The sequence below is a fragment of the Anthonomus grandis genome, chromosome 14 (assembly GCF_022605725.1).
Source record: "Anthonomus grandis grandis chromosome 14, icAntGran1.3, whole genome shotgun sequence".
Classification (NCBI taxonomy): Eukaryota; Metazoa; Arthropoda; class Insecta; order Coleoptera; family Curculionidae; genus Anthonomus; species Anthonomus grandis.
The window spans coordinates 10,153,656-10,225,744 of NC_065559.1; the positions used below are offsets into that span (position 1 = coordinate 10,153,656).

At 34.1% G+C, this 72,089-nt stretch overlaps 3 protein-coding genes across 5 annotated transcripts; 1 reads left to right on the forward strand and 2 right to left on the reverse strand.

Annotated features, from left to right (window-relative positions):
• The first annotated feature begins 1,906 nt into the window (after positions 1–1,906).
• LOC126744495 (membrane alanyl aminopeptidase-like) lies at positions 1,907–31,977 on the forward strand. The gene is made up of 16 exons (XM_050451931.1): positions 1,907–2,000; positions 5,096–5,298; positions 12,328–12,541; positions 12,595–12,799; positions 22,694–22,797; positions 22,846–23,050; positions 23,106–23,289; positions 23,343–23,581; positions 23,639–23,819; positions 23,889–24,081; positions 26,815–27,095; positions 27,168–27,352; positions 27,408–27,581; positions 27,637–27,783; positions 31,413–31,494; positions 31,552–31,977. Exons 2-16 carry the CDS (start codon positions 5,110–5,112, stop codon positions 31,903–31,905), a joined length of 2,937 nt encoding a protein of 978 aa, XP_050307888.1. The 5' UTR covers positions 1,907–2,000; positions 5,096–5,109; the 3' UTR covers positions 31,906–31,977.
• Positions 31,978–38,777: 6,800 nt separating this feature from the next.
• On the reverse strand, positions 38,778–49,181 carry LOC126744507 (trypsin-1-like). The gene is made up of 5 exons (XM_050451945.1): positions 48,974–49,181; positions 45,720–45,813; positions 45,307–45,534; positions 44,919–45,168; positions 38,778–38,925 (listed from the first exon to the last, which is right to left on the reverse strand). Exons 1-5 carry the CDS (start codon positions 49,050–49,052, stop codon positions 38,779–38,781), a joined length of 798 nt encoding a protein of 265 aa, XP_050307902.1. The 5' UTR covers positions 49,053–49,181; the 3' UTR covers position 38,778.
• Positions 49,182–53,483: 4,302 nt separating this feature from the next.
• Positions 53,484–68,960, reverse strand: LOC126744500 (uncharacterized). 3 transcript variants are annotated; one of them, XM_050451940.1, is made up of 8 exons: positions 68,930–68,960; positions 68,703–68,813; positions 61,468–61,635; positions 54,377–54,481; positions 54,203–54,326; positions 53,972–54,130; positions 53,721–53,900; positions 53,484–53,666 (listed from the first exon to the last, which is right to left on the reverse strand). In XM_050451940.1, the coding sequence occupies exons 2-8, from the start codon at positions 68,743–68,745 to the stop codon at positions 53,519–53,521; spliced, it is 927 nt and encodes a 308-aa protein (XP_050307897.1). In that variant the 5' UTR covers positions 68,746–68,813; positions 68,930–68,960; the 3' UTR covers positions 53,484–53,518. The 3 variants fall into 3 exon arrangements, with proteins under 3 accessions (XP_050307897.1, XP_050307896.1, XP_050307895.1); XM_050451939.1 differs by lacking the exon at positions 68,930–68,960 and having other exon boundaries at positions 61,534–61,635; positions 68,703–68,923; XM_050451938.1 differs by lacking the exon at positions 68,930–68,960 and having other exon boundaries at positions 68,703–68,922.
• Between the last annotated feature and the right edge of the window lie 3,129 nt (positions 68,961–72,089).

Genomic DNA, 72,089 nt, shown 5'->3' on the forward strand with positions numbered 1-72,089 from the left:
CCTGTTATTGGGCAAGTGGCCTGTTGGAAATAAAGGCTTATTACTATTATTATTATTATTATTATTATTATTATTATTATTATTATTATTATTATTATTATTATTGTGATAGGACGGCTCCAATTCCAGCATCGCTTGCATATGTATTCAAAATAAGAGTTTGACCAGGAATCAGATACGTTAAAATTGGAGATGTGCACAGTGCACTTTTTTGTCCTTGAAACACTTCTTCACAGTGTGCTGACTAGCTAAATACCATTTTGTCCTCCTCGAGCTTATGTTGGTATAAATGCCCAGAAAACTTCTTAACTACTGTTTGTCAGTGGGTAATAGCCAATTTTCGATTGCTTCTACTTTATCTAGATCAGTCTTGACACATTTTTCTATATAATTCTATAATGGCCATCCTATATATGATATTACATGGCCAAGGCATCTAATTTCTTTTTGAAATAAGCCAAATTTTTTAGGACTCTCGGAGTTGATCACTGCCAAAGTGCTGGTCCAGTCGTTAATGCGGTTTTTTCCTTATCTTCTGTGTGCATCTTTACCTGCCAGTTGTAAAAACCATTATGAATCTGATAGCGTGTACAGTGTATAGTCAGTTCTTGGCAGGAGATAGCTGTCGTTCTTGGTAATGTCATTTATGAGTGGCTGGTTATACCTACAACTTGAGATGTCCAAGGCAAGACAGTAGATTCCTTCTGGGTGAATAACGTCTTTGCTAAAAGACTTCCTTGACCGTATACTTGACAGTTAGTTATCATCCATGGGCTCAATCAAAACAGTTCCCCCGATCTTTTCCTCCAGTTGTGGCATTAACTACCATCTCTAAGTTAGCTGGTATGGCAATATCCTAAGATAACTTAGCTACTCGGCCATTTCCAATATCTTCATGTAGATAGTGCATATAATAAACTGCTGATCATTCATAACTTCTAATCCTAATATAACATCATCCATTCGCTGACTCCAGGATTAAATTTGGTGGTAGTGAAATTCTATAGTGAGCTATGATATTCGGCTTCACAAAAACCTTTGAAGCTTTACAGCTTCAAAGCCGCATATTTTTCTCGGTACTAGCAAGTTCTTTCCAGGACGTGGCAGCCGGTTTATTTTTATATGTGGTGCTCGGTAGCACCCAGCTAACTTGCAGCTTATAAAGTTTTCCTGGCACCTTAGGTCTGTCAACAACTTGGGGCATTGATGTTGAAGGTGCGCTCCTCCTCATTACAATTCCAATTTCCAAGCGGAATAGTCTCTTAGGCTTTCAAGCCAAAAATGACTTAATCTTCTTTAGGCGGTCTTCGAGATTACTTTCCGAAGTTCTGATTTGCCTTATCCATGTCTGCCTTCTAGTTGCTTGAAAAGCTGTAAAAAAAAATCTGATAAAGTATTTATTTAGGAGAATCACTAGTCAATGAAAAAGGAGTAGTTTAAAATATTATACTAGGACAAATATACAGTGGTCTAGAGATTCTTACTTTATTTTTACTAAGACACTGACGTTTTATGTCGATATAAAATAGTATCTATATAGTACAAACTAAAGTCTTATTTTAAATTGTATATCAAAATATATTAGTAAAAATAAACTATTTATTTTTAACTTACGTAAACTAACTTGCATAGCGCATTTATATTGACAAACTTAGATGTTAATTTTGTATACCTATTTTAATTTTGCAAACATAATACACTAGGTGTCGTTAAAAAATCTAATACGCCACAATCATATCAATCACATTTTAGGACTTATATATAATAATTAGGTACGTTTTCTCGGCAAATATATTTACATTATTATATTTTTACCGGATTTGATAACAATATATTAAGAACGAATTGCTCCAATTATTACAGGCACTAAAAAAGAAATCTGTTCTTAAGGGATTAATATGTAATGATTTTATATTAAGCTAATCCCATCATAATTAATAATATATAAAAATTGTTATGTGGATAAAAGATTGGATTTTAGTAAGTGCCCTGAATGCGCGGTAAGTACTAAGAAAAATTTGAAATACTCACACAATAAGAAAACAGAAAAAAATTATTTCTTTATTAACACACGTATTTTATTTATAACAAAGTTAAATAACATGTCAGATACTTACTATTTAACTTTTTATTAGATAGGTATCTTAGATACTTTATATTTTAAATAGCTAAGAAAATAAATCCTAACTGTCTGATCTAAAAAGATAAGTCAAAATAATTTCCTAATTTTAAATTTACTGATAGGGTTTCTGAAAGTTTATAATATATTATCACAGGATATGTGGCAATCTCGTATAAAAATAAGATACAGAAAGAAAAATGTGTTAAGGGATTTTCTCCGATCCCTTGTTAGAGATACAGGCCCCTTAAGCGTATTTTGAAAGGTTTATTCCAACTATTCTGAGCTAGTATCTATTTTTTTAATGATTTGCAGATAGGTTTTATAGTCCAGGTAGCTTTCACAGTTGTATCCCCAGTCTCCCGCTTTAACCTCAGGTAGCATGAAGAAAATTGATTTTTCTAGAAAATTAATAGATAGTTTAAGAAAAGAGTTTTGGTATTCCTCTCTTCTTTTATGTAAGTAATATCTCAGTCCTCCATCTGAGGCGATTAACGTATTCCCATTTTGGAAACCTACATGGCCCAATGTGTATCTGCCTAATAACTACTTGCCCTATCTATAATTCTGTCAATTTTTCAGATTATCCTTTTTTTATGATTTTGTTTAATACGTTGCAAGCTTCTTGTTATGCTTCTTCAATCACGACTACGTGCTTAGTGGTAGTTCGCTCAGAGTATGCTCAGTCTTTTTGTGGTGGGGTAATCGTGTTTTCTAAATCTTTTAATACCTGGCTGTGGGTGCAGATTCATCGAATTCTACCACCCACATTTTCCTGTACAATATTTCGTACAAAATAGTAAACACTCCCTACTGAAACAATAAATTTAATTTCTTCAAGCTTTGGGTCTCGGTCTTACAGTGTTTAGGTTCGATTCCATATTTCGTTTGTTTATCCATTTTGGATCTATCGATATACCATTTGTCTCTATGTTCAAGGCACCTCTATTTTTCCAATCCAATCAGATTTGAGAAATTAGACTTTTTATTACGAGAATCGTTCCGAATTAAAGACTTCTGATAGTGCTATCCTGAGGTACCAGTAGTTAAAATAAATCGTTTATGATTCCCAGAGAGACTTTTATCATAATTGAAATAACAATGAGACACTTAGTGTTGGTCACATGTTTCGCTTTAAAAAAAGCACCATCAGGCCTTAATTGTGTAAACTGTGTAACTACAAGCTGCAACCATAGCTAAACACAATTGCTGGTTTTAACGATTCTGATGTACAGGGCGGCCCAAATTCGACCCTCATCATTAGGATCTCGGAAACCGTAAAAGATACAAGGTCGGTTAACCCTTTCGTCCTGAATGGTACACATATGTACCAGGCAAATTAAAAAATTCCTGTTTGTAAAATAAAGCGTTTTATTTGGTATAAATGTGTACCGGTCCGGTGTATCAGGCTTCCGCAGTATAACTACATTATGCATTGTGGTAAATGTGTGGTTGTGTTGATTTAGTTAGCACGTGTATTTAGTAGCGGCAGTATTGCTGCAATAAAATAAATTAGTTATTTAGGACACTCAAAGTGCTTATTTATGCAGTTTTTTTATTAAGTTTTATTTATTATTCAATTGCAAGTGCAGTGCTGTTACAAAGGTAGGTCAAAACTATGTTTTATTTTTGTATTTTTGGGTATGTTCGTGTGGTACATATATGTTTCAGCAGGTATTTATGATGGTACACATGTATACCAACAGGTCTGTAATTACGTTTATTTGGTTTCAGCTTCAATATGGATCGCCGCCGTCCGCTTTCACGAAAAGAGCTGGAAAAGCTTATTGAAGAAGCCTCAGATTCGGAACCATTTTCTGCTGGCTCCAGTGATAATTATGAACCAGATTCCGATGAAGAAGCTGGCAGTGATACGTCCGATATGTCTTCGTCGTCTTTATCGGAAACAATGCAAACCACTGTGCATCGAAACTCAGACATAAACTCTGCGCAATCACCACAGGTAATTATTGATAGAAACCTAGTTCTTGACTGGGTCATTCCTGACGAAAAATTTGGGGCTGCTAAAATCCTTCCTCCTGAAAGAGAGTGTATGCTGGCTCCAGATATCACCAAGCAGTTGACAAGTATTAAGATTTTTTTTTAAATATGGAAAATCTCAATTTTTGCTATTAAATCGTTTGAAAATAAAAAAGCTTGAGACGTCATAGCTTTTATAAAAATGTAGATCAACAAAATAAGGTAATAGAAATTCTGGGGCATATTTAAAAAAAAAAAGTTGATGATGGTATCTCAAAAATAAAATGTCGTATTTTAATTCTGAAAGCGCCATCTTGTAGAGGAGAAAAAGTTTCCTTAACAAAGTATTATATATTTTATTATACGATTTTAAATAACGTCATAAAAAAGATTTCTTCAGATTTCGGTTTTTTCCGGATATCTTCAGAACTATTCCACATTTTTTACATTTTAAAACGGCATTTTGTTAAGTATCAAATTTAGGAACTTTGCCATAATTTAACCGACCTTGTATGTCTTACGGTTTCCGAGATCCCAATGATAAGGGTCGAATTTGGGCCACCCTATACATTAAGTCTTCAAGGAAGTAAATCGTAAACGATTTGACATTCCCGCTTTAATTTAGCGTTGGTATCATACATATTAGTTTTTTTATGAGTTAGTATCCATTATACGACAAACTTATTCAACTGCATCAGAAATTTTAAAAGTTCATAGGAAATAATCAGACGAAAAACATTTTTTTTAAATTCTTCCCTCTCTGTATCTGGAAGATTGACCACATATTCTGGAATAGCCTATTTTTTTAAACGTATACATTATATACATTAATTTGTATCCGTACATGTCAATTTTTCTGCCCTTATTAAGACTTATATTAAAATAGAGATAAAACATTAACAATGACTATTCTTAATCTGTTTTCTTATTATCCATTCTACGCTCAAAAAATAGAACCATTTATAAGTAGACTAATTTTCATTTTATGATTTTTAGATTAAGCTATAAAAATGCGTCTTATTATTATCCCATTTATAGTCTGTTGGATTGTTAGAACGATTGCTCAAGATGATGATCCCTATCGTTTACCACCAAATTATATAGTTAATCATTATGATATAGATCTTACTATTCCTGAGGAAACCTTAACTACAAGCACGAATAATAATTATTCAGGTTATGTAGAAATAATTTTCCAGGTAAAAAAAGACATTATACTAAAATTAGACTCCTATATAGAAATAATATATATAGTATATAGTAGAATAATATATAGAAATAATATATAATCAGTCGAGGACATACTCAGGTAACTTACTGACTAACTAACTAACTAACTGAAGGAATTCAAGTGTAAAATGCATATATATTCACACAGGTAATATATATATCTACAAAAATGAAATTAATATAATATGTCAATCATAAGCATAACACACTTGGTAGAGAAGATCAATTAATTGAAATACCAGAAACTCAAAATAAAATAAATTTCAAATATATTACTTGCTTTGGGCCTAAAACAACATTTTACTAAGGCAAATTAAGGACAGAAAGAATATAAACTTATCATGTATACAGGTTGGGGAATTGAAGACTATGCATTATCCAAAATAATGACAATACCGCGAATGGTGAATTTTGCTATATATCGTTAAGAGCAGTAGCAGTTAGTTGTTTGTTAATAACTTAATAAGGGTAATTAACTAAAAGAAAGTTGATTTGTGTTATTATTATCTATGAAGCGATAATGTTCTTATGCTTACTGTTAGTGCAATAGAGGCATATAGAATTTTATTAAAATTGTTTGCTGAAGGTTGAGTAAAAGGTAAAACATTGAAAATGGCTCAAAGAGTTGTAAATAGTTCATTTCGGATTTTCTGATAAGCTTATCGACGACGATATTCGAGCAAGATCCTTTAATAATAACATCTCAGATTGCAGACAGTTTTGCCTAATATTTCAATAATTTTTGAAACAAAATTTTAGGTTTGCAGTTATAGGTACAGAAACCCAAAATTTTGTCAGATACCTAATTAAATTCTTTTACCGAATTAATAAGATACTTTACATCAAAGACAAAATACGAATATATTCATATGTTTTTTACTCTATTTGTTCATCCTTAAAAGCTAATGCAGTGTTGCTCAAACTTTTGTCGTGACGGAACCCTTTTAAAAAATTTTACATTAACAAATGTACATTAAAAATTTTACTAAATTTTTAATGTAACCCTAAACTTTAAACTAAAAGCAAAAGCAGTTATATGTGAATTGTTTATTAATAATCATACAAAAAAAGATAGATACAGTAAGTAATGAGTTAGTAAGCAAATGATAACACTAAGTTCATTTAATGCGAGGCATGTAATTGTTTTTATTCCTCATCAACTAGGTAATGTCAGGCTTGATAGAAGAAAGTTGAATTCTCATGTCTGGTTCGGCATCCAGTCTATTGCGGTATTTTGTTTTTGTAGCTGTATATGCTGAAAATCCCGTTTCACACAAATACGTTGTTGGGAACGGCAGAAGAACAGTCAAGGCTTCTGTGGCAAGTTGTGGATATTCACCACGAACCCTGCACCAAAATCATTTAGTGAAATTGTTTTAAACAATGATTCCATGCTTGTATCCGATGTCATTTCTAGAAATGATTCATAGATCTGATTTGACATATGTTCAGGCTTCTGCAATTTAGATGAAAAAGGGCTTGGAATCCATGAGTTTATTTTCAGTTTTGTATTCTGTTCTTCAGGAAAGTAAGATTCAAAAGTCCCTTGCAGATCATTGAGATATTGCACCAATTCACAAATATTTCATTTTGAAATATTTCTGTATCACTAAGACTATGGTGACTAAGGAACTCACTTAGCAATAAAAAGCTTTCGATTTCTCTCTTACCAAAACAAGTAATCCAAAAATCTAATTTTCTTTTAAAGGCAGTTATTTTGTTGTTAGCATTGAAAACTGTTGTCTATTTTTCTTGTAGTGACAGGTTTAATTTGTTAAGTTTTCCAAATATGTCTGCTAAAAATGCTAGTCTAAATAACCAGCTTTTATCGGACAAACGGTCTTTTAAATTAAAAGGAATATTTGTAAGAAAAGCTTCTAATTCTGTTCTTAGTTCAAAAAGCCTTGTCAAAGTGTTACCCCGAGACAACCATCTCACTTCAGTATGGAGCAATACTGTTTTATTATCGCTACCATAGTATAGCTTCACATAGTATTGAGAACAATCGGAATTGTAGTGGACGTGACTTGAAAAAAATTAATTATATTTACTGACTCATCAAGAACCAATTTTAGATTTGGTGGCATTTTCTTAACCGCGAGTGATTGTCTATGCAAGATGCAGTGGCTGGAACTACAATTTGGCGCTTTCATTTTTATTCGTGATATTGCTACTGCTGTTCTACCTGACATTGCCTTGGCTCTATCGGTACAAATATCAATGCAATCATTCCAACCGAGTTGGTTTTCTTTAAAAAATATGTTAATCGTGTTAAAAATTTCTTCTCCAGTTGTGTTAGTAGGCAGCGATGAGCACATAAGCAAGTCTTCTTCGAGTGAATGTTTATATGGATATCGCACAATTACTAGCAAGACGGCCAGTCCAACAACATCAGTCGACTCATCCATTTGCAAGACGAATTTATTATTTTGAGCCGTGAAACCAGTTCTTGTTTTATGTTTGCTGCGATATCCCTAATTCGGTGCGTACCTGTATCGTTCGAAAGCGGCACTGTAGAAAGATGCTTTACATATTTTTCGTCGAGCATACATTTTGTTATGTCTACTACACATGGTTTTATTAGCTTTTCAGCGATAGTGTGCGCTTCTCCTGCTTGGGCAATGCGGTAACTAACCAAATACGATGCCTCCGTGGCCTTTTCATTCACAGTCTGAGTCGCATACGTCATAGTTGTTTGGCTTCTTAATAATTGTTCTTTTTTACGTAGAAAAAATTCTTTATTTTTGTCGACGCATCTTAGCAGGTACCATCGAACTATTAGGAAGGAGTTTGCTGCACAACATACAAAGAGGTGAGCCGCTGAAATGAACAAATCCGAGATTAATGTATGATTCATCATACTTTCGTTTTTTCACCTTCAGTGTGTCATTAGGTGTTTTACTACTTGAACTTGAAACCATAAAACTATAACTTGACGCCGTCATATCACCTTAATTTGAATTTGACGCATCATCCAAGCGAACCACATTTTTTGCAATACCTTTAAGCCAGCGCTCCATTCTTTTTTAACACTAATTTGATTTGGTCAATTTTATGACAAATAGTATTTCTTGACGCACGAAATACAAGATTTTACAACCACTACGAACAACAAGACAAGCGAGCATAAAATACTGAGCGCGGTGTAAGTAAATTTTGCGGTACGTTGCTTGATTAATAAATTCTCCGCGCCAACCAATACTCCTTTATATTATACCAGCAACCATCGAATCATATCGAATTCCTCAGAAACTTCGGAGAGCCAGACGATTTTCTCCGAAGTACGTACGAAACGAACGTACGTACGAAGTCGACGCATGAGCACGAGCAACAGCGCGACGAACCGAGGTCATTCGATTGCTTATAGTCCGGGGGCGAATGGTGGAGTACGATTAACGCTGTAACATTTCGATGTAATAGGTCGGGCATTTACTTAATTATACATATATTAAATTTTCGTATATGTACCAGTAACACCAATAAGTAGGCGTTTCGTTTTGGTTGTTTATTTTTATCCTAGGTAACTTTATTCTTATAGGGTCCACTTTAATACATGCATTCATTTATTATGACTGCTGGCGGAGCCCTATCGGCGCTGAGTTAATGCCATTTACAACTCTTACATTGTTCAAAATCAGAGTCAAATTTAGGTTATATGTGGAAGGGTTACGTTTTTCTTGATACCAATATACTACTTTCCTTATGATTTTCTTGTAGGTTTTCATTAATTTTACATGCATGTCTTCACTCTTTAAATATTTACATCTCTGTCATCATGATTGTATATTTTACTCTCTTCTTCTTTTTTAAATTCTTTATAAATAATAGTTTTTTTTACGATCAAGTTTCTGTTTCACCATCGTTGAATCTTTTTTTTTATCATAATACTTTTTTGTTTATATTTATTCTCTCTTTTCAAATTTTCTTTTAATAACGTTGACGGCAAAATAATAGAATGTCTAGTGTAAGCATTCTTTTTCCCTATTTGGAATTGCATTCCAGCAAGATGGAATAGGAATGATCATTTAAAGTAATAATTTTTATTTAGTTCCGTGACTTTATACCAAACAATCTATTTTTTAATTTCAACAAATATGTCAGGGTTAAAGGAAAATTCAGTCTTTTTATAGCCTTTATTGTCTTTTTCTAATAAATAATAAAGAATAACTCAGCAACATCTTCAATATTAATTTTTTCCCCAGGATGACTCGTTAAGAATTAGGAATGTTCTGAATTAAAGGCTGCCCTTAAGGGTTTATAGAAGGTCACATCCATCTTAGTCCTAAAATGGAGTCACTGTTACTCCCAGATGGCAGCTTTACAGCTAATGAGCGGGACACCTTAGAACTTATGCTATTCACGCACTTTCCAGGTTCCAACTTGTCCCACGATCCCATCATAGTGCTCAGGCTCCTATTCATATCGACTACAAGGCTGCTAGAAGAATAATCACCTATGAGAGGGTGAAGGAAGGGCAATCAAATCATTCCCTACCTTCAAAACTTTCGGTATGAATGGGTTCTGTTCATGCTTCCTGAAAAATTGTGAAAATGAAAGTGTCTTTCATGTCTGTCAGCAAAAAATTTATTACGTCAAAACCAATCAGTCTTATTAGTTTTCTGCCAAAGACGATAGAAAGGCTGATCAATATCTAAAAGATAGCATTGGTTAAAAGACCACTGCATGCGCAACAGTACACCTACCAGATAGGAAAATCCACGGATCTGACACCCTACACCACCTCGTAAGAAACATGTAGTCTAGGAAATGGAAAGGCCTGGCTGGGCTCTTGCCTAGATATTGAAGAGGCGTTGGACAACATTCCTTTCGCAGTAATCTGTCGAGCACTCGAATGTCGATAAAGGCCATGCTTCTGCAGCGCTGCATATCTGCCCAGCTTAACAGTGAGGTTGTCAAAACGTTAGAAGCTAGGGGCTGCCCACAAGAAGGAGTATAATCCCCAACCTAGTAGTCAAAGTGGTGCCTGCCCCTTGTGGTTCCTAGTAGTCGAAGCTGCCTCAATGCAGGGCCGTACATATAGTGGACAAATGATGCCTCTCGGAAGGCCTTAGAATCAGCACCAGTTGTGTCTATTAGAGGCGTGCAGTTTGTTGCAAATTTGTTGTACCCTATTTATACAGGGTACCGCATCGAAAGCGAAACAGAAATGTTTACTGGCAGTTCAGTTTTTTTTGGAAAAATGCTGCGACCCGTCGCGTCAATTTGATTTTCAAGGGAAAAACAAGCTTGGTGATCAAAATGGAAAAAGTGATCGAGTGATACACGATGATATAGTATTATTTTAAAAGTTTTTTAATTCCCTTTATAGTGATTTCAAATTCATGTACTTTGATTTAGCAGTTTTGGAGATTTATGGATTTAAAGCTTAAATATAACTAATACACCAGCATTAGTGGAGGTCAATACATTTGGCTAGAAAATAGTTTATAGATGTAGAAGGATCTGATCCGTCAAGTAAGTAAATGTTGGAAATGACCACCATGACTCTCCATTCAATAATAAAGATTTTGCTCACAACTTTGCCGAACATTTTGCAATATTTGAAGCCAGTCATTCATAATTTTTTGCCCCAAATTTTCTAACGATATTAGGTGAGTAGCATAGATTTTTATTTTTAAGTGACCCTACAAAAAGAAATCTAAAGGTAATATTGGTAATAGTGCCATTCAATGGCACCTCTTCTACCAGTCCATCGATCTGGAAACGCCTGATCTAAATATTATCAAATGCGTAATGTGGCGAGGCATCCTCCTGTTAGAACGCATTCGTATTCGCAATGTATCAATGTAATATGTAATTTTCAATTATAGCAGTTAATACAGGATCTATGACGTCTTCCAGTAATTCCAAATACATTGCACCAGTCAATTTCCAGATAAGAAAAAGGGATCAACTCAATGATCGCCAAAAATAGCAGCCCAAACATTTAGTTTTTTGTGGCTGCTGTACGTGTAGTTCATAATAAATTTTGGGATTAGAATCGGATCAATATCAGCAGTTATGATGATTTACTATGCTATTTAACAAAAAGGAATATTGGTTCGAGGGGAAAATTTATAATTCGTTTACAATATCTTCAAAAAACTGTAGTCGCCGATCAAAATCGTCTTCATTAAGTTCTTGTACAAGGTGAATTTTATACAGATGAAAACTTTGGATCCTTAGAATCCAGTGGATACTACATCAACTAGCACCACCCACAGTATCCAATTTGCGGGTATTTAACGTAGGATCTACACAAGCTTGTCTTAAAACCCCCACTTCTATTGCTTCGTTCCTTATGGGATTGTGAATGTTGCATTTTTTATTGGCGACTGATCCAGTGTTCCGAAATTTAGCTACAAGTTCTGGAACATATTTTCGATGCACGTTACTCTTCTCATTTTTTTTTCATTAAAGATTTGTGCTGTTCTATTAACGCACTGATTATTTGCTAAAAATATGTCGATAGTTGCAACCCTTTCTGCTTTGGAATATTTAAGCAACAAAGTTTGGTCAAGTCAATCACAAACTATGTACTAAATTCCTATTTAAAATAAGTACAAGATATTCCCTTCTTATCTTTCTTCAATAAACCAGTTTTTTGACACAAAAAACGCTCCAAAGGCTAATTTCAATAACAAAATGATAAACAAAACACGGGCGTAGTGAAGAAAAGCACTTACTTATTAAGTAAATATTTTTACTACAATTTTTTCTGAAAGTAGAACAAACTAATCTGATGTACCATGCCTCTGTTTGGTTTTTGATGCGCCACCCTGCATAATTCGATCTAATATGCATTTTATTTGTTAAAATTATTTGAAATTTTGCTATATTAATTTAAGACGTATCAAACTCCGAAATTATGTAAAACTTTGGGGACAGATTAACGCAAACGGGTAGATTTACCCAACGTAATGTTAATTAAGCTAAGTTAGAAATAATAATAAAAAAATTATCAAATTGTTTGCCTTTAAAATCAAATATTTTTTTAGGTGACAGTGCAAACATCAGAAGTGAAATTGCACTCCGGTTTTAAAAATATCCAGCTTCTTTCAATTCAGTTAGACTCCGAAACCCATCTAACTAGCGAGCAGTACCAAGTAAACAGTACAACCGATATTCTTACGCTACAGTTTAAAACTGATCTTGTAGTTGGTAAAAATTATACCTTAAAAATTGCATTCAATGCGAAGTTATTAACTTCAGGTGAGTAATTACGAATTTCATACACTTTTAATTGAATATTGTTAATTTCTTAGGTGGTTTTTATAAAGCTTCGTATACAGATACAGATGGAATTGTGCAATATATCGCCACCACCCAATTTGAAGCCACCAATGCTAGATTTGCATTTCCCTGTTTTGATGAGCCCCGATATAAAGCAACATTTGCTTATAATCTGACCTATCCAGCAAATATGACTGCTTTAACTAACACGCCTTCCATGAAAAATATATCAAATGCGTAAGTTATTAACGGATTTGCATTTACAATTGCGTTTAGAATATTAATTCTATCAAACTATATATAGGATGCTCATTTGAAAACCCAACCACGGATTTATCGAAAACCACTGTTTAAAAAAAAACGCCGAAATACGTCAAAAGGTTTATCAAGGGGGACAAGTTTCTAACCTAAAATTACTTCACCCCCTTTCACCCTCTGCCCCCCAGGGTCATCCTCTTAAAAATTTTAAATGGCAAGGGGTATCGAGTAATAGCTTGTTTAAAAGGTCTTTCGAAGTCTTTTATTTTGATTTTTTTAAATCGGTCGATTCGTTTTCGAGAAAATTTGAAAAATCTTTGTTTATCTTAATTTATTCAGATAGAAAACAAAAACATGAAAATATCAGTTTTTATTTCAATGAGTGTTCAAAATGTTGTCCGTTAGGGTTTGCCAAATCTACAATTTGTTTATTATTTAGAACGGAAACTACCGACATAAACAGCAATTCCGAAGATTAGACGTGGAAAAAACTTAATAACAACCTGATTTTTTTTCCGCATTCTTTTCATCAACACAGATATCCTGGGTGAACTGTATTTATTCTTATACCTGCTTAGTTATTTATAGTTGCTAAGGAAAATAAAGAATTTATTTTGCCGTCAGTTACAGTCTTGGAATAGTGAAAATTTATTTGTTGAGTTGAAGATTTTACTTCCAAAATGGTTTACACACTAGCCGAAAGAGTGGAAATTATTCTAATTTATGGTGCCCAAAATCAATGTGCTCTGTCACGTTTAACGTTAGACATCCGGAGAAGATAACTTCGCATAAGTATGTTTTGGACCTTGTGACTAAGTTTACTGAAACTGGATCTGTTGCAAATAAAAAACGTGATCATCGGCGAATTTTGGATGAAGCCGCTCAAGTTGAAGTTTTGGGTCATATTGGAATAAATCATAATACTTTATTACGCAAAATTGTTGCTGCCACTGGTATTTCATTAGGCTCTGTTCACACAGTTACCAAACTTCATAAATTTCATCCATTCAAAACAAAAATATTGCAAGAGTTAACCGAAGACGATTTCGATAGACGAGTTGAGTTTTGAAAAAATGACTGAAGCGTTTAATGATAAATACTATTCATGTAAAGAATATCTGCTTCAGCGAAAAATGCACATTTTATCTAAATGGATTTGTTAATAAGCATAACTGTAGATATTGGAGCAATGAGAATCCTCATGCATTTGTAAAAGAGCATACCCAGTACCCTTAAAAAATTAATATATGGGCAGGCATTTTAGGAAATAAAGTGATTGGGCCATTATTTATTAACGGAAATTTAAATGGAGACATTTATTTGGATATGTTGAAAAATATCATCAATCCGCTTATTGAAATCCATTGAAAACAAAATCGATGATGATGAAAACCCTATACTTGATGAGGCTGAAATATATTTCCAGCAAGACGGCGCTCCTCCTCACTATGTTCTTCGTCATCGGCAATGGCTAGACAACGAGTTTCCAGATAAATGGATAGGGCGAAGGGGGCCTATAGAATGGCCTGCTAGATCTCCTGATATAACGCCGTTAGACTTTTTCCTATGGGGTCATTTGAAACCTATTGTGTTTACTCCCCAACCTGAAAGTTTGGATGAACTTCGTCAACGCATCATTGACAGCTGCCATGATATCCCACAACATGTTTTTGAAAATGTCCGTCAGGAATTTAAACATCGCCTATATAATTGTTTGGCCAAAAATGGGTAACATTTTGAACACTTATTGAAATAAAAACTGATATTTTCATGTTTTTGTTTTCTATCTGAACAAATTAAGATAAACAAAGATTTTTCTAATTTTCTCGAAAACGAATTGACCGATTTAAAAAAATCGAACGTCAAAATAAAAGACTTAGAAAGACCTTTTAAACAAGCTATTACTCGATACCTCTTGCCATTTAAAATTTTGAAGGGGATGACCCTGAGGGGCAATGGGTGAAAGAGGGTGAAGTAATTTTAGGTTAGAAAGTTGTCCCCCTTGACAAACCTTTTGACGTATTTCGGCGTTTTTTTTTAAACAGTGGTTTTGGATAAATCCGTGGTGGGAAGTTTTCAAATGAACACCCTGTATGTAAATGCTATGTATATTCATAATATCCTGAGGTATATACATACAATGCCTTTCTTTAATGTTTATATACATTATACAGTGTGTCCCACTTAAGGGTTAGCCACCCCTCTAAAATGTTTGTTTCTTGACCAATTTTCAAAAACTTTTTTTTGTTGGATAGATGATCAAAAATGACACTTATGAGCCAAGTTCGACATTTAGAGAAAGCAGGTCATGGCCTACTGTATTCAAGTTTGAAGTGCGAAAAATTGAGAAGTAGTATTAGCGATATTTATTTTTGAAAAATGGCACTGGATTATTGTTCAGGACCACTTAAAACATAAGTGTACCAAATTTGGTTATGATAGTATATAGGGTGTTGAAATAAATTGGAGTCAAATTTTTAAAAGGCGCAATAACATTCTTAATCAAATACGAATATTTTTTAAATTTTTGGCTAATTGGCATGCGTCTTGAGAAGACAATGGTTGGAAATATCCTACAATAAATAACAATCGATCATAATTATCATACTATTTTGGGCTTCACAATATCACAACTTCATTTATAAATTTTTTAGTTTTATTTCATTTGCAATTGCAATTCACACTTCACTAGTTACTTAATAATGTAGTGTAGGCTAAGCACCAAAAATTGAAAATAATTACCTTAAGGAATTACCTAACACCAAAGATAATAATACTACTAGTATTTTATCTTTGCTAACACTCAACTTTAAAAATTAATGCCACAAAACTAAATATTAGTTCCTTCAATATGTCCTCCATTAATTCTTATACATTTTTCTATGCGTCTTCTGTTGTTTACTACCACCCTTCTTAACTGTACCCTGCTTATTTCATTACACTCTTGTCTAATGCGCTCACAAAGATCATGTAAAGTTTGCGGTCTTGATTTGCACCCTTTGTTTTTAAGGATTCCCCAAAGAAAAAAATCTAAGGGAGAAAGGTCGGGGGAACGTGCTGGCCACTGAATTAATGGACTGTTTCGTCCTATCCATCGATTCAGATAATTCTGATTTAGCCAATTCCGCACCACCACTGCATTGTGGATAGGCGCACCGTCAAATTGTATGTGTAAGTTTCTTGTTTCGGCTAACGGCAAATCATCGATTACGTCACTAAAATCACCTTCCAGGAATCGAAGAAAATTAAGTCCATTTAGATTTTCATTAAAGAAAAACTGTCCAATTATACGTTCGTTCGATATACCGCACCATACATTAATTTTCTGCGAATACTGCCTTTTACATTGTATCACCCAATGGGGATTTACGTTACTCCACATTCTAATATTTTGAGATGACACAATGCCGTTTGTAGTAAATGTTGCCTCATCGGTGTATAAAATATTTTTCAAAAATGTAGGGTTAGCCAAGTACTCGCCTTGCAACCACAAACAATATTCCATCCTGCGTTCTTCATCCCCGTGTTCCAAAGTGTGACGGAATATAGGCTTGAAAGGCTTCTTGTTATTTTTCTTTAAACACCTCCATATGCAATTTTTGGAAATATTTAAGTTGGCACTAGCAACTCTAATGCTAGATTGCGGATTAGCATTAAAGTATTCAAAAATTATTTGGTTATTATTATTTGCTCGATTACAATGAGGACGTACTCCGTCTACTGAACCAGACTGATCAAACCCGTAGTTTATTGTTGGCTATTGTTGAATTGTGGATGTTTTTACCAGGATGTCTCCTGTTAAATTCCGCCGCAGCTTCACGAAATGTTCTAACTCCATCGAACACTACTTCAACTCTTTCGTTTAAATTATAATCACCCATAATTGTTCGACAAGCAGTCAAAATGAACTAAATGCATGAAAACTTTGACAAACTGTCAGGAACATTTTCTTTCATAGCATACTTGGGTAAAATTCCCACAAAATAATTTTTAACCAGACACAATCATATATTTGGAATTTAACAAACAAACTCATAAAAAAACAAACAAATTGAGCCCAAAATAGTATGATAATATGATCGATTGTTGTTTATTGAAGGATACTTCTAACCTTTGTGTTCTCAAGACACATGCCAATTAGCCAAAAATTTAAAAAATATTCGTATTTGATTAAGAATGTTATTGCGTCTTTTAAAAATTTGACTCTATTTATTTCAACACCCTGTATACCATCATAACCAAATTTGGTACAGTTATGTTTTAAGTGGTCCTGAACAATAATCCAGTACCATTTTTCAAAAATAAATATCGCTAATACTACTTCTCGATTTTTCGCACTTCAAAATTAAATACAGTAGGCCATTACCTGCTTTCTCTAAATGTCGAACTTGGCTCATAAGTGCCATTTTTGACCATCTATCCAACAAAAAAAAGTTTTTGAAAATTGGTCAAGAAACAAACATTTTAGAGGGGTGGCTAACCCTTAAGTGGGACACACTGTATACATGGAATATAATGTTAGTATGTACAGTGTACATCCTGAATATACTAGATATTTAAACTATATCCAAGGGTTAGATCCTATGGATATCTTATATCTATGGATCTGTTACATGTATCCTTACAGAATATACAAATAAATTTTTAATATTTTAGGTGATATAATAAATATTCCTAAGGTATAAAGGTGATGTGATATCCATGAAACATTTTCTGGATATACCCCATATGCATAATTTCCTAGGTAACAAAATGACGTCTTGAATACCTTGTTTTTTGTAGTTTCTGATCTATATGATGAGTCCTTTTGACTTCCTTACTACCTTAAAGTGACGTACAAATTTCACATCCAAAATGACGTCCTAAATAAAGGCTAAAAGACGTCTTAAACGGAATAGAAAAATGCTTCTGAGAGACTTCAAATATTTACACAGGACCAGTTTTGAAGACTATTTTAGGTCATGTAGAATGACCTTTAAGGACTTGAATATAAAGAAAAAACATTTTTACTTAAATGTACAACCAATTGCATATCTTATTTTGGTCATGTGATAGTTTATTTAAAGCTAATTGGCTTTGGTTTAAAAACAAGCCGCTTTAGTATGTATTTGTTGTATAGCACATATGGTGCAGGTGATCCCGGATTCAATTCTCGTTACGTCGCTTAACGTCATTTTACGTCGTGTTGGTACCTGGCTAAGGCTACATGTGTGTACATCGTTCATATGTACATGTTTGTGTATGTACGATCTATATATCGAAGGTTTAGATATTAGCAGGCGACGGTAATGTTCACAAAATATATACATATAATATTTATACTTGAACATATAAAAATTAAGTTTATCTCAGTGTGTATAATGTATATACATAGAACATACCCGATATTTTTTGCACTTTCTGGACTTTATTGGTATATACAGTGGATATCGCATGCTATGTGGGTCGTAGCACCGGTGCTACTTATGATACTCGAGTACCATAGAGTTTACTAGTACCATAGATTCTATGAGACTCTCTTATTTAAACTAACGCCAATTGGAGGTCATAAAAATATTGACTTATTAAAACTTTAACGTATTACTGACCTACTTTAAGTAATGATACAATTGCAATTAAAAATTTGGAACTGATCTCTTTTACATGTATTATATACCTCTTCTTATCTAATAAAACCTCTCGATTTCCATAAACTTATTGATTCTAAAAGACTCTGGAGCATATATCAGTTCCCTTTGCCCTTTTTTAGAAGAACTCATATACAGTGTGTCCCAGGATGAGCAAATTTATACGTAAAAATGATAAAAAAATTGTAGTTAAAATTTGACCGTTTAGCATCCAGCCCTGCTTGATCAAAAAAAAATTTAGCATATTTTTATTTTTTTTAAATCAAGCATGCCTTGATGGGAGCATTTTTTTTATGAGTAGGTAAAGTAGTATTTTTAGGCAAGATAGAAAAAAAGTTTATAAGAAAAAGTTGTTTAGAATGCAAAATTACCAAGTATACGAAGAATGTATTGTAGTATGCCCGAATACCAAGTTTCATAATCATAGGCCTACTTCCAATCCATTCATTCGGAAAAGTTCGATTCAACCATTCTGCTACTCAAATAGTGGAGTGCGCTGGACAGCCGTCGTGTTAAAAATAAAGATTTATTCTTTGGTCAAATCAACTGGTAAAGGTAATACTGGTACTGGTAAAGGTAGTAAGTATTCTTCAAAAATTTTTTTTAAAATTTGAAGATACGTTTCTTCATTAAGAGATCCTTCAAAAACGTACTTTGCCGACATACTATTTCCACTACCATATGATTGCACAATGAAAATTTTCTACTCGAAATTTAACGTTTTTCTGTAAATTATGATAATATTATTAATAGCTTTAAGTCGTTTGTTGTACATAACTTTCACAGTGACAATGTTTTATAGTAGCTGCCACATTTAATTGAGAATGTTTACATTTTAAGTTGGACAAAAACTCTTAAAGCCGGCGACACATTGGCGGTTGCGGCAGCGGTTGCAACCGCGCGGTTACAACCGCGATAGCGTTCACATTTTCCGGTTCCGCAAATTTCGCGACAGTCAGTAGTATGGAGTTGACAGAAACGGTTGCCATAATTTACGCTCTCAAAATTAAGAAATCCAAACGAAAAAGGAGGTACTGGGTCCATCCGTTATACGAAAGGCGTCTGACAAATGGTCAGTTTCATTGCCTTTTTCATCGGTTGAGGGAATATCCCGAAAAGTTTTTTTATTATTACAGAATGAGCGTTACGTCTTTTGATGAATTAGTGACGTTGATGAGACCTCACTTGCAAAAGTCAAATAGTCACTTTAGAGATTGCATCACTGTGGAAGAAAGATTAACAGTCACTATAAGGTAAGATAATTATATTTTATTCTTAGTTATGGAGCAAAGTTAAACAAAATCTACAATACCGTTTACAAAAAGAAAAGAAGGAATTAAATCAAAGGTAAAATTTCACTGTAGTCGGACGATTGGGAATCTGTGGGTGAAAATAGGTTGTAATGAACGAGAGGTACACGGGCGGCTGTCATACAAAGCAGACGGGTTTGATGGTGATGGGTGAACGGAGAATGATGTGGAAGGAATGGTTTGGTGAAAAATTTGCTGAGAAACTGGCGGAATGGATGTCTTTGATTGGAACTGATTATGATAAGAGGGCTGAGGATTTAACACTCTTTGGAGAAATTGCAGTATTTCTACTCTCAAATTTATTTTCTGTTGCGGGTTCAAAGTTTTTACCATTGGTAACAACGATTTAAAGAAATTTAAATCGTCGTCATCTTTCAAAGGCTGTGGAGGCTGCCTGTTTTCTAGAAGTGTCAACAATTTGTCTTCAAACGATGCTTTTTTTCTGGAGATTGTGTTCGGCATTGCTGCTCTTTGGTTGAAATGCGGTGCTGGTGTGGCACTTGTGTTTTAGGAACCAGAAACTGCAGCATATCAAAGAAAACGTACTTCTTCTTTTTTGATGCTGCTGAGCCGCTTTTTGAATCACCTTTGAGATTCTTAATAAAACGGTCTTTAATGTTTTCCCATTTCTTATGAAGTTCTGTCCCTAAAAAAAACCTATTTTCATACACAGACGTAAAAATAAAATGTTATTTTAGGTATCTCGCGACTAGAATGCATTTTGCTGCTTTGCAGTATTCATTTTTAATGGGAAGAAGTACAATCGCAATGATCATTAATGAATGTTGTCGTGCATTATGGACTATATTACAACCACTAGTAATGCCCGAACCTACTGTTGAAAAATGGAAAAAAATAGCAGAGGAATTTGATCAGAAATCTAATTTCTCCCACTGCCTTGGGGCAGTCTATGGGAACCATATTCATATAATGTCACCAGAACATAGCGGTTCGGCATTTTTTAATTACAAAAAATATTTTTCGCTCGTGCTTATGGCGATTTCTGATGCAAACTATTGCTTCACAGTAATAGATGTAGGAGCATACGGACGGGAGTCCGATTGCAATGTTTTTAGGCAAAGTACTGTTGGAAGAAAGTTGTATAACAGTGAGCTTATAATACCCAGTCCATCAGTTTTGGCAGATAATTGTGACCAAAGTATTTATCCCTATGTATTGGTGGGCGATGAAGCTTTTGCTTTACATCAAAATTTATTAAGGCCATATCCAAGACGTAATCTGAACGAGAATAAAAGGATTTTCAATTACAGATTAACAAGAGCTAGGAGGTTCCTGGAATGTGTCTTTGGCATTCTGGCCAATAAGTGGCGTGTGTTTCATACTAGCATATTAGTGCAACCAGATTTTGCAGTGCTGGTAATAAAAGCAGCTTGTGTCTTGCATAACTTTGTTCGAAAACGGGACAGATACAAATTTGAAGACACGTTAACTTGCTGCTTAAATGATATATATGTACATGGGACTGGAGGACAACATGTCAGAGATCTGTTTACTGAGTATTTTATATCCCCTGAAGGCAGTTTAAGTTGGCAAAATGCTATGATATAGATAAGTATAAGTGTATTGTGTTTATTTAATAGATAGGTATATTATTACCTTTGTAAACAATTATTATATTAAAACACTTTCTGTACATATATATGAAGTATTTTTCTTACCTTTTAATCTTATTTCTTCCGGAGTCGACAAATTTTGATCCGAATACATTTCTTCCAAAACCTCCTGCCAAACATTAATTTTTTTATCCCGATTTTTGTATTCCTTGTCAGAAACATCCCACAAACACGTTCGATTTTGCACCAAAATAATAAATTTTTCTGTGTCGAATATATCCATGGTTCAAAAATGATCTGATCTCGTTCTTGGCCGCGCGGTTAATGTGAACTCGTAGTCAAGAAACAACACGTTGAATTTCCGACCGCGAAACGCGCAACCGCGGTAAGAATCGGTTGAGAAGGCGATTGCGCCCATTTGACGGCTAATGTGTTGCCACTCCATATTAATCCATGTATTTTACAGAATAGCGGTTGTAACCGCGCGGTTGCAACCGCTGCCGCAACCGCCAATGTGTCGCCGGCCTAAATGCAGCAAAAAAGAACTTAATATAATAAGCGGCATGCATTCCACGAGCAAAAAACTCCTACCGATCGTAAAAAGAATAAGTCCAAGGACAACAATTTTCACTATTTTAATTAATATTTATTTGATTTTTGTTTAAACTTTTAAAAAAGTTAGAATAAATAATTTAAACGTAAAAATCAAAGTAGGCCTATGGTTATGAAATTCGGTATTCGGGTATAATTTTGCATTCTAAGCCACTTTTTCTTATAAACATTTTTTATATCTTGCCTAGAAATACTACTTTACTTACTCATCAAATTTAAAAAATCCTCGTATCAAGGCACGCTTCATTTAAAAAAAATAAAAATATACTGAATTTTATTTCTCAATCAAGCAGGGCTGGATGCCAAATGGTCAAATATTAACCCCAAAATTTTTTGTCATTTTTACGTATAAATTCGCTCATCCTGGGACACACTGTATAATTTTTTACTTTAATATACATTTTTTAATTTTTAGATGAACGTTTTTTAAGTCAACGCCAGATTTGTTAATATTTTAGTTTAATAAACATTGTTGTCATCAAATCCAGACTGACATAGCTGATTTCTAAATACCAGTACCGTGAGATCTTGCAATAAATAACGTAGCAATTATATATTCTTATTATTTACATTAAATGAATATGTTTTTAATTTTAAATAACCTTCAAAAAAAGTACCTTGTTAGTACTCTTTTGAGCAGTCTGAAATAACATGATTCTCTGAATTTTCAATTTCATCTGACATGGGACTTCTATCAAATCGAATTTTATTTTAATTGTATTTTGTTATCGAGATTTAACTGAATTTTAGAGATAACACTATAACAACCATATTTGGGACGTCACCTAAAATGCCAGTGTACCTAGTAGCATTCATCATATCCAAATATACGTGCACTGAAGGAGATTTAGAAGGTAAGTAACTAAGCTAACAATAGAATGTTATTATAAGTACATTCATAGGTTCATCTGAATTTAAACATCACATATGCTCAAGAGAAGATAAAGAGTCGGCCAGGAACTGGAGTATGTATGTAACCCCCAAAGTAATTGATCATCTTAACTCTTATACTCAATATAATTATACAAATGCTTTGAGCAAATTGGATCAGGTGGCGGTATCAGGTAAATCTGGAGCTATGGAGAATTGGGGTCTCATTCTTTATAGGTAATTTATGCACAATATAAAGCATTTTTAATATTAAAAAATAATATTTCTGTAGTGAATCAGGTTTATTATTTGATAATACCTTGCAAACAAATGCCAATAAGCAAAGTATTACAGCTGTCATTGCGCATGAGCTTGCTCACCAATGGTTTGGAAACCTTGTTACTTGTAAGTGGTGGTCAGAAACATTTTTAAATGAGGGATTTGCCACGATGTTTGAATATTATACAGCAAACGCAGTAAGTAAAAGATACAATATAGTCCTAAAATATATTATACCAATAACTTTTAGGTAGTTCCTGAACTAGAAATGGAAAAACAGTTTGTCATAAGGATTTTACAATATGTTATGACTCTCCAGGGAAGCTTAAATGTACCAGCATTAAGATCCAATGCTTCAACACCTGCAGAAATCTCTGCTAAATTTGGCACCTATACTTACTATAAAGGCGGAAGTGTTTTAAGGATGATTGAACATATTGTAGGAAGATTAAACTTTAAAAGTGGATTACAAAAGTATTTGCTTGATAAGTAAGTTATTCTTAAGCAAAAAACAATTTCAAAGCTTATATAATTTTATTAACTCAGTGCTTTTGAACCTGTTGAACCTCAAGACTTATGGGATGCTTTGGAAGGCGTAATTGAGAATAGTATACCTAATTTGCCCGTAGGAGTTAATCTCACAACTGTTGTAGATAATTGGATTAACAAAGGGGGATATCCCGTAATCAATATCACTTTATTGGGTACAAACGTAATACTTACACAGGTGAGTTTTTATTTTTTCTTTAAATGGTATAGATAAAGCTTTACTTTTCTGACTTCTATTTTTTATTAGCAACGGTTTTTATATAGCGGTACTGATAATGAAAATAGTTCGTGGTATGTGCCAATCAGCTATTCAACAGCAGATTTCAATTTATATAACGAAAATACTGATCCTATTGGCTGGGTTACTCCTACGAATCCATATATTATATCTGGATTTTCTAATAGTAGCAACTGGATTGTGATAAATAATCAGCAGACTGGTAAGTTCATAAAAATTATTCACTGCCCTATAAATTCATGAGAAAATCATGAAAAACATTAGTTCCTAATGACATCTCCTATCATCGTTTTTCTCATATAACTTAATAGTTTTTTAACCTTATATTTATGACAGGGAGTAAATAGATGGTAATTGGAGGTAAAGTGTGATGTTTTATTACAAGTTAGATACATTTACTATTATTTCCTTTTGTTTTTCTGAGCATCATAAATCTGTTATAAAATGAAGATTGATAAGTTAATGAAATTGCTATTGAAGAAGTTTATTAAGGTGCGGGATAAGAAACCAGAAAAACGAGAGAGGAAATAGAATGAAGAACAAAAAACCGAGTTGAAAATCACCATTCTAATGAATGCGAGTTTAATGAAAAAAAAAATTATGATGATTTCTTACTTGGCTAACTATGTATACCAGTCGAAGAATAAACCTATAGAATAGGTTCGAACTAATCAAGGATAGTCTAAGTATGAAAATTTCACACAGGATATTTAAACGAGATCGTTAATGTACATTAAAAATAACAGAGGACTCAATACCGAACCTAATTAATTCCAGAAGGTAAAGACATTGAACCAGACATCAAAACAGATTGGTTTCGATGACTTAAGTAAAACTTAAACCATGACAAGACCGACCCTGTAAAGCCATAACGCTCCAGCTTCCGCAGCAGAATTTCGTGATCGACGTAGTGGAAAGCCTTGGACAGATCACAAAATACTGCTGCTTTAGCCTCACCTCCATTAAGCTCAGAGTATACCATATCCAAAAAAAAAAAGCGTCAAGTGTACTTTTAGAGGATTGGAATCCATATTGCTTGGGTGTTATGAGCTTATATTTTGTTAAATATTTCCACATGCGTTTTATTACCACTTTCTAAATAATCTTCGAAAGTGTAGGTAGTAGGGAAATTGGCCTGTAATTTGCAGTAATACTTGTAGCTCCACCCTGTAAAGCGGGATAACAATCGACGATTTAAGACACTCGGGAAAATTACCTGTCTCAAAAGAACTGTTTATTGACGAGCACAATGAGATAAGTCCATCATGTGGTAGTTTCGTTAAGATTTCCGCCGTAATCTCGTCATTGCCGCATGATTTTTTATTTTTTGTATCATTGAGAGCCTCTAATAACTCCCACGACTCAACATTTTCAAAATGAAAAGAGTTTAGAACAGATATACCAGACGCAAACTCTAAGGGAACTATATCTGACAAAATGTTACTAGCCATGTCGCTAGCCACTTTAATAATAGAAAGTATTTATAGATTCCCATCAAGTTTGATCTCTTTTGCTTGTAGTGACGTACCATTATGTACCAGCTCTCTTTTTGTAAGTTTTTCGATGTATGCAATCTAAGTGAATCTATAATGATGCATTTATAATTCAGGCATAAATAAATTACCTTCTGAGCTCGAGGAATTCGTAGTTTATCATTTGCCCTGTATCCGAGTATTTTAAGTGGATAAAGCAGCTAAGACAGGTAGTTTTATCTGGCACCGACATCTTCTGATGGGCAGTGACTGTAGGGCACCTAAGACTGGATTGCAAGGGTGTTGTGACCCATATCGAGATGATTTGCAGCACTTCAATAGATCTATATTGCTAAGTACGGAGATCATCTGGTATATAGATGGCTTCATAATAGCTAGTGCAGGGCTCTGTGGTGGGGTCCCATATACCAGCAGGGCATACTCGCGGGGAATAGAAAATCCTAAGCTGTGGACACCACAACATAATCCTTTCAATCTGCTTGGACAGCAGCATACATGTTCTGGAGGGCAACTTGCTATGCTGGAAGTGGGGAAGCGGACTTTCTTGCCACAGTAGCATCTGCAAAACTGCCGGTAGGGTCTAAACTCATAATAGCCAAATGTGTAGCAGTTGCATCAATAAAGAGTCTGCTGGATAAGTGGACCGTTCATAGATGGACGGAAACACCTGGCATGAGACAGGATAAAGTATAGACACTATAGACGGACTGAGACTCTGCCTGTCTCACCCGAATTTTATTGCGCTTAAAAAGATACGAAAATCGGCTGGTCATGGGGTCTCTTAACGGGACATTGGCATTTAAGGCGTAATCTCCACACCATCTTATTATTGCAAGTAACCCGGAATGCCGGTTGTGTTGGGAGGGCAAAACTGGAGGCCACATTATTGGGGAGTGCCCAACACACACGCGCGCTAGCTTCAAGTAATTCTTGGGTAATACCTACAATGTACCGAACCAGATTAAGTCCTTCAAACCAGAGAGTTTCATTGGTTTTTCAAAATCTATTGTTTTCTGGTAACCCTCGGTGGGCCCGAGGAACCATTGGTAGACCTATATGCATAACAGCCTCCGGCTGCCCACTGCACTACAAATCTACTTACATTTCTATAAATATATAAATTATGGTCCTTGAAATAAACATTACTTTAATTTATTTATGATCTGCTTGGTTTTTATATTTCATGGGTCGCTTGAAATCCTAGAAAAAGCCAATATATTTAAAAATATTTGTTTGAAAGAACTTTTAATTCCTCTAAAGAGTTTTAGTAAGTTGAATATCTAATGGGTAAAGAGAAACATAGTGACGTTCTTATCATCTCACAAAACCCATCTACTCACCTCTTTTACCATGTTTATGATTTTTTGTCCTAAAATCTTAATATTAATTTAATTTTAAATTAATGATTAAGTATAATATTAAAGAAAGTAATGTTGTTTTAGGATTCTATCGCGTAAATTATGATACGACCTTGTGGAACAACTTAGCTACCGCGTTATTGCAAACAAACTTCTCAGGAATACATGAGTTAAATAGAGCACAAATTATCGATGACTCTAATCAGCTTGCCAAAGCTGGGTATCTATCTTACAGCCAAGTATTAAGGAACACCGAATTTTTAGCTAATGATACGTCATATTTTTCATGGTATCCTGCGACAAGCCTCTTTTGGTATTTACTGCAAAAGACTGGTAGTATGACTACACTGGGGGCAGCGTTGACAGTATGTTATTTTTGTCAAGTTTTATTTTAAACTGTTGGTTTTTAATAAATAAGTAAATGCATTTAATTTCAGCAACATTTTTTGCAATTGATAAGTAATGCAGCTGACTCAGTACCTCTCGAGACAGTTAATGAGGATGCCCACATTTATACTTTAAATCAAATTTTAATTAATACTTATGCTTGCAAATTTGGCAATAATAAATGTGCAACAGCCGCTAAGCTTTTGTTTAAAAATTACAAGGATACCTATGAAAGGTAATAAATACAGCTATTTTTTTATAGCAGTCATGTAACTTTTGCTTATTTTTAGGCCAAATATTAATATAAGGTCAGTAGTGTATTGTAATGGAATAAGACATAGTGAAGACTCAGAAGCTGATTGGAACTTCTTATATAAGCAATATCAAAATTCTTCGGTTTCTCAGGATTCTTCTACCATTTGGTCTGCTTTGGGTTGTGCAACAAATACAACTATTTTAAGAACGTTAGTATTATGATTTTTCTTACTGAACTGGGTAAGATCTATTTAAAATTTCCAGGTTCTTATCAAAAATTCTAACAAGTGATGGCATTATTACTTCATCTCAATATACATCTATTTTTTCCACTATTAATAATGGCAATGAAATTGGAGTAGATACAGCTCTCGAGTTTTTTATTGAGAACTATCGAGACATTATTAGCAGGTGAGTCAACACTTAATATAAGATAACTCGAATAAGATAATATTCAATCAGCGTACGCCTGTCCATATTAGAGCCACCTAAAGCCTTTCTTACATTTTAATCTTCACCAGTTAATATTGGCGTATTAGTGTTTATTGGATTTAGTTTTAATCAGACACTAATATCATGCATGTTCTATTTCTCATTCAGCAAAACCGCTGCAGATATACTCAACACTCTTTAAAAATCTATGAAACTCATTAAAACGTTAAGTACTTTTTCTAGCTGCTGTAAATCACTGTCAATCACGTAAACCGGGTGGTCCAGGGTAAAGGAGACACTATACATACTTTCTCTACTTTTTAAACGAAACAAACGAAATTTAATACCCTAATAATTGCTATTATCATTTTTTACCGAAACATAGGAGGCGAACGTAGCGACTTTAAAATTGGTAGTCAATAGTGCATACTATGATATTGTTCCGTTTATCCCATTCGTTAGGTGTGAATTAAAACAATCGAAATTATTTAACTAATTTATTTACACACTTTACTACGAAAATACGATCACTCACAGTAGTCGTGAGATATTTATTTTTGACTATATTTATTTACAAATATTTAAACGTCGCGCCAATATTTTAAACTTTACTTCACTGAACTGACCACTCTCGGTGATGCGGCTTCTTATATATTCGGCTGAACGCTGTTCCGGACCATTCTCGTGAACCTTCTAGACGTCATTCGATGTGCCACTTGTCATTCCGGAATAACGGAGAATCAGCTGGTTTGTCGGTGTTTACAATATCGTTACACTGACATCTCCCGCTCATTTCGTCCAAAAATGATTTCAAAGATGTTGATATCGGCAGAAGGTTCCCCTTTTGCAACTGGACCTTTTGTATAAATAAAAATCAGCAGTTTTCTCCCAACAACGGGGTTGGGGAGTATAACAGCATACCGGAACTTGCACGCCTGTAGACCTGAAGACCACTTCTAATATGACACGAATCATCCTCCAGTTCAAGTTATCGAGTTCGCATATGAATTTAGGAATTCCTAGACTTTTCAGATCCTACAAGCAAGCAAGTCCTCTTTTAGAGATCACAAAGCGTCCCAAACGTCCTTATAGGTTGGCTTTTAGTATGACGCCTCTTTGGTAACCAAGTAGAAGATCTTTCTACCAGTCCCCTCACCGGTTATTTTGAGTCCGTGCACCCAAAGGGGGGCACGGACCGACGCAGACCGACGCAGCTCTCGATTTTTTCCGAACTTTCTAGGGAAAACTATGGCTTCAGACATTTGAAAATCCTTATCTACACAATATGCCAGAGCATACTCAGCTGGAGCAGTAAACAACTCTTGCTGCACTTTATAGGTCATCAAATCCGACTCTGGTTAGATTTGTCGCAGCTCACCGTATTGGTTTCCATAACAAGGAGCCAGTCGGGTAAAGTGGATGAGCTTTACCCCTCGCCGGCTTGTGTATTCTGTAAAGAACAGCGTTGATGGCTTCCAGCACTTTGTATGGTTGATTCCAGGACGTTTGAAGATTCGGTGACAGACGATTCCATCTCTTAAGGTCATAGAGCCAAACCAAGTCACCCTTGTTGTATCTCTTTGGCATTGACATCATATGCGTCTTTCATTTGTTTCACTATGCCATTTTACTGCGGGTGTAATGCAACAGGTCTCGTTTTCTTTATTCCAAGCGTTTTTAACGTTCTGGAACAAGTTGAATTCAAATTCTCGTCATTGGTCTGAATGTAGGTCCAAAAATACCCCAAATCGCGAGATCCATTCTTTTATTAAGACGTCATTCATAGAAGAGGCTTTCTGATTTGGTAGAGCTTAACCCATTTGCCGAAATAGTCCATTACGACTATGATGTACTTATTCTCTACTTTTTAATCAGTTAATGGGCCAGCAACGTCAATATCAACCCTTTCAAAGTGACTTTCCACGTTATATTGATGCATCAAAGCCTTCTGCTTTCTTTGCGGACCATTATTTGCTTCAGCACTAGTCCCTTGCATCTGCCTTGCTAGACGTAAGGTTCTTAATAACTTCGCATCTTTGCATCTTTCTCCTATCCCCACTAACAAACTTCAACTCGACCTTCCTTAGTTTGACGGGAATAGAACTAGCGCATTCTGGAGGATCTTTTTACATGACTTGCTTTCTCACGTTTTCAATACTCCCAAATTTTGGTCCTGGCGGCTAAGTCCTCCAAGTGCCTCCCTTATCATGCGCTTGACGGATTCCTTAAAGTCGTCCCCCTTCTGGAACTGCCAAACGTTTCATGATCCTTTTCTGGACATCTAGATATGCCAGTCGTACCAAACACGCAATTCTTGCAACGACTCTTCTGATTTTTTGCACCAACTGGGTATTGTCGACATGTTCCTGGTGTGACTGGCAATAACGCATTTGCAAATGCCTCACCAGGTGGTCGCAAACATCTTGTTATTTGGGGGAAATTCTATTCGGCATCAGCATTAAGGCCAAAGTAAGGGCAGTGGCCTTCTCCCTCGATGACCAATCATTTACCGGTTCAAACTGAAACTGATAAACATTCCAGAATATTGTACCATCAAATTCAGGCGGTTTGAGGCGCATTAAACCAGCAGATTTCGTATTGGCACAAACCTCGCGCTTGTGGTTCACTGCTGAAGGTCTACAGGGCAGCTCATCGATAATGTTGACGTCTGCCCTCTATTAATGAAAGAATCTCTTTTTTTAGTAAAAGGATTTTTTCCAGAATTTCTTCTTTTAAATCAACGTTTTTCACGTTCGTTCTTAGTAAATTAAAACAATCGAAAATGGTCAACGAATTTATTTACACACTACTACGAACACACGATAACTCACAACTATAATATTTCAAAATTTACTTCACTGAACTGACATTGGACACCACATGTCACACTCATCATGATTGTCACACCATTGGACTATTATTTGTAGCGCTGGTTTAAAAATGAGGTGTACAAAGAGAAAGACGACACTCGGGAGGCCCTAATTCGAGACATTGTTTGTCAAAGAAAGATATAAATCACTTAGTAAGGCAATGTTTGTGTAAAAAAACTGTTTTGTTTGTAATTACGTTATATTTTGAAAATAACTGAGTATCGCATGAGAATACATAGGTTTTTAAATATTATGTTCATGTCTACAAAACTCACCTGGAATTTGATGAATTCCTCCCGGCTCACCCTGTATATACTGTATGTAATTTTCGAATATTTATTTAGCTAGACAAGGATTGCTCCAACTTATTTTCTCGATCATCATGCTTATACTAGCATTCCATTTTAGCATTGCGCAATGGATTTAAGTAAAGCAATAATAAACAAATGCTAATACCATACTTGCCAATAAATAATGAAAGAAAGCAAGAATGCTTTGATTATATTACAAATCCTCATAAAACCAAATCAGAACAAAAGAGGGTTTCAATTTTAGCCATGCTCAAGCGTTTGGGTACAAAGTTTCTTTGTGATTGCAAAAGAGAGGATGTAAAGAGATTAAGCACAACATTACCATATTCATATTTATTGCTAGTCTTTACATATCAGAAATGAGAGTAGTCTTAGGCTTTTACATCCTAAAAAATTATTTATTAAACTTCAACTTTCAAAATTACAGATATAATTCTTCCGGCTTATCTGTTAATGAGGTTCTAGCTGGTTTTGGATCAACATTTACTAAAATTTCACAAATACAAAAGGTAACATATTTTTAGCTGTGCATCTAAACTTGATTTAATATAATATATTTCTTTTAGCTTGAGAGCTTTTTAAGTTCAGCAGAAAATTTGACAGATAGCATAACTGAATCAGTAAAAAGCGCAATAGCCACTGCCAAAAGTAATCAAGAAATCATTAACCAACATACAAGCGCATTGTATACCTACTTTGGGTTAAGCGATGATGAAACGAGTTCCACTTCTACTTCAACTACAACTCTATCCACTACGTCATCTGTTTCTTCAACAACTACTACCTCAACAACTAGTTCAACATCTTCAGGCACTAGCTCAACAGCTTCACCTGATACTAGTGGTACAGAGAGTCTTTCAAAGAATACGTGTAGTTTATGGCTATTATTTATATTTGTTAGTACAGTTTTTCGTAATTGAAAACTTTAAATTGTTGTTATACTTTAAGCGAATAAATATTTTTGTTGGTAAATAAATAACATATCTTATGCATCTAAGACTTAATCCTAGTATATGTGTATTTTGTATATAAAATGAAAGAAATACAAAAAAAATCTAGAAAAATATACTAGTTTTCCGAATTTTCTAACATAGTCAGCAAACTATGTTATTTGTTTATTGGGTCTGATATGTGATTCAAGGAAATAGAATATGTATACGAGTATCTCAAAAAGCACTTCGGAAAGAAAGCGTTAGGTTACTTTTTATATGATAGATATAAACAAAAAGCGACAAGAAATTCGTATTTAATCTTCACCTAAAACTACACAAAAAGAATGTTTTTTGGGTACTATTGAAAACAAACCACAACAGAATCTTGTAGCTTTAAACTTATATTATTATAAACAATCAAATCATTTTATGTTGTACACAAACTATTGTCCGTTTTCTAAAACCGCTAGCATGATATCCATGGCTGCAATTTACCTCAGCTAAATCTAAGGCAAATTGATATACTTACGGGCAACAGTACATTGAATAGCCATTCGCTTAAATTAAAACTAATCAGGAGCCTACTTTACAGGCCATCAGGGCCGATGACAGAAAAAAGGGAATAACGAAATGATTCCCCCCATACCTGGCTGTTCTTCGAAAGAGCCCGTGCCTCGGTGCTGGATGAAGTCGATGGCCTGTATTGATCCAACGCGGAATTTCGACTTGATTATAGATATTGTAAGATAGTAGGTATCCAAAAGGGCTGTTATGCGCATAGGTCTCATGCACCCGTGCCCCACCGAGGGTTACTGGAGGCTAATAGGTCTAGAACAAGCAATGAGGCACTTTGGTTTGAAGGACTTAATGTCGCTGGGTAAACTGTACGTGTTACCCGGATATTTGAACCTAGGGAGAGCGAGTGCTGGGTACTTTAAGATCACATCAGGTTTGTTCTCACTGCAAATTTCTTACAAGTTTAAAACTATTTCCAAACCATTCTTAATGCGCATGCGTAAAATATAACTGATGACAATTTGAAAACGTTTGTGCGAACATTAAATACGGGTTGAGTGGAGAAGAAAAATAACCTCACTTTTTATGCCAGTGGGAAATAGGAAAATAAATAAAACATAAACAAAAAAAATTATACTACCCTCCCTTGGGCGTTTATATTAATAGAGTTTTAGATTGTGTGATTATTTGCTTAATAGTCTTGATTTTTGGGTCTTGTCCGTTCTTCAAGTAAATCTTCTTTAAAAGTCTGTGTCGGAATCAACATGACTCGGAATCAACAAAATTCTGATCCGATTCTTCCGACGACTCAAAATCACTCATTTCCTTAATGTGTATTTTCAGACTAATCCAACAATTTAAAATACAACAATTAGAGGTTATGTTCATATTCCGAAGATCGGCGTTGACTAGCTACACGAATTCTCTGACACTTTGCTTGAAATAAATCCGAAACAAGTCTGACTATCAGATGACAATCAGAAATTTGTGTAAGAACAACAAACTCTTGGTTTGAAATCGATCAGAAGTTTCTGTGCGAATGCATTTTACTCTATTGCGCATGTTTATTTGTCCAAAACTTGTTTCTTACTGCTGTGAGAACAAACCTGTGGTCTGCAGTTTTATCCTCCTTTCAACACCACCGGCATACCGAGTTGTCCGAAATACCTATGATGATGAGATAGCATCTTAAGAGGTAGTGTATGGTTAAAAAACCATCTATGTAGACTCGCATGTCTCACGCCAGGTGTTTCCGTCCATCTCTATAGGGTCCAGTTGTCCGCCACACTTCATCAATGCAACAACTACATATTTGACTATAACGATTCTAGATTCAGATCATCCTGGATTCAGCCTGGCAGGGAGTCCGCTTCCTCATTTCTTGTATAGCCTGAGCACCCAGATAAGCTGAACCTTCCTGCCCACTTACACTAGTTCAATTCCAACACCTTATGCAGTCCAGGACGAGCTTGGAGCTCACCTTTTCGACCGTAATATCCTTAATGGTAGATTGATACGATAGTATTGCGATGTCGGAATTTACGTTTTCCTGTTACATTTCAATACTTAAGACTTAAAGACTAAGACCAAAGACAGCTAGGAAGATAGTAGCGTGATTTCCCAACGAGTATGCCTTTCTGATATGTGAGGCTCCACTACAGAATCCTGCACTAGCCCTCTGTCCATTCTGGAGTCATCTGGTCCCACTGTTTACCGATGAAGACCCATTATCCCGCCACTGCTCTCTTCCTGCAATATGGATCACAAAACCCTTACCATCCACTGTATTAGGTACCGTACAGTCGTTGCCCATCAGAAGAAGAGCAGATTCCTGTACGGCCTGTGACAAGATGTTTGCATAGCCAATCTTACCAGCTCGTAGTTCACCAAGCACATGCGTAGTCCTTATTGCTTTGAATTGCACTACACGGTCCAGGGGCGAAAGGCTCAACAGAGACTTAAGCGCTCTAGTTGAGGCCATTGGAACCACTTTTTGTTTGGTTTTTGCTTTTGATGAAAATTGACTGATGTTGAAAGTTTTTAATAGAGTGGCACATATGCTAACGGCAGCCTATTAGTGGGCAAAATACTTTTTGGTGGTGGGTTGGCATACATTATTCTAGAGATGCTTACCTTTTAAATTATAGGCGCCATCTAGTTTGATGTGTTTATTTGAAGTGCAGTTGAAAGAACCTTAAACTGGCAAATTGGTTCTCATATAAACAAAACATTTGACTTAAATAAATTACTATTGTAAAAATTATAAGATAGTTTCTTGTTACAAGTACAACTCCTGAAATCAACACTAAAAATGCTAAGTCAAATAAAAATAAATATACCTTTCAGTGCGGTTGCTTGCATATAATACTGTATGAAAATCGGAATAGTGAAATTAAAAGGGATTAGGTAAAATATTATTTCAGGAGATATGCAATTTACATTACTAAGTAAAAATAAGCAATTTACAGTGAACATTGCCAAGAAAGAGCTTTAGGCACTAGACAATAATTAATAAATTAAGAAGCCATTAAATAGTATAAATTAGCCGATATGACCAGTCCCAAAATCGAAATAACAATAATAAATTAAAAATCCTAACATTCCTTACACGTTCCTCTTATCTGGCTTGATCTGGTAACCCAATGGGCAGTTTCAAGAGCCGCAGCTGACTAAGGATCGTCATGAAGAGGCTGATAGGAAGGAATGCTGATAAAGCTCTAAATTATGATGGGAAATGGGAACAGCATCAGAGATGGCTTGGGATAGTCTTGAGATGGCTCTTAAGTCTTAATACTTACTACGCCTAAGACTCGGCTTAAGATCTGGCTTAAGATCTACCTTAAGACCCTGCATAAGATCTGGTTTAGAACCCGGCATAAGATCTTGCCTAAGACTCTTAACATGTTGGAAGGTCTCTTATTATAAAGTGTATTAAAGTAATTCTTTACATTACATGGCTAGTGTTACCATGAGTTATCTATTAGGTCGAATCCTAACCTCGAGAAGCTGAACTTGTTACCCTGAAGACCACACCACTTGGAAAGAAAGCCAAAACGCAATTTCCGAGTACCTCCTCGATGGATAATCTCACACCCGCCAAGTTCTACAAGAATTGACAATACAACGTTGCCTTGCTTAGCTTTAAGTTACAGCGAGTACGGAAATCAATCTAATCCCAAAAGGCAAATTACAGGAAAAACAATCACAACAACAGTCCGGTATCGAAAATGCCTATACGTAAAAAGTTGATCCTTGTGCATGGAGTAGGAGACCAATAACAAAGACAGACAGATAGAAAAATCACGTTAGTCAGAGAGAGAGAGAAAAGAACAACCTGATTTCAGTAAATAGCTTAAAATTTAAAGCGAAGAACCGCTAACACCATCTAGGAGGTCTTATTTTTTTTACAATGCCATTAATCCACTTTACACTAGATGTCGCCATCACTACTCATCCATCATACAATATTAAATTATTACATTATAAAAGCAACAAAAAAAAAACACTACACCATTTGGGTGGAACCCATTATGCTTAGGCATGCAAGGCAAAACAGCTTCAATTTCTTGATATAACCCACAAACATATCAAATAAAATAGATACTACACATATAACCCTTTTTATCGTGTTCCCATTTTTGCACGTTTGCACACAAAGATTGTAAGGATTGGCTTTGTTTTTTTGGATGCAGTTTCTCGTACTAAATTCTCTGCTTAATATAAATAAATAGTAAGTAAGAAGAGCTTAATTTAGAAGATAATTTCAAAATGCAAAATGATGAAATGAAGTCTAAAAATGGTTTACTTTAAAAAATGTGTATATTTGTATTTACAATATATCAGAAATGTATCAGTATAAGAAAATCAGATAACCAGAAGTAAAAAGGGCGGGAAGAATGGGAACAAATGCTTAAAAATACAAAAAATCATAAAAACTCTAACATCGTTTTTTAATTTTTTTCTTCGAAAAAAGAGGCTTCTAAGGATGCTGCCCCTAACAAAAGCATCGTCGATACCGGAAATGATGAGTTGAAACATGACATGTTTGACAACATCGTTGTCAATAGACACACATTTACAAATCGTGAAAGTGGAACTACAGAAATACCTTAAGTTCAAGCAACTTACTTGAAGATTTTGAAATTGGCAAAGTTGAAAGAAGAAATGTTTCCACCGAGATTATTCGCCGTGGTCACTGCAAAATGCTTACGGCTATTCCTCGTGATAAGCATAATGAGCCGTTTTTCTCTTTCGCACCTATTTCCAATTTTGCTCAATGGAAAGAAGATTCTTCATAATTGGTTGATCCAGAGGGAAACCAAAAAATTTCTTTTTCTACTTGCTATGTCGTTTGTTAAATACAAATACATAAATCGATCACACCTCTGTAAACCTGGAAGATATTTGACAACGAAACCTTCGAAAGAATTACATGAAAGATTGCTATAGCTAACAGCAAAGACCGTATCCATTGTTATAACAAATGGCGCGAATTGAAATTGCGTATAAGAATGGGCTTTACTTAAAATATGATCATGTGTGAAAATGTAGCTAACGAAACCAAAAAATTAAAAGATATGTTGACCTGTATTTTAGATACAATTTTTTTGGGATTAGTCTTGCGAGGAGAAAGTAATTATGTCGGAGACAATAAAAATTAAAATTTGTTAGGAATCTTGAAGTTTATAATTTCATTCTTCATGAACATCTGAAGAAAGTGCCTATTTCACAACAATCACATCAACGGAAGCAATCTTTCAGCAGAAATTTAGAATGAATTCGTTGAGCTTTGTGTTCGTTACGCTATATCGCACATCCTGAAATAATGAGCTGCTAAATATTATGGGATCATCGTACTCCTGATTGATTTTTTCTGGGACAAACGCCCTTTATCTTACACTACCTTCGTTATGACCAGAGAACGAAGCTACATCATCGAGAAACATATTTTCTTCTTAGCATTTGTAGGAGCCCAAGCACATACGTGAGAATCCAAAGGCCAATTACTTACCTTGTACATCTCACAGTTTAAAATTAATCGGAGTAGAATCTGCTAAATGCCGCTCCTCAACCATCACTTTTTTCAGCATTGTCCAGAAGTGCTATAACATCTGCAGTAGTATTAGCAACGTTGGGATATACTAGAATCCGAAACATCTGCTTCATACTTTACAGTTTGTTTAAAATGCGATGCTCTGCTAAGTTTGATGCAGTGTTTGCATTAAATCTGTCTGGTTTGAAAAATCCTTTAAAAGATTTACGAAAATGTGTTTTGATGGCATCTATATGGTGCCATTTAAAATGCTCAACACCATGAATGAGAGAAATCTTATTCTTCAGGCTAGAGACGATACCATCGACGTGGAGTGAAAATGATTTGCATGTGCTACGAGATCAATGCAGTGCCATCTTACAAGAATGTTTTTGCTTTGTTAAACATCCTTGCAATATAAAGCTTTCTTTGGTGGCGCAAGGGTTACCTACCGAAAGTATTTCTAAAAAGGGTCCTGTTTGACTCCATCCAGAGTATCAAGATTAGTAACTGTGCCTGTAATCGGAATTGGCGTAGAAAATTGAATTGGAAAATTGGACATCGACATTTTTGCTTCAGCCAAAGCGTGTTTTGCAGGGAAATAAATTGTGTAACAGAGAATGTGGGTAAAAAAGAAAAATCATTATGAAGCATGTAATATTTCTCTAATTCTTGATTTTATGCAAGGCATACAATTAGGAATACAAGACAATGTGGGTTGCATGCCTCCAGAGTATGTGCTGCATCATGGCTTCGCTCTGGTTGATTTGTCTCACTAAGTGACGAAGTTATTTCTCTCCTCTCTTAACAGAAGCGAGCAGTGAGTATTCTAAGGTCTAAGTGCAGTGGTGTTCGCACCACCCTCTGCAAATTATAAATTCAGAAGTTTTGGTTAGGCTTACACTTCTATTCAATTTTGGTTTTAGATGATTCATTGATGATGATTGATTGGTTACTCAAGTAACAGTAATGACATTTGGTTGATTATTCTGTCATATTTTAATAAATTTCTTGACACTTTTACTCTTAGGCTTCTTTAGAGTACAGTCTTAGTTACCTCTGACACAGGCATAAAGAAGCAGCCACAGAAATTTTTAAGATTTCCATAAAATAAATAAAGAAACACTATATAGAAACTTAATGGAAGACCCGAAATATCAGCAGATCTTCAAGATGATACCAGCTAGAACTGTATATAGCTCATGTCTATTAATCTTTTTTGGCGTATTAGCTTTCCCTATTGTTTTTCATAGCTTGCCCCTTCTCATACTGTTTAAATTGAAGGGTTTAAAGAGTTAAATAATATTAATAGTTTATATTTTGGAATTTAGTTTAATAAAGTCTCTAAAATAAGCTACATTTATATAAACCCCGGGAAAGACCGAGTTTCCGCAACCCAACCCGAAGGATACTAGGCCGTACAGCACACCATCCACGACAAATGGACCACCTGAGTCACCCTAAAAACCAAATAAAGAAATATACACTTATAATTTATATGTATATCAGGAGCGTGTTTTTTGAACGAAATCAAGCAAAAAAGTTCCTATAAACATATGTCATAAACGTTTCACTACTAGATTTTACACTACAGGGTGGTAAAGTTGAAAGAAAAAAAAACTTACTTTTTTTGACAACTTGATACCATTTTAGATATTTTTCTGAAAATTGGTACGCAGATTCTAAGCATCCATAGCGTTTTTCCTATACACAATTTTAATGTTTATATTTGCCATTGAGGTTTATGCATGCTTTGAACTGAATATTTTTTTAAAAGAAAAGAGTACGCCTCTGATTATTCTTGTAATTAAAATTAATATTTTTGAATTCTTTATTTCTTTTAGAGCGTATCTGGTCTCTAGGTCATTTTTCGCCCGATGCACGGTTTTCGCATAAAAAAATAAAAACCATTTTTGTGGATAGTCATAACGCCTAAATTTGATGACCTTAGTCAAGTGTTACTTTTATAACTCTATTTTTAGCTTTTTTTTGTAGTTTTTCCACTAAAACATTCGAGTACATGCCTCAAATACATCAATACATGTATCAAATTTATCGCAAAAATCAGTTTTTTATCAACTTTACCACTCTACAGTGTAAAATGTAAGACATTTAGGATATAATTATGTTTACAGGAATTCGCCTGTGAGTTTTGTCGCAATATCAAAAAGAACACCGTGTATATTAATTCCACTAATAATAATTACATTAAAAAACGCAACATGAATTATGCCTAAATGGTTGGTTTTACTCAAGAAACAATCTGAAAATGCATTCATTTTAAAAAATTAAATATTTGTGTCTTTTCTGTCTGGCTATCACTAGGAGAGAAGTTCGCCAGATATTTGCTTATTAATAAAGCAACAACAGGTTAAACATAAATAACAGATAATTCTGGAACCCAAAAAAGAAGATCTTCTTAAAGTCTTGCCTTCACTGTAGGCAATAACTAAAAATTCCATATAAGAGTCGCTGCCGAAGACCAGGGTAACAGTGGTACTCTGGTTTTTTAAAAAGGCGTCCTATTATAGTCACAGAAGCAGAAAGTATTAACAAAGCTAGAGCTGTAATCAGCGAAGAAGGTATAAAGTCTGATCTTAAATTTTCTTCAACTGAAACGAGTAATCTGGATATATTGGAGGATCAGAACAAAATATTGAATGGTGTGAAACTGGTTTTTATTTATGTTCAAAAAGGTGTTGGCTGCTTGAGAATGCAAAAATATTTATTCAGTAAAAATTGGTGACGAGAAACAGAACATAACTGTTCTTCTTGTATTTACTGACAATGGCAAGATACCACTTTTCTTAGTCTTATTCCTTTATATACGACGACCAAAAGCTCTAGTCACCGGATCAGATAATAGATGGATGAAAGGCGATAATTTGTTCGAATACATCGCGAATGATTTTAACGCAAATGAATTTAAAGCGGTCTATTTAACTACTAATTGTTGACCGCCGATCCTATCTGACCCTTCAACTAAAGAGTTTTGTGACTAAAATGGCATCATTCTCTACGCCTTACCAGCTAACATACCTTATATCTTGCAACCTGCGGATTTAAGTACATTTCAACCTTTAAAAAGCCAGTGGAAAAACACGGTAACAAACGGTAACACTTTGAGTAAACTGTAAACAAACCTATTTTCTGTTTATTAATTAAGCAAACATTTGAAAAAACAAATATGCAACAACATATTATAAATGGTTTTAAAAATGGTGGTATTATTCTATTGCAATTAGATAATGTTTACAATACAAAAAAAGTAAAAAGCTTTTGGTCCTGGAGAGAAATTAGTGCCAACATTAACAGGGAACATTATATGATGAGGTATCTAAATGCGAAATAGACACGGTAAAAAAAAATTAAACTCGTCAGGATAAACTTATCTGGTGATGAAATGGACGTAGATTTAATCCTTACAGAAATTTCAACACTTTAAAAAAAGAGAGCTGCAGCTGAAAGTTTAGTGGGTACTTTTGAGATTGATTAAAATACAAAAGTTATCTTTGAAGTTAAAGCTAATAAAGAAGACGTAATTGGGACCGCCCTTGATTCCTTATCAGAAGAAGACAAAACTATTTTCAGTCCATTTTATATTTTATAAGAAAACTGTATTAATATACCGGGTGACACAGAAAAAAGAAAAGACTTAATAACTTTGGTACTTTTCAAGATAATAGAATAGTTATAGGAGCATTTTTGACATATTGTATTGTTTTCTATCAGTTCCGATTTAACAGGAAATGACACCAACTTTCTTATTTTAAATAGGACACTTGGTATATTATTACGTATTTCGATTGAAAATAATATTCTGAATACAATGGTACTTTATTTACTCCTTTTTGTTTTATACTCATAGAAAAAATCTTTTTTTTATGTAAAATAGGGTGCCATGAATGCGTTGAAAGTTTACATTTTTAAACAAGTTTTCACAGAAAAATAGTTTTTATTGCATTTTATGACTACAGATATACCAAATTTCATTTGTTTATCTTGAAAAGTAAAAAAGTTATGTGTGTTACCTCTTTTCTGTGTCACCCGGTATATGTGTTTAAAAATATAAATCGTAATAATACGATAACGACATTGCTAGCTTACGTCGTAATTACCCTAGCATCATATTTTCACTAAACATAATTTTGATTTTCCGAATCATTATTCATATTATACAGAGTGTTTTTTTTAATATTGCAAATTAATTCAAGAACATGACATTTTTTCTATGAAATGAAGCAAAAAAAGGTCCTGTAATTATATCAATAGTGAAGCACTCAAATGTTATAAGTATCAAAATATTAAACCCTATGTTGAATTAAATATAAAAATCATATTGTATTTAAATATGCTATTCTGAATTTAAACATTTAGTTGGTTTTTGCCATATTTATATTAGGTTTAAAAAAATAAATTTTAAATTAGACACCGAGCACTTTGTTACGCAATAGTTCTTAGGTAAAGTAACAACTCGTATTAATCGTCAGCTTTTGTTTCAGTTAGTTTAAAAGAATTACTAGTTTTCGAATTTCCTTTAATAAAGATCGAGGATTATTTTACTTCTTAATAAGGAAATATCTTTTTTTTGTGGGACACTGAAACCCTATATTTTACTATACTTAACCTATATTTTAGTTTTAATTTTATGGAGTTGGATTTAATTATATTTTTTAATATGCCAGGATTTCTTTCTTTCCGTATCTTTTATGCATTCATTCGTAGGTTATTCTTCTGGAAGCAAAACAGCTGGCGTTTTAATTTTTGACGTTTTATTGTATGTAGTATTTGTAACAACTATCGACCACTAGTTGCTGCCAGTCAAAAAATCTTATAATATAAAACTTCGAGATAGGAATGGCCAGATTCCATCAAATAAATTCTAATTGTTTGTAGGTTGCCTATTATACTTACTGCATAAAGTATTGCCGTAGACACATACTGATTTTGTCTGCCAGCAATATCGAAAAAATTTACTACGTGTGTAATTGTTTCTGGTAAACTAAAAAGATATTTGAACAACTTCCTATTTCTGCGCTACTCTTATTTCCGTCCGAAACAGAGAGAGTGGCTTGTAAATCGAAAGTTTTAGTTCTAGATATTTTAACTTTACTTTTTTTGTCTATCGCATTCATGTTCAGAGCTTCCTCCCTTGTTTTCAATATTCTTTTTAAAAATCTGTTTTAACTTTTGCAGCCCTAAAAGCGTTCCATTAAAAAAACTGATCTTCCTTTGGAATAGTTACCTCTAGATATCGGAATCTGCTGTACAGTGACTTAAGAACATTCTGTACATCATCGACATGGTAATATCGGGAAAAAGTAGTGTATTGAAAAATCACGTCTACAATTATGGGATTTAATTCTGGAGAAGTTATTACTGTGTTTTCTGACAAACTGCTTTATTTTCGCACGTGTTCTGCACAAGTTTTCGGCATCCAATGCTGTATGAATAACTGTCAAAAGTTGCGTTTAAAACTTTTAACATGCTCTATTTTTTTACCATTTATATTCTTTACAAAAGAACGTTTCAAGCATTTCCTGTTTTGTGGACTATATTTTGTTCTCGTTTTTTTTTACCTCTGATGCTATTGTACTTTAAATACATTTTACTCTATTAAAGTAATAAAAAATATTTTACTTTACAATAGACCTCCCCTTATTGCACTAAAACAAAACAACATTACAAGTTCAGATTAAAATAAAAACTCTAAATATACAGTATGAGTTTATATATTTAATGTAGTACTTATGGTAACATGTTTCGCCTTAACGTTGAATGTCCGGTCTGATGATACTAAGTACTACATTAAAGATATAAACTGATACTTTAGATTTAGAGTTCTTATTTTAACCTGAATTAAAATGATAGATATTTCTTTTTGAATTAACGTTAAAGTTGGAGGTATTCAAGAGAGAACTGCTACTTCGCTTCTTTCCCAAGTAGAGGGAGACACAATTATTTAATTGTGCTAATGGATTGTTCTAGTGGACTTTTATTATCTTGATCTAAGGATCTAAGTTCATATATCGGTGAACCAATTAGTATAATAAATGAAAAAAAAAGAACAGTTTTACAGTGCGTCAGGTGTTATGAGCTTTGCTGTTCTTATGTATGCTTAATCCAAACTTAGATACACTTACTTCTTCCAACTAGTAATAATGATATTATAGTCTCATAACAATGAGTAAGTAAGAGGCAAGTACTATGTTACGTATGTAAGAGCAAGTACTTTAACCTATTGCATCAATACACAATGATCGAACTCGTTACTAGACATATATATAAAAGGGTAAAGAATGATCCGTCCTAGGGATTATAGACCTGAACTTGGTGTCTAAAGGTATAATGAGAAAGACCCTTTAGGTATTAGGGCAAAAGTCTTGTGTATTAGTGGTAATAGGAATTATTTGTGAGTAATTCACTTTGACCTACACAGTGTTGTTTTTTTAAGTGGTAGACAACGGTAAAATCTATTCCTTGATTTTGCGTAATGTAAGTTACTTCCAGGAATCTTCTTTTCTTCCAATGTATGTTGGGGTCATTAGACTACGCGTGTTCTGCTATTATTCATCTTGAAATCTCTCTTGTTTGAGTCCACTTTCGATATTCTTTTACTGAACCTTGTATGGTTGTCTTCGAAATGAAGGCAGTCTTGATGTGGACTTCTTAGACCATTCTCTTAATATTTTTCTTCCCTTGATGTAGGGAATTATTAAAACATCCCGAAGGATCCTTCAGTTCCTGCGGCTCTTTCCTTGTTTTCTGTGGTGGTTTCCTAATAGTTGTCTTTATTAATTCGCTTGGATACCCCTTTTTATAATAAAAATCTTTAGTGAGGTTTTCTATTTCCCTATTGAGGTCAACATTATTTTTGCATAGTATGGCACTGTAGAATATAATTATTAAAATTGTGCTTCGGAAAATAGGAAATGTTGGCAATTTTGAGAAAAATATATATATTTCAAAATCTATGTTTTTAAAATCATTCAATAAATATATCATCGAATTATATCACAATAATAAAAAACACCCTGACTGTATGTTTGTTAGACAATTTTTATTGCACTTACATAAATCTCCGAATGTATTTTAAATCTTCACATTAGATAACGTTTGATTTTCCCTTCTTGAATTCTTATTTGATTTTATATTGGAAATTTTATTAAGTTAAGGTTTATATGAGATATAAGTCCAAATTTAACTAGAAGGTATGATTATGAAGATTTAAAGAAAAGTGTGGTAAGACTATTTTGCAAGTTTAAAAAATAATACTAAGCCATAGTATCACCGGCAAAAAAAGTGGCCATGAAAAAGCGTCATTTTTTTTTGCTCTAGAGTTTTAACCAACGTAAACCCAAATAATAAAAAAAGATCTTCTATTAAACCTAAACCTTAAATCTTTAATAACAACTTTTCACCACCTAACGATTTTATTTTAAGCAAAACTTACTTGACAAGAGTCCTTTCCGAGCGATTCCCCACAAAACACGTGGGAATCTAATATCATGTTATATCTTCTATAGTTATTACTGCATTTGTTAAAATCTATAATTTGAATTGTTGTTGCTCTAAGAACTGTTGATCCTAATTGTGAATTTTCTCGGGTATCACCAAAGCCTGATATTGTTCCGGTAATTCCTATTTTTAAGGCCTCTGTATTGGGCTCGGGTAGCTTAATGGGACATATTGTCGAACTATACCTAAAATATAAAAAAAAAAAATTTCATGGCGAATAAGTTGACAACCTCTATATATAAGGCCTAACCATCATAACTGAACGGAGTTATGTCTGTATAAGTCTGATGCCGTAGAGCAAATTTATATTAAAAAATACATACGTAAAAGAGTTACGTAATTTTAAAATTGCAATATCGTAAGAGAACCGGGCTTCTCCTCTTTTGGGATGAACAAAAACTGTCGTTACGTGATTAATGATTCCACCAGAATCTTTAAAAGAGCTTCCAGCCCGTACGCTATAGTCGCCTTGCTCATCAAAACAATGAGCAGCAGATAAAGCGTAATTTTGTCCGATTAGTACTCCTCCACAGATATGCCAGTCCTTGTACCTTAAATTCCAAAGAAAAAAAAATCTGATCATCACTATATAAATCATGAACAATAATTTAACAGAATATAGACTGTCTACAAAGATTCCAAGGTTCTAAAGAGCTAGATCAGCAGTTTGAGTATAGGTGATGCGTGGATAAGAGGATAAATACAATCACAATATTTGCTATTATTTACTACATACCTTACACTGAGCTGATATGGATATGCATCAATTTTAGAGGAATCTCCTCCTATGATCCGATACATATAGCCCAAACCATTTGTGCAAGAAGACTCTAAAAATATTATTTTTAATAAAACATTGTACCAAAACTATTTAGCGATAAAATTATTTCACAAAGAAATTTTTATTATCAAAAAAATATCAAATATAATTAAAAGTCCAGGATTTCTTAGACTGGGTGTAATGCAAGAGAATTGTGCTGTTTTAGTAAAGGATATTCTGAAGACGAAGGTTGTGTCTTAATTTCCCTTCTATGTTGTTGTTTTCTTCTAGTATCTTGAATGATGCTTGTAAATACAGAGAGGTATACTAGAAAGCGACGTGACGAACATTCTCTAATTGCCAATCGAGATTCTGGATCTGGTAAACTGAAAAATTAGTTTCTTCTTATAGATCTCTGCGATACCTAATATAGCTGCCTGCTCACATTCTCTTCCCGAGCAGAATTGGCGCAGTCGTTTGATTAGCCTACTTCTGAGGAAATATAAAGTAACAACCTCCTCCACAGATAGTGCAGAACCTAACTGCCAGAGAAATAATGTGCAATATTCCGACAATGCTGAGTTTACAGCCTGGGGCACCACAAAAATTAATAATAGAGATGACTAAAGATTAGAGCCAACCAATAAAGACAACTATTTTGAAACCAGCACAGAAAACAAGGAAAGAGCCACAGTAACCGAAGGATCCTACAGGATATTTAATGATTCCCTATATCAAGGGAACTTCTGAGGGAAAATGTCTGAAAATTCTATATTAAGACTGCCTTCACTTCGAAGATAGACAATAGAATTTTATTGCTTCTAAAGTAATACAATATATACTGATAGCAATAGAGTACAGGCATTACAAGAAAAATATCTTTAAACAAAAACAAACTAAAAAAATCTGCTGAATCATAAAGCACCGTTCAAAAAATTACAGTTATAAAATAGGTAGCGAGGCAGAACTATTTAATATAAAAAACTAAAAACAGTAACGTAAAAAGTTGGCTATAGTTATAACCTATATTAACTAATCACTAACCTAATTTTACAACAATAAATAATTACATAAACCAAAACCATATTATGTGTATTATAAGAAAAATAAAATACTAATTATTGATTATAGAATCTTTAGTTAGGAGAAAAATAATACAACTTACGCACTAGCCCCAATAATCAGTCCCTAATAAAAAAAGAACAAAATTACTCATTAATTATGAAGTCTCTAAGTCGGAGAATATTTAAAAAATAATGTACAACAGGTTTAACTTTTTGAGGTATTATGTTGTTTAAAAAGCATATAAAGTTGTGCACACTAAATACAACCTTATCAGAAGAAATTAGAACCTGACGAAGGGGGCGCACTCAAAAAATATGTGCTAAAAGGTCTGTTTTACATTTGCGTTACATATAGTGCACATATCGTCAAGATCTATAGAGTAAGAAAATCCATCAAAAGTAGCCTTAAAAAAACGGCAATTGGCAGTCCGGACTTAGCAGAGAAACTTTAAATACTTAAAAGAAATTCTCTTAAATTGTAAATAGTTTTTTGGCTTTTGGACATTTAAAAAACAGTTATAAAAAAGAGAAAATGCTGAAGCAGATGCAAATGCAAGGTCTTTTTGAACACAAGCCTGTTTAAATTTATCCAACAACAAGACTATATTTTTCTTTAGATAGGTACTCGTTAATGATTGATATAAATGGCATGCCAAAATCAATTTAAAAAAAAAATAAATTCTTTACTTGCTGAATCCAATTATAGGAAGGGTCAGGGTTTTCAAATTCCAGCTGTCTCTTATAGCAGATTTGTGGGTATCTGGAGGGTTTCATAGATAAAAGTTTGATTAGCCAATTAATAGCTAATTTAAAAATAGCTAAAGAAAGGTGTGTTACGCCAAATTCTAGGCGCACAATGCTGCCAGGAGTATTAGCAGGCCGATAAAACAACTTTTTGAAAAAACTGACCTGTACACGTTCCAAAACCTCAATGTAACGCAAACAGTGAGAACAAAAGTGTCATCTTTGCCGACCAACTGGTATGGGTGGTCATAATACCGCGAACAACTCCAAGAGCTTGTTTACCTTTAAGTGCGGTGTCCTCCGCCATAACGTTAAACAATGATGAAGAGGTAAAAGATACCCCCAGGTATACATACTTCTTTGTTATCTCCACTTTTTCGCCCTAATATTTAATATCCTGATTAGCTCGACGGTCACCTTCCCTAGCAAAGATCATAATTCTGATTTTATTTAAATTGACAGTAAGTACGTTTTGATGTGTGTAAGGTTCAAAAGCCAGCAATTTTCGAAGCTCGACGGCCACCTTCCCTAGCAAAGATCATAATTCTGATTTTATTTAAATTGACAGTAAGTACGTTTTGATGTGTGTAATCTTCAAAAGCCAGCAATTTTCGCTTAATATCGACTTTAGAGTAGGACAGAATAACTGCATCATCGCAGTACAGTAAAGCAAGGATGTCTGTCAATATCAATACCATCGAGTCCCCGACCCCGAAATCTCCCTGGTAAGCTCGTTGCTACTTTTTACCCTAAAACTGGCACAATCGCATAGCGACTTTATAATAGAAATATGTAATGCTGACAGCCCAAACGTGTAGAGTTTCTGCCACAAAAGGAAGGTAGAGCCTTAAAAAATTCATATGGAACACCGGCTTCACCCGGATTTTTGCCATTCTTGCAGCGGTTTAATGATTCGTGTACTTCGTGGATGTTTAACATCAAAAAAGTTATACTCTAATTCAATTTTGGGACTATTAATTGATAAACAGAAGATTTCAAATACGCTAGTTAGTAGGTCGCAAAAGGTTTTTATATGAAAGAGTTAGGTTAGGATTAAAAACGAGCCTGTAGGAACATCGCATTAAATTTTTATATTTGCTTATAGCTTGTTATTTTTTTAATAAAGCAGCATATCTCTAATACATAGAATAATCGAACATCAAAAATATCACTGGAGTATAACAAATTTATTGAGTAGAGCTATTTTTTTCAAACTAAAATTTTAATATATAGTTCTTCACTACGTTCGTAATTTAAAAAGTTTTGATACAGGCCTCCCCATACAACAATGCCATATCTGATAAGGGACTAATAATATCCAGTAAATAATTTGGTTGTGTCTTTATTACGTTATATTCATTAAATTTTAGTATTATCAGAAATTCAATTATTTGAAAATCAACATTATATTTTATCACTTACCTACTCCTAGAAAGTGTACAACTATCAAAAGAAATATAATGCACACTTTTAGTTTAACAAACTTGTAATTTTTTATCATTTTTATAAATACAGATAAATCTGCCACCTCTTAAAATATAAATAAATCGAATAGAGTTATCACTAACAAAAAATCCAATAAAAATTATACAAGTGAAAAATATGCATGTTCATAAATATGTCTACTTCCACATGAAATTCACGACTAATTGCACATACAATATTGTTAGGTTAATGGTAAATATTATGAACGTACCAACACATTGATAACGCAAATCTATTTTTTAATCGCTTTTGAAATTATACAAGGTATAAAGGTAAAAACATAATCTTAAGATGCAGAACAAATATTTATAGTTTTTTTTTTATAATTCTTAAGATATTACGAGGAATTTAAAATGATTTACTAGCTAAATCCTAATCTCCATCCACACCAACTTAATAATTGAGGGTTATCATATCATCGGCTCTTCAAAAATTTTCATTTTAGCCCACAAAGCTACATTTAATACAATAGTTTTTTTAAGCATGTAAAATTCTTTAGTTAAATTAATAAATGTTAGAAATGATTTCCATTATCTTAATGGCGAAACTCAAGCCTATTTCAAAAAAACCTGATTTTCTGGAAATAGCTTGACGTTATTAACTTATTTTTTTCTGAAATGCTATTAGGGTGTCGAGTTTAAAATTTAATAATTTATAAATTTAACCTTCTGATTTTCTGATTAGAGAATCATCCTTTCCGAGTATTAATTTTTTTAAGTATGACCTTGTATAAATAAAATTATGAGTTCATTATTTCGGTAACGACAATTTTATCTGTTATTAAAAAAATACACTTGGAACTAAAATAATATATTTTAACATGATCTACAGTAATTCTCTCTCACAAAACTAAATTCTTCTATCCGGATCATGATCACCAAGTGGTGGAAGAGCAATCTCTTTGAATTCCTTTTGCTATAGCTAGATGATGGATGAGTTGATAAAGTTCGAAAAATTGCAAACTATTCATAAGCAAATAAATTGTTGTCAACATTGTTTATAATATAAATAATTGACACACAGAGTGCACATTAATGCAAAATAATTTCTAAATGTATGATTCTTTTTTATGTTTAATATTAATAGATGTCGCTATTGTCTGATGCGTGATCAAAAATAATAATGCTTAAATACTTCTTTACGTTCAACTATAGGTCGTTATTCAAAACTAACAGTATATCTGACAGTATCCACCTATGATTTAATAATTTTAGATATTGAGACTGAAACAAATATACTTAAACAAACTACTCCGCTCCTTGCGGCCTACCTGAAAACACTTTAGCATCTTCAGGAACATAGTAGTATATTACTGAAGTTCGATGCACCTTTTTTGCTGGAGTTTCACAAGTGATGGATCTCTAAAATCCAAAAAACCGTAATTAAAGAAAATTTCATTAAACACAATAAAGGGAGGGACATGGACTCACAGGATCCCAAAACTCCTACAGCTTCTCCTCAAAACCAGAAGGAGACTAGATCCAAAGATCAACCCAAAGGCCTAAATCAAAAAACCGAAAAGATGCGCGGCAGCAGTGTGAAAAAATCACCATCATGCCAGAAGGCTACCCGAAAACTTAAATGACCACCAAGAGTTCAATAAACAATAAAGGTATGTTAGCGGCAATCAAGTGCGTTTTGAAAAATGCAATTACAGGACGAGATACTTTGTCAGAACAGTAGTCACCTATTTAGAAAACTCCAGCGTTAAGTGTCTGAAAAACCTAAAAGAGTACTTATCAAATCTGGAATTCTGTGTCTATCCGAAACGAAACCATAACATTTTCACTAAAAAGGATCCTGAAAAGACTATTGATCAACATCAAAAACATTTACGCCAACTCTTGGAATTAAATTTCTGAGAAAATTATCCTATAAACAAAAGACAAGCTTAGACCCTTGCCATGGAAAAACACAAAAAATTTACATGAATTTATATATGGGTTTTGGAACGCTTAAGTTCCGCAAAAGGGCAGAGTAAAAGTCAGGCCCGCATGTGCCACAGAAGCTGTTTATCAAAATTGTCGCCAAAACAAAGGCTACAGAGAGGGGCAGGGGATTAATGCAGAAGGATCTTTTCGCCAAGATGGCATTAGTCCGCTGCTAAGTTCCACGGGTATGCAGCATATAGACACCGCGACTGAAGAGGATTCCCTCACTGTGCATCCTTTTAGCTCTTCTAACTAAATAATGTTAACCATTAAAGTACTCCAAGCGAACCTTTATCACACCAGGGCAGCATCTGCCGCATCAACAGTATTATATAATATGGATAGAGTATGGCAGCATCTGCCATACTATATGTTCTAACGGCACAAGATTCCAACAGGAAGGCTTGGACGTTGCCCTTATATAGAAGCCATACCTAAACAAAAAAAGCTCAACACGCTTGGACTTAAGTAAGACAGAGCTAGAGTAAGCTTTTATATCACATGTGATCCAGCAATCCGAGAGCTTTTGTATTTTATCATAGTAATAAAGTAGACTGCACCTTAATCCGGAACTGTGCTCTGGTGATATCGTTACAATACAAACGGCCATCATAACAAGGACCGACATTGAGCTCAAAACCTGGATAATCTACTTCCCTGAAAATAACAGTTGCTGTCGTCGAGCTCCGCTATGGGACATTAGGGTCTGCAGAAGAAGTTAACAAAACATCATAATTAGAGACAACGCAAACGCCCATCATAGGATATTGGAAAGTACTGCCCAGAATAAGTAAGGTGAGCCTTAACTTGAATTTATTATAACTAAAGGATTAGAAATCGCCAATATAGGCACGAAGCATTGGTTAGGCAAAAGGCCGAAGATCTCTAGCCACAATGGTTACGATACCATAATTAATTGGCATGTTATAAGCGAGCATTTTTGCTATGTTCAGAAATTGGGCCCAAGAGCATTGATCTGGGTAGATCAAATGCGAAAGTAAGGCAGAATCAAAAATGCCTATCAGGAAAGCTGTGCAGAAAAAGAAAATAATAAAGAAAGAAAGGAGTCTGTTGAGACTAAGAATCTAGGTGAAAAGGTTATTTAATAAAGCTAAGCAAAGCTACTACGTTGGCCATCAATTGTCTGTGTTTCAATAAGAGCGCAAGATTTTACTGTTTATTAAAACATGGTTTTTTATAGCAAAGTATTAAAATGTTTATTGGTGTAAAAAATATACATTTGGGAATTGTATATAAAATAAAATATCTTGTAAATGGCTGCCACGGCTTTGCTGACCTATACTCTTTTGACGAAATTTTAAATAACCTTATTGCATATATGTGTTGGTATTTCATTGATACAGCGCCTGATTCCGTGTTTCAATGGTTCGATGGTTGCAGGCTTATTGGCATAAACCTGTGACTTCACATAAGCGTACAACCAGAAGCGAAGTCTAAAAGCGTTAAATAGCGAAAGCGTGGAGGCCAATTCTGGTCACCCAATTGGGAAATGATACGACCATGAGCAAACTCGTGCAAGATCGTCAATGTTTCACAGACGGTATGACATGTGGCACCGCCCTGCTTATATCACATGTTGTCAAGATCAATCATACTGTGTTATCATAGCACGATAACGTTTGCCATTTACCGTACTGTACTTCGTTTTCCAAGAGAAATGGTCCAATGATTCCTCTAGACCATATTGCACGCCAGACAGAGACACGTTGTGGATGCATTGCTTTCTGATAAATCATTCGTGGATTGTCTAAGTCCCAAATGCGACAGTTTTGCCTATTAGCTCTTGAGGTCAAAATGGGCCTTATTACTGAAAATTATTTTGTTTGCAAAATCAGCAGGTTGCTCAAGGATTTAATTAGTGAGTTCTCTTCGCTATTTATGGTCTGGTGGCAGAAGTCAGTTGGATTTTGTAAGCATGCAGCTGTATAAGGAGTGCCTCGTGAAATGTCCTATTCTTATGCCCGATGACGAATTGACATCTCTGTGGTGCTTTCTCTCTCTGCGAGGTCATAATTATCGTGTATTTCACATCACAAACCAAACCAGTACTGTCGAATTTTTTGATTATTTTTTCACAGCAGATGAATTAGGAACATTATTTTAATTGAATATGGGACGCACTTTACGAATAGTGAAGAATTCGATCTGGCACGTCATATTGATGTAATTTTATAGCCATATTTTAGCGAGTAAGCGCCTTACTCGGTTGCCTTACGATATCTTAAGCGTTACGTCATCATATGGTTGCGCTCGAATGACGTCATGTCTAACAGCTGTCAGAGTCTAAATATTAGCGATACTTTTCGTCGGTATTGAATTCGTTTTGAAGATTGATCTAAACCATAAAAACACCCATTTGTCTAAGTTTCTAAAACGTTTTGAGTCTAAATCCGGTGCCATTCTTCATTATTTCATCATGTTTAGATGCTTTTGAATAATAATAAGAGATATTTTCTTTATGGATAAAGTAAGACAAATAAAACAAAAGTAAAACATCCCTTTAAAATTTATTTAATTTTTTTTAAAAGTTTTAATTTTCTAATAAATCCAAATATCGCCACATGGTCTCTGGAAGCGGAAGCTGCCTTATCCCATTTGGGATGTTAAAATTTTTCCATAACTCAAATCTTATCGCACATCTAGAAAGATGCTTTAATTCTGGAGGAATGTATCCGCATCTTAAATAAATAATATTCGATAACAAAGTTAGGTTTCTTGATGTAAATACCAACCTATTTAAAGGTATTAGTCCGTCTTCTATGAGATCACCATATTTTTCAACTAAAATATCCCTAGTTAGCTTATTTGGTTCCGCTTCACTTAATTTTAACTGCAATGAAGGTACCACTTTTAATAATAGCTGCAGGCAGGATACTAAGTTATAGGGATAGCAGTGATTAAATTCCATTAACCTGCAAAAAATTCCATACTTGAAATTATTAATGGATATTATTTTGCATACAAAATAACTAATTACATATACCTATTCATAATGTGTTCAAAATTGCTAAAATCATTTTCATCTTCCATAGCTATAGCTCCAAATCTTAAAAGAATTAATAGTTTATCAGGTAGGCCCAGTTGAAGACATACTTTCAATGGAGAAGCTTTTCCGCAGCTTTCAATTGGTAAATCGACAAATCTAAAATAAATGATCTGTTGTAAGTGTAATATGTTACATGAGCATTTGCATTAATAAAATCAGGCGCAGTACCTAAACTGTTTGGTTGTGTCGCCACTCACAAAAGGCAATTGAAGTTTTCCTAGATTTGCTTTATCAAGAAAATATACTAAGCCTCGAATATTCTCTTCCTGGTTCTCAAAATCACTTTTCCAGCCTAAAATTTATCATTCCTATCTCTTGCTCTATTAGATATAAAATTTTCACCTGCAATATAATGTGGTGCTTTAGTTCCAAATAATGCACCAATAAGAATTCGTTCGAAAGTTTGTTCACATGCATAGATTTCCTTAAGTAATTGACAAACCAAATCTTAAAAAAAAACAAATATGGTTGGTTATATTATTATGCTGCGTATTGACTTGCAACAGAATGCTCCGAACGAACCGAATGCGCCACTGTAACAAATTTGTCTAGTTAGTAGATTGCACCAAACAGAACAGAACGCGCCTAATATTTGCCAAAGTTTGTCGGTAAAAAAATTTGTCGCGATTTGCACAAAGGAAATTATTCTTTTTCTGGCACTCAGTGCTTATGGATATTTGTGGCGCACCAAAATATCTAGAAATTATAGCTTAAGTTGAGATGCAACCTCTATTATGTGATCCTACAAATTAATTATATTAAAAAAAGATTTAAAGAAGAAAGAAAGAAAGCTAAAAGATTTTAGTCTGTTTGGTCTTTAAACATTTTATATGGTCTCAGCTTATATCGGTATGACCCAGGTTGGTTTCTATCTCTATACATTTAAAATATCCTATACTACATTCATAGAGCAGCGGCCAAGCACCCAAACAAGACCGTTCGCGTGATCAGGGGCGTCAAAACACGTGCTCCACTTGCTATTGGTGACATGGCCTAGGTGATATCCTGGCCATTTGATGTCGCTTTTTTACAGAGTCGGGTTGCATTTCCTAGTTTATTTTGATAGCATCAGGTGCTTATTGATTGTTATTGAAGGCGTTTTTAATTAATTTGTTATTTTGTGATCGTTGTTGTTTTATTATGTTTGATGTCATTGGTTGTTATTGTTAAAGTTAGTTGTTGGTGTTAAATTATTAACAATAATAAAATGTCGAGTACGGATACCGCAGACGAAGTATCTGGAAATATTAATTTAAGCCCTTCAAAAAAGAGAGTGAAAAAAGCACATTTTGATAAAGCAACAAGATAAAGCAAGAATTTATTTTAAACACATACAAAATGGAACTATTGGAACATCCTACAATGGCTTTAGGTGATATTGCCAAAAATGTTGCAAGTCGGACAGGAGTTGGAAGTAGAAGTGTTCGACGGATAGTGGCCGAATATAAGAAAACTGGTGGTGTTTCAGAGCCTAAAGAAATCGCAAACCGAACGACCACGTTTGATATGTTGCTCGATATCGAAAAGAACGCTATTCGTAGAAAGGTTCATGAGTTTTTTTCAAAAATAAACTTCCAACAATAGAAAAAGTCTTAAGGGTTGTTAATGAGGACAATGATTTGCCTAATTTCAAAAAAATCACTTTTTACAAAATATTGAAGAAGTTAAACGTTAAATATGAAAAACGTGAAAAAAATTATTTTCTAATGGACCGAAACGATATTAAGTGTTGGAGAAGGGAATACTTAACTAAAATTAAAACATTCCGGCAAGAAAATAACAAAATATATTATTTGGATGAAACGTGGATCAACGCTGGACACACTAAATCTAAAGTTTGTATGGATAAATCCATTACTTCCTTGCGTCAAGCAGTTCTCAAAGGACTATCTACAGGGTTAAAACATCCCTCAGGTAAAATAATGTAATTCTGATATAATAATAACAATGATATAAGTGTGAAAAGTGCTCGTTTAAGGCACGCGGACGGCGGAACGAGAGAAGCGAATTTTAACGCACTTCTCTTAAATATATTATACAACATTTTTTTTTACGAACAAAAATACGTATATTTATCTAAATTTGCCAAATTGATGTAGGATGGTTGGTTAATTAACTTTTTACATGGCGTGTAAAAAAACTTTCTTACCAATGCATTAAAGTAAAACTTTTTGCACTGAAAGAGGTACTTTTTTTAATATTTAAAAAAAAAAATAAATAAATATCTTTTTATTAAAAGACATTAATTAAAACGCCACGTTAAATTTATTTTCTTTTCGAAAAGGGTTATTTACTCTTCGCTATTTGAGTATGCGTAAATTTAAATGTGTACAGAGTATTACAAACAAAACAAAACCTTGGTCTTCTGGAAAACTGGATGGAACTAAAAAAAAAATTTTCCGCATATAAAAAAAATCAACTTCTCCGAGCACTTATTTAAAAAAAAGGGTTTCAAAAAGCCGACGTTGCGTTTTTGTTATGACACCCTGTATATTTAAAGAAGATTTTTTAGATTTACTTCAATAATATATCTGTCGCATCACTTCAAGTGTCAATTTAATATTTTTGGTTACAAAATAGGTTAAATTAATTTCAATTTAATTTATTAAAATATTTAAATACTTTTTTGTTTCATTTTTTTGTTGTTCTTTAATGACACATTTGTTATACTTAGCATATTTTTTATACATAGATACTCAGACTGGTAAATAATTTTTTTTTAGGAAAGGGACAAAGGCTAATCATCTGTCATATTGGTAGTAAGGACGGGTTTGTTCCTGATGGACTTTGGGCATTTCAGTCAAAAAAACTGGCGACTATCATGAGGAAATGGATCGTCCTTCCTTTGAAAAATGGTTTGAAGGAATACTTTCCAAGCTTGAAGAGAATGCAGTTATTGTATTAGATAATGCCTCTTACCATTCACGAAAGATGGAAAAAGTACCAACGACAGCTTCAAAAAAAGCTGATATTCGGGATTGGCTTCAACAAAAAAACATTGAATATAATGACAATATGATAAAAGCCCAACTTTCAAAACTCGTCAATAGTAATAAGAGTAAATTCAATTGTTATATTGTTGATGAAATGGCCAAGACGCATCACAAGACAGTTCTTCGACTTCCGCCATACCACTGTGAATTAAACCCAATAGAACTTATCTGGGCCAATATTAAGGGATATGTTGCAGAAAAAAATACGACATATAGGTTTGCAGATTAATTAATTATCAAAATAATTGCAGATTAATTATCAAGTACTAAAATAATTAAATTTAATTTATGGTTTTTATTTTCAATAAAATTAATATTTTAATTTAAATTCAAATATGCCCCCCTGCGGAGTACGGCCCTGGCCATCTGACGATGTCCCGTTGATCACGCGTTGGCACCGTGCATCGTGCATGCATTTGTTCATCTCAGTGGCCGCTGCTCCATGAATATACTTTAGTACGAAAGCCTCGAATATTTGAATCGACTTTAAGAATATTAATTATAAAAATTATTTTGCCACATAGTGCATTACATTTAGAACACATAACACTTGTCTTTAATTGAAATACAGCCAAAGCCTAAAACTCTCCAAGCAACCCAAAAGTGCGCAAGATATTTGTTGTATTCTGTTCCAGCGTGCACATTTGGTTTGTTCGGTTGATTCCGGTGCTAATCAGTTTGCACGATATTATGAATTAATATAAATCCTACATTAAATTGGAGCTTCTAAAATGATAATACTACCTGAAGCCTGAAAAATATTGAGAAATCGTCAAACGTTAAGGAAAATAATGTTAGCAGCAAATTTATATCCTGAAGAATCCTCCGCTATTTTTGATTTGAGTAGAATAACACTAATAACATGGTTGCTTTAAAAACAAACAACAGTATATCCAAAAATCAATCTTATCCTTTAGGCCATTAATAGCAACATGTTTCCGAAGTTACTTAGAAAGTACTACGTATTTATTAATTTTCCTGAGTAAAAATAGCATCCCATTTAGATCTCCTAGTGGAGGCTAACCCGGAGATTCATTAGACCTGAAACATTTAAAAGTGGGTCTATGTAATATAAGAGATGTGAACACAAACGTTAACGCCTGGAGCATGACGTTTTTTGTTCACATCTGTAAATAAATCGACCTCACATTTTAGCAATAGCAGAGCTCTGGGACCCCCAGTGCTCGATTTTATGTGGTTCAAAATAAGAACCGAAAAATCGACAAAGTATTTCAGCTTTCTCTGCAGACCACCCAGCGATATTTACTACAAAAAGCTTTTCACCGACTTTGCTGATAAAATCAACGATCTGCAAGCAAAACATCCAAGTGCAGAAATTGTTATTGCAGGAAACCTTAACGTTCACAATGACTGGCTGACGTGTTCTATCAGGACTAATGATGAGAGGTGCCAAGCAGAAGACTTTGCGATATCCTTAAATATTAGCGTAACATAGCTTTAACTTAATTAGTAGTAATTAATTAATAGCCGCAACATGTGAACTAGATATGAAAATTCAAGATCCACCCATGTCGTGTAGGGTTTAGCATTATAGATCAGCCAACTGGCATTTAAATCAGTTCCTCTTTTCATTTCCTTGGATTAATGTCGATTTCGTTACGTGATTTTGGTAGGTATGAAAGCTTATACCCGGTTTACATGCAGCTCACTTCCACGGCAGTGAGCAGGGAAGTAGACAGGGAAGTTGGCAACGCGAGTATGTAAACACGTCGCTCGCGCTGCCGCTGCCTATGCCTGCCACTGCCCACTGCCGCTGCCGTACGCTCCCTTCGGTGGCGGTTTTTTGGACGGAAGTCAAAGGATAGACAGCACGAGCAGCAACGTCGTGTTTACATGATGCATGTGAATTACGCGAGGAACTAGGGGATTCACAGCATTTTGTCTGTTTTGTTCAGTTACTCAGTTGCATGGAGTCAAACAATGGTTGCGACCTGCTATTTACATTGTTTGAAGGGTGGAAAGCAGGTTTTTTGACAGGTGACCAAAATAAATTATGTCTGACGCCAACTATAATATAATGTATTACATATTTAAAATAAATAAACATGTTTCTAAATTAAATGTATTTGTTTATTGCTTACCTTAATTTGGTCCTTTAAAATTGAATTAATTGCTCCACAAACTTGAGGTACAATCAGCGAAATTGCTGCCGTTGAAACTTTAAATAAATAATGTAAACTTTTGTAACTGTCCCCAGTGGCCAAATATCGCAATGTTATTGCCAAGCGAATTTTTGGTAGTATTGGAACCCTTATTTTAGTTTCTCTTTTGATCATGGGCTCAATTTTATTAAGCAGAAATTCAAAGTCTATTCGGGACATTCGGCAAAAGTTAAAAAATTCTCTCGATTCCTCACATGTCAGATCATTAAAAAAGTTATTCATACTTGTTCTGTAAAAAAACTGGAGTTAATTTTTTCATTAGGGGAGTAAAAAATTAGTTACAACGTTCTATTACGATGAATCGCTGTCATCCACCATCGTCTTTTTCGACGTCGACGTTTCTTTTCCATAGCATATCTTAACACATTTAAATAATTCTGTACATTTAAAACGCAAAGCGATGTCGCCACAAAAACATCTTCATCCTCCATACTGCCGCAGAATAATGCGCACAAATAATTCGGGTAGTGGCAGGTAGATGCGAGCTGTATGTAAATAGTTACTTGCTTATTTACTTTGAATTAAAATCTGCCTGGAATTATTTGGGGCATGAAGTGGGCAGCCCAAGTAGCAGCGGCAGTGGCTGCATGTAAACCGGGTATTACATATACCTTCAAAAGCTCTTCAGACAGTTAACCATGGTTCGATAAAAGTTGCCCCAAGGGAGTCAATAATAGAAATTCTGCTTATCGTAAATGGCGGTAAAATCCAAGCCCTGCAAATTGTGTCAACTTTGTTGCTTTGAAAAATGCTTGCAAGCAAACGATACCTGCAATGAAAAATATAACGAGAGAGTGAGGAACAAATTTCTCAGAATCAAAATCGTTCTGGTCTGTTTAATAATTAAATTAAAAAAGTGGGCGTTAGTGCTGACACGACTATTGTGCAAACTGTTTTTTCTTTTATACAGAATAGTTCTTCTCCCTCTAGACTGGAAACTTGCGCGGATTTAACTGATACCCAAAAAAGGAAAAAAACGGTGACCATCAATTACCATCCGATTGCTTTAGTCTAGTGTTTAGTCTTTAGTGAAAAACTAATCAACCAGCAAATTTATTAACCACCAATATCATTAGCCATCTATGGTTTTCGGAAACACACTTCTAATAGCGATCTCTTGGTCTATGTCACGCATGTTTAGACTGAGGCTATCGAGAAATATGGTGAATTTTATGCAATAGCTCTACTTATTTTAAAGGTATTCGATAGCGCCTAGCATGAAAACCTCTTAAAAGAACTGTATGCTTATGCATTGCCACCAACTCTCCTTGAGAAGCGATAAATCCAGGTTGTCGTTTATGGACACACCTCGCAGAGGTTTCAAATTAACGTCAGTGTTCCGTAGGAATGCATCTTGTCCCCTACCCTCTTTCAATTATATATCAACAACCTTCTTGACAAGACTTCTAATCCAATTTACAACTTTGCTGATGATAGAATATTGGTGTCTTGATTCAAGTCACCAATAACAACTATTAATGGCGATATTAACATGATTTTGACATGGGGTGAGTGCAATCTGATTGAGTTACGCAGCTAAGACTCATGCTGCTGTATTTATAAGGAAAGCAGCCACTGCCGCCCCAAGCTTGATTATGTCCGGACTTATAATAATTCTAGGTACGATCATATAGTGGAGCTCTCTTTAAAAGAAAAGGCTGTAAACACCACACCAGCTTTTAACGCTCTACTTCTTGTTGCAAACTTAATTTAAATATAATTAATAATTAATAAAAATTAATATTTTATTATAAAACCTCATTCCATCTGTATTAGTCTCAGTATATTCATGCCTTTTTCAATTTTCTGTCTAATTACTACCGCTGTTCTGCTTTCTACCTTGGAAACTTGGTTAAATGCAAAATCTCCTTTTATGTGGTAATTTACATCTAGACACAAGGATCACAAATAAATAAAATAATCAATTATATTCAATTGTGCATTATCTTCGTCAATTTTTTTTGTTTTGACTATCAAGATATTGCTGGGGGAGATATGTTGAGTTTTTGATTGATAGAATTTTTCAATAAATCGGTAACAGGTTCCGTTTATCGATTAACAAAGTCAAAACGCAGTTTAGCGTCAGATTCAATTTGACTAAGACCAGTAGTATATACCTTATCATATTAAATGACGTTAAGTTATATAAGACAAATATGACTTAACGTTAGTGTAAATACAAGAACAGACTTTACCTGAAAAATTACTTTTGGGTTACTAACTTCCCTTCTTAAATTATTAAATACTTATGAATTACCAGAATTTTGTAACTGCCACAAGTAGCATAGTTTCATTGCAACATATAGGATATTGTGATACTTGCCCATCATGCACACCCTACCGTTTTCGCTCTTAAATTTGTTGTGGTACTGAATTAATGTTGTTATTGCTTCCTCGCATGGTTTTTGTGTATCGGTGCTATCCACTATAAAAGAAGAAATATGTTTTAAATAATTATTTGAAATTAAACCCGAGATACTTCAATTATTCCGTCGTTATACAGCCGATTAAGACAAATTTACTGAATATTTTAATATTTTTTATTTGTCGATTAAATAAATATAGTGCCGTGATAAGAATATAATTCAGGGTTGATAAAAAAATTACATTCTTTCGTAGATAAATTGAAAATCGGGATAGTCCTTCATGCAAACGAATATATTGTGCGGTTCTCCTGGGTATGCTTTTGATAAAATTATTGTGTCCAACCGCATATATCAACATTTTGAGAACGTTAAACATTTTGACGGAGGCACACAACGGCTGCTAAAGAAATCATCAGGGTTAGGAATATTTTAGGGGGACTTCCTCAGCTCGCTTTGGTTCTGTCTTACTTTGAATTGTCTTTCCACTATACTAAATCTCACAGAATATAGACTTAATATTAAAGCTAATAGAAATATCAGTTATAAGATTTACCGTTTCTAATATATAGACGATAATAAGTTATATGCAGGAAGCAAGAAACAGATTAACAATTTTATTAAAATAACCAGGAACTTTTACGTCCCACATATGGACTTTGGTCTTGAGAAATATAAAATCCTAAACACTGAAAGAAGAAAAATAATAAATGGTGATACAGAGCTTTCCAATGGAGATATCATTCGACTAATAGAGATAGGTAAAACTTACGGGCCATCAATACAGGCCATCAATACATATCCTTTCCCTGTTCTGGATTCTATTCTTTCGGAATTCTCAAATCTAACCTTAAACTGGTAACCGGAACAACAAAGCTTTTGGAGTTCTGAATTTTCTACCGATATCACCATAGACTTTGGATAAGATAAGTGCCGTAATATTAATATAGTGAAAGGAAAAATGAAACAAGGCGAGTACGAACTAAGAGACTTTTATGAATAATTAGGGATCAAGAAAGCTCAAAAAATAAATTACTACGAAATAAAACTAGAAATGTTCAGAGTAAAAAAAACTACCAAAGGTACTAAAAACCAAAATGAATAGCGAGGAAATAATAAAAGCCACATGCTTGCACCTGGCTTAACTACTCTTTCAGTATTATCAACTGAAGCTAAACAGAAATTGTGAAACTACAACGGAAAATTAAAGTATGTTTGACGATAAACCAAAAACACTATCCTAAAAATGCTACTTTATCACGATATGAAGGAGGAAGAGGATTTGCAGATGCCTTTAAATCTAAAAATACAGAGATGTGGAAGGAGAAACCACTGCATAATGAGATTAGCCCAAAATTATTTCCTTTGATACGTCTTATTCTTATTCTCTGGCGAAATAATATTATAGATCTTGAGAGATAAATAATTGACAGATAATTGAATGATTTTGTTTCGCCTGTTATATCTATATGTATAATTTTGTAAGTTGTCATTTTTATACGTAAAATAATAAAGACATTTAGTGTCCTAACATAAAGTATTTCATGATCATATAGTTGCTCAGTTTAATTTTATAAGGTATTATTAACTCGACAGGGGCTTTATATTGCCGCAATTTTTACTGTTCTTTTAGGTGTAAGTTAAGCCACTCGATGCATAAAAATAGTCAACTGATTTATTACCCACGTATATACTAAACGCGGACTTATTTTATCACGACAATAACCAGACTCAAACTGGCCTCCTAGCGGCGAGGATTTTTTATACAGCTTGGCGAATAGAAGACTACGCATAGGCATCATAATAGCATCATTTTTTAAATATTTATCATTATGGCTGTTTACATCTCTTTCGAAAAGGTTCAATTGATTAGATGGTTTTATGCAGGCAATTCGACAGAACAATGCAGATATATATTCTCAGTAAATTTTGAAAATAGACCGATTCCTTGGGCTAAGACTTATTTAAACGTCTTGTCAAATTTTGAGACATCTTTATGCCTTGAAGAATGAAGAAATTGTCACATCAAGCCTCAAGCCTCAAGCCTCACATCAAGCCTATTGAAAGGATCCAGAAGATTTGTAGTGCCTTAGTTTTGGATTTAACACGATCGAGCAGAAGTGTTGGAGAGGAACTGGGTATGCACCATAAAACTGTGACGTGTATTGGGAAAAAAACATAGATACAAATGCTTGAAATTTTCTAAAACTCAGGAGGTGCTTCCTGAAGACCAGTGGCGAAGAAAAACATTTTATTAAACCATGATAGAAAAGGCAAATGAAAATTGCTCGGAAAATATTTTGTTTTCAGATGAGTCGTCTTTTCCATTGTATGGTAAACACAATCCTTCCATAAGCACAAAAGTTTTAGTTCCTCAATCAGTTACTCTCAAAAGTTGAATGTATGGGCTAGTATTTTGGGCGACCATATTATTGGCCCATTTTTCATTAATGGTAGTTTGAGCGCCAAAAAATACCTTGAGTGGCTATAAGTCCAAATTCTTTCTGCCGTTCAACTCCTCCCTATTTAGACCTAGGATCAGTCTATTTCCAACAAGAGCTGCCCTGCTTATAATGCGGTTTTAGTAAAGATTTTTTAACAAATACTTTTCCTAACCGCCTTATTAATGGGACTGACTATACTAAATGGCCTCCAATATCGCCCGATTTGTCACCAAATTATTTTTTATTTGTGGTGTTTCTCAAGGAGACTATTTACACATCGTAAGCCAACGAATTTAACCATAGAACGGTATTGATATTTTTGCATACGTTATTGGTATCGATACGTAAATTTTACGTATTATGTTTTTATATCCACTTATCCCCATTTAAAAGTAAATTTACTTAATTTTAAATAAAACTATGTTATTTTTATTTAAACTGAAATATAATATTCAAATAAAGACAACTTAAATACATGTATTTTTATAATAATAAAAATAATCAACTTTAAAAACTTAAAACTCAAAGTTTTTTTTATAATCAGATGCGCTTAGTGCACACTTTCTTTTGGTGTCGTCCGCATATGGCATTCTTGCATTTTAAACAGTACGTTGTGGTCATACTTCTTTTTGAAAACGGACACATATGGCAATACGTTCGGCGTCCTTTTTGAGTTACTTCAAGTCCCTCATCTTGTTGCGGTTCTGGATGTTCTTCTTCCAATACTGTTTCGATTATAGACCGTAGACCTTGACTAAAACGTGGGTTTTGCATCAAACGAGACTGTTGCCAGGGCCGTGTTAATCCCATATGCAAATCCTTCATGTACTGATTCCTTTGCACTGGTTTACCACCATGTACTATAACATTGTGGTTATAAATAACAAATGAATTTATACAGGCCATGTTTAGGATATTATAAAAAATACACATAGGCCATCTTTTGGTCTTGCGATTGCAATTCATATTTTGACACATCTGATCAAAGGTGTTTGCAGCTCCTTTTGTTGAGTTGTATGTTATTTCTGGTTTACCTGTTGTTGAATTGATAGCTCCTGTTTCGTGCATAGTTGATAGCAGTAAAACATGTTTATTGCTTTTAGACTTATACGAGAATATTGTTGCTTTTTCAGAATATCCAAATATTGACGTGAGTACTTTCCTGTCTTTGGTATTTTCTATAAGTTCTGCTGGAACTTCCCGCTTATTTTTCCTCAAAGTGCCCGCTACAGTCAGTTTGTATTAATCTTTTAGCAACTTTTCGGCAAGAGGCATACTGGTAAACTAGTTATCCATCGTCACGTTTCTGTTTGATCCAAGGATGGATTTTGTCAAGGTTTCTACAAAATATTTCGCTAATGTAAGACCATTAGTTTGGGTAGACTTTCCCATGTAGGGAGATGCGTCGATCAAATATTTTGTCGAAACGTCTCATAACAAAACAAGCTTTATACCATATTTGGCAGGTTTGTTAGGTGTATACATTCTGAACGAACAGTTGCCACGAAATCCAACTAACTGTTCGTCAATAGTGACGTAAGATCCTGGTTTATATGAACTTCTACACGTAGTTATAAATTCGTTCCAAATATTTTCCACTGGTGCAAATCTGGAAGCAGTTCTTCTTTCTTCACGGGTTGTTTTGTTGTCAAAACGTAAGCAAGCTGTTAAAAATTCAAATCGTCTTTGGCTCATTGTAGCACGATATCTTGAACCACAAAAAGATGTGTCAAACATGGTAGTTAAACTAAGGTGATAATCTTTTAAATTTGCAGCAAGAATATATAAACCGATTAGTGCCTTTACTTTCTCCAAATTGGTTTCGGAAAAAGTTGCATCATTAGCACTGCATTTCTGCTTCGCTAAATTGATTTGCTGATTAGTAAATTCTACTATTTGATTAAGAATATTGTCGGAAATAAATGTTTGAAAAGCTCGCAAAGGATCGAGAATACGCCGTAATTCAGGTGATGGGCCGGGTTTAACGTATACTATGTTTTTTGATGCTGTCTTACTGTTATCATTTTTAAGTGGTTTAGAATGCCACGTGTGGCCATTTTTTCCGATCAAAACATCTGTGTTAGCAATCACTACAAGGTTTTTGTTATCACTTCCATCTTCTTTCAAAACCTAAACAGACAGATAAAATGGGTTATAGTTAAATGATATATTACCTATAGTAACATATTACTTGGAAAATATCATTGTTTTCTTTATTTTTAACGCTTCGCTTTATTTTGCTTTCTTTCGTGGTTCCACTTGAAGTTGAAGGGCAATCTTTGCATTCTGTACTATCACTCCAAACATTTGACAATGTTTGCACGAGATTAGACTCTACTTCTTCTATTGGTAATCATTCTGTGTCACTAGCATCATCTATTGACTCGGTACCATCATCGGACTCATCGCGGTTAATTTCATCCTAAACTTTACTAACACTACTTTCGTAAAGAAAATTTTCTAGTTCTTTATCAGTTAAACCCCGTTTAGACATTTTACCCGTTATTGGTATCGACACGTAAAAATGTCGGCTAATAATATTCGCGTAATAGTATCGACACGTAAATTTTACGTATTGCGTTTCCTAAAACAGCATATACCACACCCCCTGTGCACAAACATTAACTGGCGACTAAATACTTCGCGAGGTACGATATTCACGCAAGCACTGGTGAGGGGTGAGAAATATCGATCAAGAGGTAGGTGCCACAGTTGTAAATCCGCACGCGTGCGGAGCTATTTACATCTGTGGTAGGTGCTACACAGAAGAAAGGTATGAATGCGCACGTAAATTTTACGTTGGGAAACAAAATTGTTGAATCTGCCAATTTAATTTTACCCTAAACTCTTTTGGAAGTAAGAAACAGCTTTTACGATAGGCTAACCCTTTGTTTAGTATTTTTTTTATTTAAAGAATTATTTATTAGGTTCATTATTTAGAGTTTTATTTTCTGTTTTTGTATAATGTTTACATTCTATTTTTATTAAAGTTTTAATAAGGCCAAGGCTTTAATTTTCAATATGCAATGCACAGTATAAAAAAATGTAATTACAAATCTATGCGAGTTTTCCACATGTAATTCCTGCATTAGAAAAACATTAAACCAATGACGCGTAATATTTTTTTAAATTTTGCCGCAAGAGATACAGCCCCACTGACGTCAGACGCTCACTAAAATAAAATTTATAATAATCCAGCTCGAACCTCGAACAAAGCGTATACATATACTGTCACGGCAGCGGCGTAGCAACATCTCGCCTACTAGGAACTTTATATATGTAGTGGTGCATTCGCCAATCTGTATATTATTATAGGTAGCTCATTCTTCCGGAAGATTTACTAACCTTTCATGTGTCTCCAGAGATGTCGCGTAGTGTGTCCCCTGCTCATATAATTCCCGAGTGCCAGAAAACAGCTAGTATATTCGCGACAGTTAAAATCGTTACAATATACCGATGTTATAAGTAGTTGTTCTAAAATATCTTTCAATATATAAAATTCATTTTGTTAAATTTTTTATAAACTACAAAATATGATAATCAAATTTTAAGTACTTAGTAATAATAATGCTAAGATAGTTAAAGAAAGTAGGACGATCGTCTTCGGTTTGAGAAAAAACTATATAAATTGTTTTTTATACATTAAGTTTCAATTTTTGTTTTTTCTCTTACAACACTCCATGTTTTACCTAAAAAAATGCTGCTGTGTCATCCGCGTATGATATAGATTTATTATCAGTTTGTATATCTATTAAAAAGTTAGTTATAATTAACTGTTTCTTATGGTATCTCTATTTTTTGTTTAAGAGATTCAGTAACTATGCCTCCGACTTTTGTATCCAGTTTTCTTTTATTTAGGGAGTTCTCATGGATGGTTCTTATGGAGTCAGGTATAAGGTTTCTTTTAAATAATGGTAAAGATTTCTTTTAATAAAAAAAATACTTTAAGTTAAATTCTCCCAGTCCTAAAGTCAAAAGCTACCAAGTCACCCTGTATGATAAACTAAATGTAATTTTTTGAAGTTTGGTCATAAATTTAGCATTTTTTTTTTGATTTTAACAAAATTTGGAAAATGGTTTTTTATAAGGTAAATTCTAAAATATATACTTTCAAAATCTCGCTACGATTCACCCTTTTTGTTCGCAAGGAAATTTAGCCCAGATATCAAAGTTGGACACAATTTTTCTTAAATATGAATTCATTCTAATCAGAAAAACATTATTGCAATGAACGCTTAGATTACATACTAAATTTGAAGTCAAATTCGACAAAACGTCATCGGTTATGCTGTTGCCTTTCCTGTTACTTGTGTTGTATTTTCATTTGTAATCGTGTTATTTGCCTTAAAGTTTTTTTAGTTACAGGGCATAGTCACTCCAATAGAAGTTTGTTTAAATTTTAATATGCTTTAATACTTATGCATAATATGAAATCAGTAACCTTATGACAAATAATCACCCACTATAAATTTGACTTTGTTTACCGAACTATGTTTAACACCCCGTAAAATAATGATAATTTCTTAACGTATGCAGAAATGTATTTAGCTACAATATATAAATAAAATAATTTTTCGGTTATGGAAATCGGCATTTCAAAAAAACATACAGCAGTGAATTAGACCCAAAAAATAGATCTAAATTAATTCACAATAATTATACTATATAAGGTTATAAGAAAATACCTCCAGCACATCCCTGAATTAAAACATTAATATAATCCACCATATTTCTTCTGTTTCTTCTATCATGCAAACTGTTTCTGGGCTCATGTTTGAAACTATCCAAATAGCACTCTAAAAGGTATTCCATATTGTATAAAATAGCTTTAATAAAATATAAAAAGTCAGAAACTACGAATACACTTTGACAATTTATCACATTATTTATATGAGTATAAAGTAAATCTTACTGGTGTTATTTTTCACTTCCTGCCTTAGCTACATAGGTAAATCCTGCCTATTTGATCCAATTATCTTCCATTTACAGCACTTTTTTGGCTTGGGTCAGTTCTTAATAACGTCAGTGGTATTTATCAATCTCATTAATTATTTTACAGAGTTTATTATATTCGGAGAGATGTGAAAGATACTAAGGATAAGCAGCGCAAACATTTAAAAATATATAAATTACATAGACTCGAATACTACATCTTGTCGAACTTAATACGGACCTTTTTAATAAGCTCCTAATATTATCTGATTTAAAAAATGAATATGCTTGCATAATAAATGATAATATTTTGTGAGTTGCCACTTCATTTTAATGAGTAAAAGTTTACGTGGGGATTGTTTTATTTTCTTTTATTAAAGTGATCTAGGAAATGCTGAGGACTATCATCCCAGGCAAGACTCAGGGCTAGAGAATAGTAATGCATTTTTCAGCCAACGATAATAATATACCAGTATGGCAATGAAAGTATTCAATCCGTTCAACCAATTTGCACATTCAACAGTAATATTCTTCTTAACAAAAATAAAAAATTAAAAAGTAAAACATCAACGCAACAACATAGACTCATCGCAACATCTATAAGCTGGAATGCCAGAGAGAAAGACTTACGAAATTTCCTTAACTTTGTAAATTCCTTACGCCTAAACGTTTCATTTACCATCGAGGAAGAAAGACATGGTACTTTGCCCTTTCTAGACCTTCTAATTAAGAAATGCAACAGTAAACTTATTTTTGAAATATATCGTAACGCCACCACTACTGATAATGTAATTCAGTACTCTTTAAACTCTTCCTACTCTTACAAGTTTTTCTCCTTCAATTTCCTTTAATATAGACTGTTTAATATCCCCTTGTCCAAAGAAGCTTTCGCTAAAGAATTGAATACTATAAAACATATTGCTCTTAACAACGGATTTCCTCTTCACTTTATAGATAAAAGTTATGATAAATTTTTAAATAAATATAAATTGACCTACAATATAGTTCATCATAAGAACACAAAAGTTTCTTTAGATCCCTGTCCTTTTTTAGTTCAATCTGCTTAAATCTAGCTAGTTTCTTTAAATCTCTAAATATAAAAATTGCCTTTAAGACGGCCAATAATTTAAAGAACCAATTGATCAGTGTAGTGGACAAGGCAAGCATTTTTTCTAAATCAGGAGTTTACTCCTTAAAGTGCGGGGATTGCAACGCAGTATACATTGACCAATCTGGTAAAAAAATCTCTATACGCATCAAAGAACACGTAGCGTTTTTTGACAATACACAAAAACCAATGTGAGTGATACCAAAACAGCGTTTGCTAACTATTTGCTGGCCTTTACACATAATTTTTCTTCAAGGGTATTAAAGTGCTTCATGCATGCCCTAAAGGTAAGAAGCTTGACCTTCTAGAGAAAATTGAAATTACAAAGGCAAGAAAGAGTCCTGTTCTCGTGTGTATGACGTTTTTACTTTTAAAACAAATTTAATTTAGCTAAAAAAATAATTTAGTTTAGCTTTAAAGTAAATTATATTTTCTAACAATTTCCTATAATTTTGTAGTCATAATCTTTAGCTTACGTTGGTTAGGGTATTGACATTTAAGTGATTTTAATAATAGGTATATAGTCCATAGGTACTTCTAATCTACCCGTACTTCTAATCTCGTGATACCAGGTTCGATTTTCGATGAGTCGTTGTTGTTGCATTTATGTTTTACTTTTTAATCTTTGTTTTGTACAATTATAACCTAAAAATTATTGTTTATTTACGTAGTGTAAAGTTTTTGTATGGCTTTTAAATGTTTTTTAGAGTTTTTAGTTTTGTCTTGACTAGTATTTTAGGCCTGATGATGCTCTAGCTAGAGCAAAACACGTGTAGCTTGTGAGACTGGGACTTTGTATTTTCTCTGTTTTCGTCAATACTATTTCGTATGGTCAGCGCTCTCGTTTCCATACTGGTATATGAAAGTATAATGTAACTGCTGTCGTAGCCCTTGAAAGTACAGTATGGTAAGCGGTTCAAACATTTCCATATGGGCATTAGCTCGGGATAAAGACTAGCCGTTGTACTACCTTAATAATCTTATGGTCGGAACTTTTACTGTAATATTCAAATCAATAAATTTTTTACACCGTATTTATTTACTACCATTTATGTCCGTTTTAAGAACCGCTTCAATATTCCGAACTGTGCTGTACTGAATTGTCAACTGCCCTTATAGCAGCGACGTGGCTCCTTATATACTCGACAGAACACTGTCCGGTGTTCTCAGCGTTTCCAATATCATTACACTACCCCCTCCATAAGCTCATATCGTCCTGAAATAATTCCAAAGGTGGATGTCGATATCGGCACAACGTTTATCTGTTGCAACTGGACCTCTTTTAGAAATAATAATCAACAATTTCCTCCAGAGAACGTCGTTAATGCAGTAAAACAGTATATCAGAACTCGCATGCGTGAACTAAAGACCTAAAGACCACTTCGAACATGCTGCGAATTATTCTCCAGTCTAGGATATCGAGTCCGCCTGCGAGTTTGGGAATTGCTAGGCTTCTTAGGCTCTCGGCAAGCAACTCCTCCTTTAGAGAGCACAAAGCATTGCAAACGTTCTTATAAGTTGGCTTCTCATATGTCGCCTCTTAAGTAACCAGGTAGAAGATCTTCATCAGTTATCTTAAGTGCTTGCCCGACTCTGGGGTTAGACTGATACAGGTTTTGAATTTTTTCGAACTTCATATGAAAAACCTCAGCTATTCCTTAGATATTTGTAAATCTTTGCCACATAATGTGCCAGAGCATACTCAGCTGAAGCAGTAAACAGGTCTTGATACAGTTTACAGGTCACGCCGTGCCATCTCTTTTGGTCATTAGAATGACAGGTCATGAATTTATCGAATGTCAAATCCGACTCTGATTGAATTTCTCAGCGTCTCTGTGGTTTCCATGATAACGAGCTAGTCGGTTAAAGTAAATTATTCAAGCTTTACCACCCAGCGGCTCTTGTATACTGTAAAAAACCTCGTTAATGGCTTGCAGAATTGAATATGTCCTGTCCTGGAATGTTTGAAGTTTCGGTGACGAACCCTTCCGCGTCTTAGGGTCATAAAGCCTCTGATCTTTGACATTGACAT

Excerpts from the sequence above, each read along its gene's own strand:
- LOC126744500 (XM_050451938.1), bottom strand. The coding sequence starts at position 68,829 with ATGGAATACCTTTTAGAGTGCTATTTGGATAGTTTCAAACATGAGCCC. Across the intron at positions 61,636-68,702 it reads AATTCAGGGATGTGCTGGAG|TGGATAGCACCGATACACAA; the intron begins GTATTTTCTTAT and ends CTTCTTTTATAG. Across the intron at positions 54,482-61,467 it reads GTGGCAGTTACAAAATTCTG|ATTTGGTTTGTCAATTACTT; the intron begins GTAATTCATAAG and ends TTTTTTTTTAAG.
- LOC126744507 (XM_050451945.1), bottom strand. The coding sequence starts at position 49,052 with ATGATAAAAAATTACAAGTTTGTTAAACTAAAAGTGTGCATTATATTT. Across the intron at positions 45,814-48,973 it reads TGTACACTTTCTAGGAGTAG|AGTCTTCTTGCACAAATGGT; the intron begins GTAAGTGATAAA and ends TAATATTTTTAG. Across the intron at positions 38,926-44,918 it reads TCGGAAAGGACTCTTGTCAA|GGTGACTCAGGTGGTCCATT; the intron begins GTAAGTTTTGCT and ends TTTGGTTTTTAG.
- LOC126744495 (XM_050451931.1), top strand. The coding sequence starts at position 5,110 with ATGCGTCTTATTATTATCCCATTTATAGTCTGTTGGATTGTTAGAACG. Across the intron at positions 5,299-12,327 it reads ATGTAGAAATAATTTTCCAG|GTGACAGTGCAAACATCAGA; the intron begins GTAAAAAAAGAC and ends ATATTTTTTTAG. Across the intron at positions 27,353-27,407 it reads TACAAGGATACCTATGAAAG|GCCAAATATTAATATAAGGT; the intron begins GTAATAAATACA and ends GCTTATTTTTAG.